General features: G+C 38.6%; 2 protein-coding genes, 1 long non-coding RNA gene and 1 pseudogene across 5 annotated transcripts in view; all 4 read left to right on the top strand.

Annotated features, from left to right (window-relative positions):
* LOC113649544 (ecto-ADP-ribosyltransferase 5-like) overlaps positions 1–18,613 on the top strand; it is a 48,599-nt gene extending 29,986 nt beyond the window's left edge. For 2 of the 3 annotated variants that reach the window (XM_047817317.1, XM_047817318.1), the window contains exon 3: positions 17,699–18,613. In XM_047817317.1, the coding sequence (XP_047673273.1) occupies positions 17,699–18,370 (672 nt within the window). In that variant the 3' untranslated portion in view covers positions 18,371–18,613. Of the gene's footprint in view, positions 1–16,886; positions 16,943–17,535; positions 17,612–17,698 lie in introns of those variants that run through there. The other variant, XM_047817319.1, reaches the window with a different exon arrangement.
* Positions 18,614–31,622: 13,009 nt separating this feature from the next.
* On the top strand, positions 31,623–33,413 carry LOC113649532 (annotated as a pseudogene).
* Positions 33,414–34,639: 1,226 nt separating this feature from the next.
* On the top strand, positions 34,640–43,717 carry LOC113649533. The gene is made up of 8 exons (XR_007143696.1): positions 34,640–35,229; positions 35,913–35,972; positions 37,579–37,662; positions 38,369–38,456; positions 38,545–38,665; positions 40,320–40,379; positions 41,303–41,437; positions 42,083–43,717. It is a non-coding gene; the product is annotated as an uncharacterized LOC113649533 (long non-coding RNA).
* Positions 43,718–65,962: 22,245 nt separating this feature from the next.
* LOC113640972 (erythroblast NAD(P)(+)--arginine ADP-ribosyltransferase-like) lies at positions 65,963–68,057 on the top strand. Its single transcript, XM_027143530.2, has 3 exons — positions 65,963–66,370; positions 66,950–67,037; positions 67,120–68,057. The coding sequence occupies exons 2-3, from the start codon at positions 66,957–66,959 to the stop codon at positions 67,840–67,842; spliced, it is 804 nt and encodes a 267-aa protein (XP_026999331.2). The 5' UTR covers positions 65,963–66,370; positions 66,950–66,956; the 3' UTR covers positions 67,843–68,057.
* Positions 68,058–72,089: the final 4,032 nt, after the last annotated feature.

The following is a 72,089-nucleotide window of genomic DNA, read 5'->3' as shown; positions in this document are numbered from 1 at the left end:
AAAATGAGTGTTTTTAACTGTAATAACAATTTTGATGGCCTGGATGAGCTAGTGAAACCTACTGATGGGGGTAGAAAACGCCGACTGGACAAAGAAAACCACAATTATTTATAACACTATTTATTTTATTTTTATTTCCCTGATGTCATATGTTGCATGTTTTCTTGTTGGTTTATGTCTCTTTTTATTAAAAAAAAAAAACATTTTTAAAATAAAGGATGGATTTATAGCGTTTTGGAAAAAAATAAAAAGAAACTTTGAATTTATATTCAACAAAATTGTTGCTTCATTTAACAATCACTGTTTAACATGTTCAGACTGAGCCAACAGACCAGTTTAACAGGATAAATTGAATATAAACAAAATGTGTGGGTCTAGGTAAAAAAAAAACATTTTCATAAAAACTATTAAAATGGATTTATAGCGTTTTGGAAAAGAGCTCCTCGTATGTGTGTGTGTGTGTGTGTGTGTGTGTGTGTGTGTGTGTGTGTGTGTGTGTGTGTGTGTGTGTGTGTGTGTGTGTGTGTGTGTATGCGCATGCCACATTTCGTTCCACTGAGAAAACAAAAATTTAAACTACTCTGCACATAATTATGAGTTGAGCAATGAAAAGGTTCTGACTCCTGTCTTGGATAGGAAGAGTTAGATAAGCTCATTACTACAGCTAAACCAACAACTTGTTCAGTAGACCATTGGTGAGCCTCTTCTTAATATTATTAACTCCTCGTTATTTTTGGGTTACATCCCTAAATCTTTCAAGTTGGCAGTTATTAGGCCACTCATCAAAAAACCTAATTTAGATCCCAATGAACTTTCAGACTTACAGACTTATTTCACATCTGCCGTTTATGTCTAAAATACTTGAAAAGGTTGTGTCTGTTCAACTGAGCTCCTTCTTACAGGAGAACAATATCCTCGAAGAGTTTCAGTCAGGTTTCAGGCCCCATCATAGCACAGACTGCACTTGTGAAAGTTACAAATGACTTGTTCTTAGCTTCGGACAACGACTGTATGTTCTACTTGAACTTATTGCTGCATTCAACACCATAGATTCAACACCAACATTCTCCTAGATCGCTTACAAAATTACACAGGTATTCATGGACAGGCTTTAAGTTGGTTTAGATCCTACCTGTCTGATCAATATCATTTTGTAGAGTTAAATGGTGAATCCTCCAGTTAATTGCCAGTTAATTATTGGGTCCCTTAAGGATCAGTTCTAGGACCTCTGCTTTTTTGGATATACATGCTTCCATTAGGGAACATTATTAGAAGACATGGGATTAATTCCCACTGCTATGCTGATGACACAGTTATATATCTCATCAAAACCAGATGAAATAGCTAAAGTGTCCAAATTAACTCAGTGCCTTAGAGAGATTAAAAGACTGGATGAGATGTAATTTTATGTTGTTGTCCAATAAGACAGAAATATTACTTATTGGTCCAAAAACCAGTAAACAGAACTTTCACAATTCAACTTCCATTTAGAGGGATGTACTGTTACTAGTAGCTCAACAGTGAAAGACCTGGGTGTTATATTAGATAGCAACTTGTCTTTTGAAAATCATATCACCCATACTACAAAAACAGCCTTCTTCCACTTTAGAAATATTGACAAGCTGAGAAACATCCTGTCTGTATCTGATGCTGAGAAGCTAGTTCATGCATTCATGACCTCTAGACTGGACTATTGTAATGCATTACTAGGTGGTTGTCCTGCATCTTTAATAAATAGACTACAGTTAGTCCAAAATGCAGCTGCCGGAGTTCTCACTAGGACAAGAAAGTATGACCATATAACCCTGATTTTATCATCTCTACACTACCTGTTAAGTTTAGAATTGATTACAAACTGCTGCTACTTACATACAAGGTGCTTAATGGTTTAGCTCCCATGTATCTAACTAGTCTTCTAACATGTTACAATCCTTCACGCTCTCTGAGATCACAAAACTCAGGACTTCCAAACTTCGGAATAGTCTTCCTGATAGTGTTCGGGGCTCAGACACACTTCCCCAGCTTAAATGTAGATTAAAAACTCATCTCTTTAGTCAAGCATACGCATAATACATCCCATAATATTGTGCACTATTACATCAGACTTGCACATTTTTATAAACGGCAGATATGTTAATCCCTCTCTACTGCTTCTCTCTTTGTACCTATCCCGAGGCATCCAGATATTGTACCAGCTCCGATCGTCTTCCGTGCGATTAAAATTTTGGACCTCCATTGAGATGAGGCTGACTCTGTGAGAATCCTGAGACATCTAGAGATCTACCAGCTCCAGTTGGACCCTGTGATATTATAGAGGAGGTCTGAACTCCATGTGATCTTTACACCAACGCAACATGTGTTTGACTGAATATTTATAATCACCCTCCAGTGTCACCCATAAGAGGATGGGTTCCCCTTTGAGTCTGGTTTCTCTCAAGGTTTCTTCCTTTGCCAATTTAAGGTAGTTTTGCCTTGCTACTGCTGCCTGAGTCACCTTATCCTTGCTCATTGGGGATAAATACATACACATTGTGAACTAAATATATATCTAATAATAATAATCTTGAATTTTGTACTCTATTAATCTTTATTATTCTTTAAATTAACCCTTTGTTCTATATTTATGTTCTGGTGTGTTCTGTAAAGCTACTTTGAGACAATGTCTATTGTAAAAAGCGCTATACTGTACAAATAAACTTGAATTGAATCCTGAAGTATGAAAGAGAGACAAATATTGGGTACATGCAGGAGAATTATGTGTGGAAAGTCCTGTTTAAGAAGATGTAATGGTTGTAGATATTTGTTAATTGATTAATCACTGAATGGATGAGTTCCATGATAATGGACTAAGTAAATAAAAAGAATAACAGAGAATGTATATAAAGATTAAAATGTATTAAGTTGACCTTGACAGACACTGTGTTATTATTCAGTTCATGCATGTTTTGATGTCAGCAATGTTAACACACACACACACACACACACACACACACACACACACACACACACACACACACACAAACACACACACACACACACACACACACACACACACACACACACACACACACACACACACACACATACACACACACACACATACACACACACACACACACACACACACACACACACACACACACACACACACACACACAATGATCAATAATGTTTTTACTTCACTCACCCAACAACATTTAAAACGTTTTCTGTTGTCTTTTCCTCCTCTGTTAGACACACACTCGGTTTGACCAAAATCTGGCTCTGGTTCAATCCCAAGCAGGAACGTGTTGATGTCATCAGGGGCATTCCTACAGAGGTTAAAACTAGTTCCTACAGGGGGTAAAACTAGTTCCTACAAATGCGTAAATCTAGTTCCTTCAGGGGGGTAAAACTAGTTTTTTATTAAAGAACAATGTCAATGTTTGTGTGGAGCTGATAATGAGACTGCAAAATGTATACTAAATATTTCAGCTTGTACTTCACTCTCATTCTGACTAGTTTACTGTCATGTCATACTTTTAGACCTCTTCATATTGAGGAGAAATATTTTAATAAATAAGTGTTTAGTAATATTACATATTCTGTGTGTGTGTGTGTGTTTAAAGTAAAGATTGTTACAGTGCCCCCTGCTGAACACTTTAAGTGACAAGATAATACTAATACAAAAATAAAAAAAAACAAATAAATCAAATAATAAACAAATGAAACAATTAACAGACATAATGATTGAGTTATTTCACTAATAAAATATACAAACAAAACAAACAACAAAACAAACAGACAAACATATATCCTTAGTGCTGACTAAAAACTGGAAGGATTCGGCCATTTTTGTCCACACAGGCTGCTCAGGTACTTGTTCAGTCTCTTGTCATTTCTAGACTGGATTACTGCAAAACACTGTTGGCAGGTCTGCCTATGAATGCAATACTCTGCAAATGATCCAAAATGCAGCTGCTTGGCTTGTTTTCAACCTGCCAAAGTTCTCGCATACCACCCGCTGCTGCGATCCCTCCACTGGTTTCCAGTAGCTGCACGCATCAGATTCAAAACACTGATTCTGGCCTACAAAGCCAAAAATGGACCAGCTCCCTCTTACATTACCTCAAAGCCCTCATCACTCCTCGCACTGCACCCCACACCCTCCGATCTACCAGCACTGCTTGACTGGTTCCACCATCTCTCAGGATAAGAGGCAAGTACTGTATACTAGAAGACTCTTCTCTGTTCTGGCACCAAGGTGGTGGAATGAACTTCCCCTAGAGGTCTGGACAGCTGAGTCACTGGTTATTTTCAAGTGGCGGTTGAAGACCTACTTATTCAGGAATCACTTCAACTAGCACATCTTTCCTTATATTTTGCATTTAAAACAACAACAACAACAACAACAAAAACCCCACAACCTTTCACCTTTGACACTTTTTCATTGTAACTTTGAACAAATGTTATCATGGTATCTTAAGTATGTAACCTAGTGAACCAGCATTAATGTATTCAACGTTAGAGATTTAAGCACTTATGTACATCGCTCTGGATAAGGGCATCTGCCAAATGCTGTAAATGTAAATGTAAACCAGAAATTTTGTACACCTCTTTACGTATTAATCTGTTAGTCTATGTTTGTTTTTTACTGGTCAGTTCCTCCAGGAGTGGTTTCTGATGCGGCGGCCAAAAATGCTTCATGTTGCTGGGGAAAATGTCCTCTAGAAAATTGGCAAGTGGATTCACACACACACACACACACACACACACACACACACACACACACACACACACACACACACACACACACACACACTCTTTCTGTTTATTTTATACCTTTGAAATTTTAATTTAGAAAAAAATCACAAGATCTTTGAGACACATTGTAACACTTTCCCTCGTAACGTTTTATGCCGGGGTGCCAGACAGAGATAAGTACTCTGTCAATTATAGTAAGGATTTGTTAGTCCAGTCAGAAGGAGAGTGAACAAAGGACACATGTACCTTAATGTATGAATATCACATATATCCCAAAACTTGGAAGAGTTAACCAAATAATGAAGAACACAAACTTTTCTTTGATTTAATATGAACTGTGCCATATTAAATCACAATTTGTAAAATTACACCTTGAATTGGGTGCTGTTGAATGTGCACTGTCACACTCCCTTCCCCTTCAGAAAAGCCACCCTTAATGGGAGGCGTATTGGTTGCTTCCTACATTCACAAACATTTCTTTTTTCTTTCTTTCAGTTCTTTCTCTACGGTGGTATCTTCAAATCCCAAAAACTCCTCAGTCTCACTCTCTTCATTAAAGAGTTCAAGTAATTGCCGGCACTGCTGCTGTTCAAGTTCCTCTGCAGAGGGATAACAAGGTTTAAGTCTGGACACATGAGCCACCCCTAGATCTTCTCCTTTTTTCTCCAATACGATTTTATAATTGAGAGGTCCCACTTGTTGTACCACACGATATGGCCCTTGCCACCTAGGAGCCAATTTTGCTGAGAATGCCTTCTCTGCTTTTGAGTAGGGATTGGAATGCAACCAGACTCTATCTTTGTTCCCATATTGTACATCTCTTCAATGCTTATCATAATTTCTTTTTTGTCTTTGACGTGCTGTCTTAAGCTTTTGTTCCACATATGCCCTCATTTGCTTTAATTTAGATGTTTTGTCATAACACAGGTCATCAGGGGAAATATCTCTAGGATACAACAGCACTTCCATGGGCCCTCTGAGTGGGCGACCAAGATTTACTTCTGCAGGAGTTATCCCAGTGGACTCATGCACAGCCGAATTTAGAGCAAATCGGAACTCTGTCAGATGTTTGTCCCACTGTTTGTGTTGCTCCTCCACATAGGACGCCATCATGGTCTTGAGTGTTCTATTAATCCTCTCTGTTAGATTTGTCTGAAGGTGATATGCTGTGGTCAATCTCTGAATAACACCCCATTCCTGACAAACTTCTTGTAACACTGAAGAAACAAATTGTGGACCACGATCTGAAAGAACATAATTTGGAACACCCCACCTGGTGAACACTTCACTGATCATTACCTTAGAGATGGTCTCAGCTGTGGCTTTTTTTAATCCAAATAATTCAACCCACCGTGAATAGTAGTCCACAAAGACTAACAGATATACATTACCTGAGGAGCTACGTGGAAAAGGACCCATTAGATCCACTCCTAACATCTCCCATGGTCGTTTAACTATGGTTTGTTGCAGTTTTCCAGCTGGTTGCCGATTCTCCGGTTTGTAACGCTGACAGATCTGACAATGTTGTATAAACTCTTTAACATCATGACTGAGAGTCGGCCAATAAGCCAAAGCTTGTACTCTCTTGGTGGTCTTAAACCGTGCAAAGTGCCCAGCCAAAGGATCTTCGTGGAAAGCTTGAAGGAATGCTTGTCGAAGATTCTTTGGGACATACACCTGATAGAGAGTTTTATGAGCAGTCTGCATAACTCTGAAGACTTTGTCCTCCAGGTGGTCGATGGATTAATGATATATTCCCCCGAGTCTACTATCTTCTGATAGTAAGTCTTGATCTCTGAATCCTCTTGCTGAGATTTCCACATTAGATGATCAGTAAAGGGCAACTCATTTTGTGATTCTCGAATTTCAGATACCAGAGTGGAACAAGTGAAGACAGGATTACAGGAATCATCCACTGGTGCTCTGGATAGTGCATCAGGAACAGTATTGTACTTTCCTTTCCTGTACTCCACAGTAAATTCCTGAAGTCGCAAGGCCCATCGTATAAGTCGGGTATTGGAGGAATGGTCGGTAACCACCGTAAAAAATCTACCCTCCAGATAATACCTCCATTTTTCCAAGGCCCATACTACTGCCAAGCAGTCTTGCTCAGTAGTAGATTAATTTCTCTCGGCTGGATTTAGAGTGCGGCTAGCGAAAGCCAAAACTTCTTCCATTCCCAATCCTGTTTGTTGTACAAGGACAGCTCCCAACCCCACCTCACTTGCATCTGTATATACCACAAAAGGCAGGTTGAAATTGGGGTGTCCGAGTACAGGGGCGTTGTGAGAAGTTGTTTCAACTCTTCAAATGAAGACTGACACTGAACAGTCCATTTGAATTTGGCACCCTTTCTTTTCAAGGCATTCAGAGGCTCAGCCAATTGGGAGAAATGGGGCACAAATCGGTGGTACCACCCAGCCATCCCTAAAAAATCTCTGAACTTCCTTAATATTTCTTGGCACTGGAAAGTCTTTTGTTTTTCCAGGATCTACTCCAATTCCCTCGGCTGACACCACATGGCCAAGAAACTTCAAAGAAGTACTGAAGAAATGGGTTTTCTTCATATTTACAGTGAGATTGGCTTCTCGCAATTTATTCAGAACTGCTTGAATATCCTGAAAATGCTGTTGCCATGATGAAGAATAGATGATTATATCATCTAAGTAAACAAAGCAGCTTTTCGCATTCAATTCTCCCAAGACTCTCTCCATGAGTCGTTGGAAGGTGGATGGAGCATTTTTAAGGCCAAACGCCATGACCTTAAAATGGAAAAGCCCTTGTTTACAAATGAAAGCAGTCTTGGCTTTCTTTGTCCATCTGGACCTGCCAATTAGATCCAAAGTGGAAAACACTGTGGCTCCATTTAAAGATTCCAGGATCTCATGAACTGTAGGGATAGGATATGCATCAGAGTGAGTTACAGCATTAAGCTTTCGGTAGTCCACACAAAACCGAAAACCAGCTGTCTTCTTAGGAATTAAGACTACTGGCGAAGCCCAGGCAGAAGAAGAAGGCTCTATAATGTCCGCAGCCAGCATTTGCTCAATGAGTTCCTTTTGCACTTTTTGCAATTTAGCAGGAGAAACCCTGTAGGGTTTTTGTTTGATGGGCAATTCTTGTGTAAGATAAATCTTATGCGTTAGAACATTGGTTTGTCCCAAACCATTAGTACAGACATCAGCATTCTGTTTAAGTTGAGTTAGAAGACATCTTCTACCTTCCTCATCTAAACAGATGTTTTGACAAGCAGCCTGCAGAAAATCCGGTTCATCACCCATAGCACATGGGGCAAGAGCAGAAATAAGACCACAGCTGATGGAGCATTCCCCTCCGAAAAATGAACACTTTCCTTCTGGAAATAATATTTTTCATCAGAGTGGAACCAATAAGCCTTATTCTGAACATCCAGTTGAAGACCACTGAAAAACAGATAATCCAATCCTAACACAGCAGGGAAAGCAAGCATTTCAGGTGCTAATACCGTTACGGGTAAAGTGATAGTAGAAGTATGCAAGGTTATCTTTATTTCACTCCACCCAAGCGGTTTACGAGCTCCTCCATCTGCCAAATAAATAGGCCCAGCAGTCCATGGTTTTAATTCTTGATTGCGATTACACAGACTCAACCACAAATTCTCATTAATCAAGGTGTAAGAAGAGCCAGTATCTACTAATGCATTCCCATTCCAACCGCCAATAGTAACTGGTACACTTAATTGTTGGAGAAGTGTTGTAAGAAAGGGTTTAGTGGAAAAACTGACCGTAGGTCCTTTTGAATTTAAGGTCGAATGTTGTAATGAAGAGGAAGGTGGCATATACTTTTTGTTCTTCTGTTTTCCATTACCTTCTTGAGGACACAGAGAAGGCGGATGGGAACCCTTACAACGCCGCAAAAGTAAGATGGAACTTTAGGTTGATTTGGTGTTACCGGCAAAGAAACAGGATTTTTTACAGGAATGGAAGCACTCGTTGTTCCCCCTCTGAAGCCTTGATATAGTTGGTTTCTTTGTTCATATAGTTGTTGATTTTCTCTGTCCTTTTCCAACTGTTGTCCCAAATGTACTAAGCCATCTACTTCGAAGCTGGCTAGCGAACTGAGGATTAATGTTCTTTAAAATCATTTTAATCACCTCATTTTCTTCAATTTCCGGCTTCCAGCGTTTACAGAGGGCTCGGTACATATAAGTGAAATCACGGATACTTTCACCTTCTTTCTGAACACTTGTTCACACCCTTTCTGCCAGCTCATCCTCATAATCCTCCGATAAAAAGGCGTCTAAAAATTTGTGCTCAAAGTCCACCCAAGTGATAGTTTCTAAACGAGCCACATCCAACCAATCTCTAGCTGTACCATGTAGTACATTTCTCAAAGTAGAGAGCAACTCATCTTCAGAAAGCGGATATCCCTCTCAGGCTCAAATTAAGTTTTAGTAACAGGAAAAATCTGATATTTGGGGAAAATTATCATATGGGGTAGTACAATAGAATCCTGACTTTTTTTTTAGAGAGACCTTCACATGCAAGGCGTTCTGGGATGGTTCAGATTTGCGACATTGCCCCAGTGTGGCAATTAGACACTAACGACTGAATATGATATGAACAATAACTTTTTATATACAACTTTTCAAACAATGTAACAAAGTGCTTTTCAGTCACAGAACAACAACAAAAACAATATGGGATCCAAATCCAAATCCTCATTGAGTAGGGCGTGTTTCCAAGTCACTTTGTCATGTGGTACTCCAAGAAACAGTTTTTGTCTTTTGTAAAGCACAGAAGTACTTTGCACTTCAGGCAGGCCATTTGCGTGTAGCCATTCTTGCACAGTCTGCATCGTCCATGTTTCTCAGCATGGATGGGGAAATGATCGCATCGGTCTAATCTGACATCAGCTGATGGTGCAGATATCCTCTGAAGTGGAGGTGGGGCAGCTTGACGGGACGTTGGATAATCTTCCAATGACGGTCATCCTCTTTTCCTACTGTTCAAGTCAGCCTGTTTGCCAACCTTGATGAGGGCATCTGCAACTTGAACACGGAAGTCAAGAAGTGGCATATACTTCTTCTCCTGCTTCTGGGTGAGATGACTGCGATAGAGGATCCAACCATTGACCAGTGATAGGTCAATCAAGTAGTACAAGATGCGCAGATACCAACGATGTGGGCGGATGTCAATTCGATAGAGAGCTGCAAACATGTCTGCTAAGTCTACTCCTCCCATGTTGTGGTTGTACACCTTGACAATGTGGGGTCTGTGAACTTCCGCATATACCTTCTTCTCTTTCGACCACCTTCTGCATCTCTCAACAGGTTCAGGGCCAATGAAGGATGATGCCAGCAACACTGCCTTGTTATCATACCACTTCACTATGGACATCCCACTAGTCTTTTCGTATTTCACTTCATACGCACCACGCCCGGCCTTTGAGAGTTCCTTGTCACTCTTGAGGGTACATCCACGGAGACGGTTACGATTGATGGTAGCAACTGTTAGAATTCCCATTTTCTTCAGTTATACAATGAGTTCAGGGGAAGTGAACCGGTTGTCGAAGAAGCACTTGTAGTTTAGTCCTTTTGGAACTTCTGATACAAGACAAAGCACAACTTCACCGGCAACACCAAGTCCACGCTCATTGTTCACGGTCCCTTTTCCAGTGTATACTTCAAAGTCATAGACTAGTCCAGTGACACCTGCACGAGTAAAGACCTTGATTCCCCATTTATGCGGCTTGTTCTTGATATACTGTTTCATTCCAATCTTTCCTTTGAAGGGGATCATCTGCTCATCAATGGAGTGGTTTTCTTCTGGTTCAACCTTCAAACAGTTGGCATGGACTTTCTCAAGAACCGGACGCACCTTGAATAATGGATCGTATCCAGGCTCACCCTTTTGCTTCACAATGGTATTGTCGTTCATGTGGATGTATGTACGCAGATTATCAAATCGCTTACGTCCCATGACTGTCGCAATTGGGTCATAGCGGGTTGCCGTCTGCCAGTACATGCGGTACGATGGCATACGTACTACGGTCATCAAGATGTGTAAACCAATGAATTGCTCTATTTCAGAAGGGGTTGTTTTCAGTTCTGGGCCATTCTTCATAACTGCATACAAGTTAGATTGGTTAGAAATATGTTCAAACACAGATTTGTCCATGAACTGATCAAAATACCACTTTGGACTTTGTATTTCGTCTGGGGGAGGTGAGAATGCAGGTCCTCGGAATGAAGAGTCTATGTCAGCTGCTGGGGGTTTCCTTTGCCTCCAAGAAAACTCTTTGTTGACTGGAGCTGGGCCTGGCTGAGGTTCATTGTCATCTGGGACCTCAGTGACACTGTCTGCATGTATGTTATGTATTTCAACATCAAGGTGGTTGAGATTAGCTTTTGGTATTGCTGCCAGTGGCTTATCATCATCAAAGCTGGAGTCAGACTCGTATGCTTCAGGAGATTCCTCAAAATCTGGATCAGCAATTTTATCGTCTGGAATGGATTCTGTGTCAGATAAAGCACCATCAGGAAGGCAAATGTACTCAATGACTTCCCTGGCTGAGTAAAACTTTCGTCTGCCTGCCATAACACACTGCAAATCCTGCATAGAGAGTATTCTGTAAGGTAGTTTGCCAAAAAATGCTTTTACACAATGATCTGTACTAATAAAAGTGCCATGGGATTTAGGCTACATCAGTTTTCCTCACTGCACAGTCAAATGAACATGGTATTGTCATCAAATTTGCTGAAACCCCTCCCATTGCTTTTGATCAAATCTGCCTCTGATTGTTTGTAACTTCACTCCAAATTTTAAAATTTTCCATATGATATACCCTCAGTGACACCTCAAAGTAATATGTAAACACTGGTGATAGGAAAATAACCCTAGTATAAACTGTTGCTCAAAATATAGGCAAACTAGTAGAAAAAGCATGTGGTATCCAGTGGTACCTATCTGGCCAAACGTTGCAAATCTGCTACGTTGAAATAGAGCTGCACCAGGGGAAAAATCCAGAAGAGATAAAATCTACTAATTGGCATTTACTGTGTCTATATACACTTATGATTCTTCTTATGCAGTTTTAGTTTCAAATTAATGGAGGTTGATAGTGATACTTACACGAAATTGATGCCAAGAAAATCAGTTTCAGGGAACCCATGGAAACAGACATGTTGGGAGGGAGACTACACTGCCATCTGGTTCGCAAGTGGGAAACTGTTTGTTGCTAATGGACAAGCAAGACCTGCAGTGGTACTTCTGAGTAAAAAAACTCATAAAATATGTATCTGGAGTAATAAGGTAGTTAGTTTTTAACTGTTGCAAATCAGCAATGCCTGCCTTGAGAGGGATATACTGGCAAAAAATCTTGATATTTTTCCAGGAAGAATACAGGATCTGGATTATCTTCTACACATCCAAAACAGGGAAATTGAATTTTAATTGGATTCGAACCCAGATTTTTACTTCTCAAGGAGTCATTGGGAGTCTGAATATTTTGTAGGACAGGATGAATACGTTGCAGCCGGGAGGACACGACTGGAGAGTCTGTTCCATTGAAAGGAGGAGATGTTATAGTCTGAACTGAGACGCTGGCCATGGCGGTACTGGATAACAGCTTAACTTTCTGCATATCTAAAGCCAGCTGGTCTACACGCTGAGTGCACTGATGAAGCTCAGTCTGTAAGGGGCCTTTAGAGCCCGTTTCCTGGATTAAGGTTTCCACTTGTTGTAGGCACTGTTGTACATTTGTTTGAATAAAATCCACTGACGCCCCTATAGGAGTCAACACACTATGAAAATCCTTCAGAACCTCAGTGTGATGATGTTTTAATCGCCAGTTCAAAAGCTGATGAAATTCATGGCGTATGGTCTGACGCATCATCCGTCAACTCCATATCCAATAAGGAATAATGTGTGGGTGCGGTGGAACTTGTTGCCCCTGTATGTAGAACAGGAGGAATTTTATCTTCATTAACAGTCATAACAGATTCCATTGAAGGGACTTCCATTTTATTTGTTGTTGGTTCCTCTACGGTGAAGTAAGTGGTATTTCTCCAAAGCACACGTTTACTCTTCATTGGGTCCCATCTGGGGTGCCATTTTTATGTAACACTTTCCCTCGTAACGTTTTATGCTGGGGTGCCAGGCAGAGATAAGTACTCTGTCAATTATAGTAAGGATTTGTTAGTCCAGTCAGAAGGAGAGTGAACAAAGGACACATGTACCTTAATGTATGAACATCACATATATCCCAAAACTTTGAAGAGCAAACCAAATACTGAAGAAAAACTTTTCACCATAATTTCCAGTGTATTCAGTAATAACAGTGCACCAATTCAATCACACCACAAAACACGATTATTTAGCAATAACCATCAGTATAAACAACATCATTATCATCAACAGCAAAATTATTCATGTCACAACCCTTCAGCACAGTTCAAATAGTTCAAGTAGTCTGGAAAGATTGTACAATTAGGAGTAGGGGAAAGTCACAGTCGCCAGTTCATCACTAGTTCAGCCATTGCTTCCGGTGTTAAGCAAAGTCAAAGACAGTTTAGTAGCGCTCGTTTAAGAGTTTCCCGTACTCACACCTCCACCAGCTTTCCGAAGTAAAGAGCAGCTCCCAATCCTCCGTTTGTGTTAATCTGCATTACAGGAACAGCGACATACTCCATACCCCATGAATTCGCCGCCATTCGCCGCCGCAACACACAATAACTCGGCTTCCGGTGCACTTCCGGTGAACTTGATCGCTCCCTGTTATCTCTGCCATGGCTCTTTTAAGCGCCTCTAGTGCCTACGTCATCTTGCATCCGGAAATGCCCAAGCGAACCAACATAGGCACAATCTTTGTTGCGGCCACTTTTGCCACTATCCTTCGATTAATGAACTGTGCCATATTAAATCACAATTTGTAAAATTACACCTTGAATTGGGTGCTGTTGAAGGTGCACTGTCACACCATGAAGCAAAAGTAAAGCACAGGGCTGACATAGGGCTATGACACTTACCATAATGTTATAGAGCTCCTCAGCCAGGCTTTTGACCACTTGCCAAATAGGAAAGAGGCTTCTAGTTACTTGTGGCTGAATTAATTTTACACTTTATAATTTAACATTTTTATTAACAACATAGTCTTCGAGAGGGTGGGTACAGTCAATCACCTGCAAAAGTCGGGTGAGCATGCAAATAAAGAGCTTTAACACATAAATTTGCTCAACAAATGATTGGAACCTGTGGCTGCTATACAGTATGTGTGTTCCCCACAGATCCCTGAGAGTGTACCATGGTCCAGCAGGGCCCAGTCTTAATCCGACCCAGAAGCAAGACTTAATGGAGTTAGTGGATCAATATGCAGATGTGTTCTCCTCTTCTCCAGGCCTAGCCCATATCATCCACCACAAGATCAAGACCTCCACTAAGGTGGTGGTAAAGCAGTGGACATACCGGGTCCCCCAAACCTGCCATCTGGCCATAGAAGCAGAGAAAGGCTAAATGTTAGAGAAAGTCATCATCAAGCAGTCTGCCAGCCCCAGGTCAAGCCCCATCCTGATTGTGCCTAAGCCCAATGGAAGCCTGCACCTATGTAATGACTTCCAAAGGCTAACCAAAAAGCAGACACATGCCTTTTTAGGGCTGGCAGGATACTACATAAGATTTGTGCCTAACTTCTCTTCTATAGTTTACCCCATCTCAGACCTCACAAAAAAGGAAAACCGGGTGCAATTGATGGAGAAGACGGAAAAGACCTTCCAACAGCTGGAAAAAAGCCCTCACAGGGAGCCTAGTTCTCCAAAACCCAGATTTCAGCCTCCCCTTCCTGGACAGCAGGAGACCACATGGTGCAGCACTTCCACAGAGGTAAGGGACCTTAGGCATCAGAATACAATGCATGTTCTCTGCTCTCCCACACAGGGAAATCACTGAGGAAGAAGAGGAAGCCTCCCTGAACCTACTGCACGCTGACAGTCTCCTGGGTCCAGCCCTGCCAGTAGACACCTCATTGGAAATCGGCCTTCAACATAGCTGCCAAAAAGGACAAAGTCACCTTTCATTGATGGTTTTGAGCTTTCACCCCTTTGTGGCTGCCTAATTTATTGCACTATTTATTGCACTGTGATAATAAATAGTGATTCTGTTGACACACCATTGACTTCTCTTGTGTTTGTGTTCAGCTCCTCGCAGCTCTGAGTAGACACAATGTTCACACATACAGACACACCATTGACTTCTCTTGTGTCTGTTGACACACACACGTACACACGCACGCACGCACACACACACACACACACACACACACACACACACACACACACACACACACACACACACACACACACACACACAAGCACACAGACACAAATTCACACACACAAACTTGCACACATGCAAGTGCTTTTTTCAGTTTTCACACCTAAAAAATGAGACAAAATTTTGACACCATCTTTTCAGCTCAAACTAAAAAAAAATCAACTTAAAACTTCAGTAGTAGATCTTACAAGATAAAAAGCATAAGTAAAGAATAACTTTGGAAATCCAAATTTGTGAAATGTTTCTTTTTATCAGCTCAAAGATCATAAGTCAAACTGACATAAAGACAAAGAGTCAATGTAAGTTTGTGGATGTGACGTTTAAACAAATGCTAGTGAGCAGAATATATAATTACTTTATGTATTATGAGTTCTAGGCTTTTTCTTACTGATAAATCCTCCAGGATTTTAGAGTTGTTGTTTTTTTTTCCAAAGTTATGCTTTATTTTTGCTTTTTGTCTCATACAGTAAGATAATCTGTTAAAGCTTTACATGAAGGTTAAAAATCTACTATGGGTCAAAGAGTGCTTGAGTGAGTGATTGAGTAGATTGTGTAGTTCTACTGTATTAAATATTCAGTGTAAATTGTGTTGGTTCAAACACATAGTTTCAAACTGTGACAAAAAGGCAGCAATATTAAATAACAACCACATTGAAGTAAAATAGACTTTCTCACACTAGAAGCACCAGATATAAGTATCTGTATCTAAAGTCTACAGTCCAATACAAGCTCTGAAGATTTAATTAAATATAAGTAACTAATATTAAGTAAACAAGTAAATATATCTGAGTGCTGTTTTATTAACAAATAACACTAATGTCTGATTTTGCAGCCTTTTTTTTTCAATTTGCAGAGTATAGTGTGAAGTTTATGTGCTTATTTGTGTACTCTAAAAAAATTGGCAAGACACACACACACACACACACACACACACACACACACACACACACACACACACACACACACACACACACACACACACACACACACACTTTGCACTCTGACATGATTTCTTATTAAGTTTCTTTCATACTATTTTTGATTTTTTGAGTCAAACATTTTGCCAATGTGGCATTGAACATACTGTAGCTGAGAAAATATACAGTATCAATGCTGTACATCTTTATGCATTAATCTAGAATAGTCTATGCCTCTTACTAGTCAGTTCCTTCAGGATTTCACAGAATTTTTTATGTTATGGCCAAAAAAATATTGATTTTGTTTTTTCTTTTCAAAATTCTTTTGGAAAACTACTTGAATTGAAGAAATTATCCTTTACAAAATTGGAAAGTGGATTCACTCACTCACTCACACACACACACACACACACACACACACACACACACACACACACACACACACACACACACACACACACACAAATGCTGTAATGTTCTCCTGTAGTTTCTTACAGAACTACATATACACATGTTCATCATAGCCTATACTATGTCCCTGCCAGGTCCTACATTATTATAGTGGTAAATGCCTCAGCAACAGGGGTTATGGCTGTGCTTTGGGAGGAAGATGGACCCTGTGGCTTGTTTTCTCCTGCAAGGTGACCCCAAGAACAGCAAAACTACAACATCTGTGATTGGGAAATTTTGGCAGTCAAACTTGCTCTTGAAGAAAACAATATTCAGTTAAAACCATTTGCATGTATTTGTATTATTTACCTTAATCCAATTGAAATAATTCAGGTTTGTAAATCATCACTTTTGTCTTTCTCTCTTTCTTTCTGTCTTTCTTTGAAAAATGCACAAATGCACTCCATTTATGGTAATTAAAAAGGGAAGTAGTTGAGTATAAATAGTGATGAGTTTAAGGTCTGACACACTTGGTTTGAGCACCTCCTCGTTATATATTTAAGAAGCCTTGAGCTCATCAGATCTGTGAGTATTATGATCGTACTGGAAATGTTATATTACTTCCATTACATTATTCACTATGCTGACGCCTGAGATAGGTACAGGCTCCCCGTGACCCGAGGTAGTTCGGATAAGCGGTAGAAAATTAATGAATGAATGAATGGATATTCACTATGCTACTGGAATAATTCAAGCTAGAAAATGTGTTATCAAACCATGTGAGATTGTTTCTGAAGTTTTCAAGATTTTTCATATTGATATGATGCATTGTGTTATCAGAAAGAAAGGCAGAAATCTTTTTCTCTTCAGGCAGTTGAGTTGCGTGCGCATTGAGGAATTGTTCATACCAAACTTTCGCAAAATGGTTTTCACAACTCAGATGCAAGCACAAACCTAAGCATTATTCAGACTGTAGTGGAGATGTTTCACAGGTTTGGAGTTTACGTAAAGAACAGAGACATGCCTTCTTTTTTCTGTGTGAGAAAGATATACAAAAAATGCACTAGGACTACTCAATAATCTCCACACTGATCAATTCAGTTGATGTCTCACTCATTTATAGAATAGTCATTTGTATACAATTTGTATATATTCTTTATATATGCGTTTTATTTCAGATTAGCAATGAAGCAAGCTGTTTTCATCCTCGTTATCATCGTCATCATCAACACTGGAGCAGTTTTGTCCAACCGGGTGGGTTTCTCTTTCAAGTTCTGCACTGAGTAGACATTTTCTTACCAGTAATTTTCTTATAATGATTTCCCTCCTCTAATTTTATAGAAAAAAACCTCTGCTCTTAAACTGGACATGGCATCGGATTCTGTTGATGACCAATTTATAGACTGCACTGAAGAAACCGACAAACTGATAAACAAGGTCCTAAAGAATGAGTTAAATACAAATGAAGACTTTAAAAAAATTTGGAATAAATACCCAGACATTAATGATCATATTACAAGAATAATAAAGGTCTACACCGATCCATGGGGATTCCACTCAAAATTCAATGATGCTGTCAGTTCAGGAAAAAACTATTACCCCAAAACATTTAACTACACAGCCTTTCATTTCTTGCTAACACGTGCTGTACAAATGTATAAAGTGGAGAACTGTGTTAATGTTTTCCGTAGAACCCATGTTAGTTTTAAGAGACCCAAGATTAATGCTACAATGCGATTTGGCAGGTTTGCATCGACTTCAGGTAATAAAACCATGAACAAAATATTTGGCACTAAATCCTGTTTTCAGATTAACACGTGCTTTGGTGCAAACATATCCGAATTTTCTGTGAAACCTGAAGAGGATGAGGTGCTAGTCCCACCTTTTGAAATGTTTAATATAACAAAAATTACAGATAAACAAAACCACATGAACTGCGAAGTGCTTTACACTCTAAAGAGTGCGAAAACTTTTAGCAATATGAACTGCGAGCTGCTTAAAAAGCTCTACTGAACTATTGATGTTATTATAGCACAACCACTAACATGACTGGATAATTTAAGGCCATGATGCAATGTGTTCTAAGCATGTATTAATGTCAATGATATACATTATTTGTTATTACATTATAAAATTGCTCAATAATAATGACAACATTGTAATTTTAATTTCATTTAATTTTGTTTGAATGGAATTTAATGTCTGAATGCTTTTGAAATTAAAAGACATCTGGACCATATGTTCGAAGGTTCATAAATAAAAAATTGTGTCTTTTTTTTTTTTAAAGTGTTATAGTCCCACAAATTAATTAATTAAACAAAAACAAACAAACAAATACATAAATTTAAATTAAATTTACAATTAAAATTACATTTTGTTCCACTGAGAAAACAAAAATTCAAACTACTCTGTACATACAGTAACTACTGTATGAGTTAAGCAATATAATATAATACAAATATATATATATATATATATATATATATATATATATATATATATATATATATATGTGTGTGTGTGTGTGTGTGTGTGTGTGTGTGTGTGTGTGTGTGTGTGTGTGTGTGTATAAATTTATTTATGCCACATTTCGATCCACTGAGAAAAAAAAAAAATCACACTACTCTGTACATAACTATGAGTTAAGCAATGAAAAGGTTCTGACTCCTGTATGGTGGGGTCACTATTCTGGACCACCTAAAGCACTTAGAAAACACAGAAACACATTGATTTTTTTTATTTGAATGTTTCAATGTTTTATCATTGATTAATTCTATCTAAATCTCGATCTATCATGATATCTATACGATACCTCAAAAAGATACCACATTCATGCAAGAAAAAAAAAATTAAATGATGCAAAATGTAACTGGTTATTTGATTATATGGATGGATAGACAAGTGTATGGAAGGATCAATGCCCTAAAGCTTACAGGTGATCTGTGTATCTGCTCAGTCAGGAAACATGAATCCCAGGGGTCGAACTCAGAGTGAAGATAAGTATATTCCCCAAATGATGCATATGGCCCACTGTATGAAAGACAGACAAATATTGGGTACATGCAGGAGAATTATGTGTGAAAATTACTGTTGAAGAAGATATAATGGTTGTAGATGTTTGTTAATTGTGTGTGTGTGTGTGTGTGTGTGTGTGTGTGTGTGTGTGTGTGTGTGTGTGTGTGTGTTGAAGTATTTTAGAAAGTAAAGATTATTTTACATTGCCCCCTCCTGAACACTTTAATTTAGTGACAAGATAAGAATAATAATAATAAAAAAAACAAATAAATAAAATAATAAACAAATGAAACAATTAACAGACATTTCAATAATAATTATTTCAATAATAAAATATACAACAACACAAACAACATAACAAACAAACAAACAAACAAACAAACAGATAGACAAACAAACAGACAGACAAACATATATCCTTAGTGCTGACCAAAAGTTAATGACCAGATTAGAAAATTAAAGGTTTTTATTCTACAAATTAATTTTTACTCTACAATTCAGCATGAGTTGTTTTTATTATTTTAAGTTCTGAGTTTGTTTAGGAAAAGAAAACACATTTACAAAATGAGTAACATATAAATTCTCTGAATAATTCTTAATAAACAATGTTTATACGACCCCTGCTGGCCACACTGATTTATTTATTTATTTATTTATATTTTATAGCACTCAGAACTGACTAAATCTATTATTATCTTATTATCTTATCTTGTCACTAAATCTATTTCTATCGTTTTAATTTGATAGATAGAGGACATTTATTTACGTTGGTTTATCTGCTTTAACTTTAACTCTGGATATTCAGAGATCTTGGTTGTTACAGTTTTATAAACATCATATGTATAATTTTTAAATTACATTTATCGCACTTAGAAGACACCCTTATCCAGTGTGACTTACATTTTTTAATTTCAATTTATAAACTGAGCATTAAGGGTCTTGCCTAGGGGCAGCTTGGTGGACCTTAACCTCTGAGCTACCAAATCCCTAAATTAATTTAAACACACATAATCCCTGTTTTGAACCTTCTTTTTAGTTAATCTTGTCTATTTTCACCTTTAACTCTTTTATATTTCTGTTTATTAGCTCAAAGACTCCAGGTCAAACTGGAAGGAATCAGCCATTTTTGTCCAAACAGGCTGCTCAGGTACTTGTTCAGTCTCTTGTCATTTCTAGACTGGATTACCGCAACGCACTGCTGGCAGGTCTGCCTATGAACGCAATCTGTCCTCTACAAATGATCCAAAATGCAGCTGCCCGGCTTGTTTTCAACCTGCCAAAGTTCTCGCATACCACCCTGCTGCTGCGATCCCTTCACTGAGCACATTATCCCAGTACTTGCCTCATTACACTGGCTCCCAGTTAAGTTCCGTATTGATTTTAAAATTTTACTTTATGTTTTTAAAGCTTTACATGCTTGTGCTCCCCAGTATATTTGTGACCTCCTCACTCCGTACCCTATCCCTAGATCTCTTCGGTCCTCTAATCAATTTTTTCTCTCGGTACCTCGTTCACATTTTAAAACCATCGGGCTTTTGCTACGGCAGCTCCAAAGTTGAAAACCCACTTTTACTCTATATGTTTTAACTCTGTTTGAAGGTGTAGAATTTTATGTTTTCTTTTGGTTTGTTTTGGATTGTGTTTTTAACTTTTGCACTGTTCTTGTTTGTTTTTACTTGATGTACAGCACTTTTGCTGCAATGGCTGTTGTTTTTAAATGTGCTTTATAAATTAATAAACTAAACTAAACTGGCTTCTGGTAGCTGCACGCATCAGATTCAAAACACTGATTCTGATCATTGCCTGTCTGACTTTGCCTGTGTTTCTCCTTAATAAAATGCTGCAAATGGATCCCCAGCAGTATGCCCCTTCATTACAGGAGACCTCACTCACTGAAGATCCAGCAGCTGTCGCTCAGCTCGCAACCCAGCTCACTGGTCAAGCCCAGCAGCTCGCCAGCCATGACCAGCAACTTATGTGCCTCACCCAGCTCACTCAAGAGCTCACCGAGGCTTTACGAGGGCTACAAGGAGCCATCAGAGCACCGAATCCTCCGGCGCCAGTGCTGGTTCCCCAGGCTGTGACGTATCCCGCTCCTGCAACCCCCGGTCCCCGCCTCGCCTTCCTGGAAAAGTTTAACGGCGATCCTGGAGGCTGCCGGGATTTCCTCATGCAATGTTCACGTTTCATGGCACAACAAGCGACCCTGTACCCCACGGAGAACAGCCGTATCGCCTTCGTCTGTTCCCTACTCACTGGTAAAGCATTGGACTAGGCCACCACGGTGTGGAGAGAGAACGCTTTCCCCACGTTCGAAGCCTTCCTTGCGCAGTTCCACACAATCTTTGACCACTCAAAAGGTAATCGTTTATATCGATGACATCCTCGTCTATTCTGAAAGCAAGGAAGAACATATCCAACACGTGAGGGCGGTGTTGCAACGCCTCATCCAGCATCAGTTATACACCAAGGCGGAGAAATGCGAGTTTCACCAGACCGCAACGGCCAATTTGCGGGAGAAATAGGTGCATGGGAACATTTTATTGGTGGATCCCTGGCATTGGGACAGTATAGCTCTGATTCCCGTGTTGGAGGCGTCTGCTTTGACTATAAACGGCATGTTCGGGTCAGGGTGGTGGAGAATCGGTGATGATGTGAAGCGCTAAGCCCGACGGAAGCCTGCACTTTTGTAATGACTTTCAAAGGCTAACCAAAAAGCAGATGCATGCCTTTTTAGGGCTGGCTGGATACTACATAAGATTTGTGCCTAACTTCTCTTCTATAGTTTACCCCATCTCAGACCTCACAAAAAAAGGACAACCGGGTGCAATTGATAGAGAAGACGGAACAGACGTTCCAACAGCTGGAAAAAGCCCTCACAGGGAGCCTAGTTCTTCAAAACCCAGATTTCAGCCTCCCCTTCCTGGACAGCAGGAGACCACATGGTGCAGCATTTCCACAGAGATAAGGGGTCTTAGGCAGCAGAATACCATGCATGTTCTCTGCTCTCCTGCCCAGGGAAACCACTGAGGAAGAAGAGGAAGCCTCCCTGAACCTGCTGCATGCTGCCAGTCTCCTGGGTCTAGCCCAGCCACTAGACGCCTCATTGGAAATCGGCCTTCAACATCGCTGCCAAAAAGGACAAAGTCACCTTTCATTGATGGTTTTGAGCTTTCATGCCTTTGTGGCTGCATAATTTATTTATTTCAGTCAGGACCACTTGAGTCAAAATAAAGACAATTCTTTGAAATATTTACATTTTTTTGAGATCCATGAAAGCTAGTCAGGGAACAGCAGCAGCTTCGTGGGGGGACAATCTCACATTATTTGGGAAAGCAGCCAGACAAAAATCCCCCCCATTTAGAACAGAGCCTGCATCAGTGACAACAGAATGACACTGATTAAGTTAAACACAGTTCCAAGGAGGAGCTAGGGGAGGAGGTGGGTTGCAGCAATGCAGAGGAAACAGCCAAGCAGACAGACTGAAAAAAACATTTAAATAGGGTGCCCTGTTTGAAATGGACCAATAGTGCGCTTAGGAATCAGATCAGCTGATGGGCGGGGTTAGAAAATTGACATCAGCTGATAGCCGAGCTTGACTATGTGGCCTGCCTGAACTGACGCTGAACGCTATATTTCAGTCAGGACCACTTGAGTCAAAATAAAGACAATTCTTTGAAATATTTAAATTTTTTATTTGCAAGCTTATGAAATTTACATTTGGCGGTATGGCTCTGTTCTGAATTCCCCTTCCTTTTCATGAGCTCCATGAAAGCTAGTCAGGGAACAGCAGCAGCTTCGTGGGGGGACAATCTCACATTAACTGGGAAAGCAGCCAGACAAAATCCCCCCCAAACAGACCATACCAGGCAATCCTCCCTGGCTCTTCATTCTAACTGAAGAGCCAGCAGAGGATTAAAGCGAGCCAAACTTATTAGTAAAATACCAACAGAGCAGAGGACATGTTATTAGGCACGGAAAGCAGTTCCTTTACCATTTACTAGCAACCACTGACCATTAACCCCCCCCCCAACCAACAGAAGGCTCAGTGCCTGTATATGATTCAAGGCTGCAGAAGACTCCGGATCATCATGAACATCATGCCATCTCAATTTCTCAAGGAGCAACCAGAACCTTTAACGTTCCACTCCTGGTTCAGCTACCTTAGGGACAGCAGCAGAGGAGGAGAGCTAGCAGCAGCAGAAAAGGAGAGCTAGCAACAGCAGAGGAGGAGAGCTAGCATAGCAGCAGCAGAGCTAGCTCAATCACACACAGAACATGAGAACCAAGTGCCTCCTCCCTGAATATCCCGAGTAGCCATCTCTAGCTCTAGGATCCATCCAACAACCCGAGTAAGGAGACTTCCAAAAGACCCAACAAGAAATCCAGTCTTAACTTCCTTTTCCAACAATTTCAGGTTCTTTAACGGCAGAAAGCAAATTATAGGCAAACTAATGAGTAGTCAACCAAACACTCCTGCGAAAACCTTGGATAAGTCCAGCTATTAAATAATTGAAGAAGCAGCGGTTAGGATGCTTCTCGGGGCCTTTCCAGCTTTAGAACATTTATTTATTTATTTATTTATTTATTTATTTATTTATTTATTTATTTAATCTATCTATCTATCTATCTATCTATCTATCTATCTATCTATCTATCTATCTATCTATCTATCTATTTATTTGTAACGAACAGAAACAATACAAGCAGCGCCAGGAGCCATTGATTATCAATCCAAAGGTCACTATCTTTCACTGGACACTGCTACAGAGAGGAGAGAAATTTAATCAAGCTTTTCATTTTCATTGCTGGCTAAAATTTAACCATGTCAAGTTAAGAAGTTTAACCATTTGCCAGTAAATATTTCCTGCATAACGTATCATAACAGCCTAGCGAGGCATGGCATAACATATCACAACAGCCTAGTAAGGCACAGCGTGACGCAACATAACGCCTAGCAAGTCATGGCATATCATATCATAACTGCCTAGTAGGGCATAGCACAACATACCATAGTCTAGCGAGGCATCGTATAACGTAACAACGCCTAGCAAGGCATGGCATAACGCATCATAACGGCCTAGAGCGTCCTAGCACAACGCAACATAACGCCCAGCAATGCATGGCATAAAGCATTACAACAGCCTAGCGGAGCACAGCCCAGCAAGGCATAACCCAGCGTTACGCAACCCGACACAGCCCAGCAAGGCATATCATAACGTAACGCAACACAGCCCAGCAAGGCACAGCACAATGCAAAATAACGTCTAGCAAGGCACCGCATAACGTATCACTACAGCCCAGCGAGGCACAGCACAACGCATTACAACAGCACCACGCAACCCAACACAGCCCAGCAGGGCACAGCACAATGCAGCAAACACAGCCCAGCAAGGCACGGCACAACATATAATAGCCAAGCGAGGCACAGCATAACGTAACAAAATGCCTAGCAAAGCACAGCCTAACGCATCACAACAGCCTAGTGAGGCACAGCACAACGTAAACGCCTAGCAGGCATGGCCTAACGCATCATAACAGCCTAGCGAAGCACTGCACAACGCATCACAACAGCCTAGCAAGGTACACAGTGCAACGTAACCTAACATGGCCTAGCAAGGCATAGCATAACGCAACACAACATAGCCTAGCGTGGCACAGCACAATATACTGTACCATAACACAGCCCAGCGGAGCATAGCACAACGTATCACAACACAGCCTATCGAGGCACAGCATAACGCATCACAACAGTCTAGCAAGGCACAACATATGGTAACGTTACCCAACACGGCCTAGCAATGCACAGCCAACCGCAATGCAACACAACATAGCCCAGCAAGGCACAGAACACCACACCATAACACAGCCTAGCGAGGCATAGCATAACACATCACAACAGTCTAGCAAGGCACAACATATGGTAACGTTACCTAACACGGCCTAGCAATGCAACACAACATAGCCCAGCAAGGCACAGCACAACACACCATAACACAGCCTAGCGAGGCATAGCATAGCGCAACGTAACCTAACATCGCCTAGCAAGGCACAGCACAATGTATCACAACAGCCTATCGAGACACAGCCTGATGTATCACAACAGCCTAGTGAGGCACAACATAGAGTAACGTAACCTAACACGGTCTAACAAGGCACAGCACAGCACAACGCAACAAAACAACCCCAGCAAGGCACAGCACCAAGCACCATAACACAGCCTAGCAAGGCATAGCATAATGTATCATAACAGCCAACGAGGCCTAACATAGCGTAACATAACATAGCTTAGCAGGGCATAGCATAGCATAACGTAACCTATCGTAGCTTAGCGAGGCATAGCATAATGTATCATAACAGCCAACAAGGCCTAACATAGCGTAACATAACATAGCTTAGCAGGGCATAGCATAACGTAACCTATCGTAGCTTAGCAGGGCATAGCATAACGGAACCTAACACATCTTAGCAGGGCATAGCATAACGGAACCTATTGTAGCTTCACAGGGCATAGCATAACGGAACCTAACATAGCTTGGCAGGGCATAGCATAATGGGACCTAACATAGCTTGGCAGGGCATAGCATAACAGAACCTAACATAGCTTGGCAGGGCATAGCATAACGGAACCTAACATAGCTTGGCAGGGCATAGCAAAACGTAACCTAACATAGCTTAGCAGGGCAAAGCATAAAGTAACCTAACATAGCCTAGCAAGGCATAACATAACATAACATAACAAAGCCTAGCAAGGGATAACATAATGTAACCTAACATAGCATAACGTAACATAGCCTAGCAGGGCATAATGTAACCCAACATAGCCTAGCAGGGCATGGCATAAAGTAACCTAACATAGCCTAGCGAGGCATAGCATAACATAGCCTAGCAGGGCATAACATAGCCTAGCGAGGCATAGCATACAGTAACTTAACATAACTTAACAGGGCATAGCATAACGTAACCTAACATAGCCTGGTGAGGCATAGTATAACGTAACATAGCCTAGCAGGGCATAGAATAAAGTAACCTAACATTGCCTAGCGAGGCATAGCATAACGTAACGTAACATAGCCTAGCAGGGCATAATGTAACCTAACATAGCCTAGCAAGGCATGGCATAACGTAACCTAACATAGCCTAGTGAGGCATAGCATAACGTATCATAACAGCCTAGCAAGGCATAACATACAGAAACGTAACCTAACCTGGCCTAGCGAGGTATAGTATAATAGAACACAGCCTAGCAGGGGATAGCATAACGTAACCCAACATAGCCTAGCGAGGCATAACATAACCTAACATAGCTTAACACGGCATAGCATAATGTAACCTAACATAGCCTAGTGAGGCATAGCATAACAAGTCGTGGCCTAATGGTTAGCGAGTCTGACTTGTAATCCTAAGGTTGTGGGTTTGAGTCTCGGTCCGGCCACGATTGAGGTGCCATTGAGCAAGGCACCGAACTCCCCAAATGCTCCCCGGGTGCCGCAGCATTAATGGCTGCCCACTGCTCCGGGTGTGTGTTCACGGTGTGTGTGTTCACTGCTGTGTGTGTGCACTTTGGATGGGTCAAATGCAGAGAACGAATTCTGAGTATGGTTCACCATACTTAGCCGTATGTCACGTCACTTTCACTTTCACCTAACATAGCCTAGTGAGGCATAGCATAACGTATCATAACAGCCTAGCGCAGGGGTCGGCAACCCGCGGCTCCGGAGCCGCAAGTGGCTCTTTCATACCTCTGCTGCGGCTCCCTGTAGATTTGGAAAATAAATATTTCATTTAAATTTTTTTTTTTTGTTAGTTAGTTTTTAAAAAAAAAAAATGTAATTCTAAATTCTAAGATCATGATGCTCTGGTAACATTAAAATAAACCGTGGTTTTTTTTTTTTGTTTTTTTTTTGGTCGCTCAAAATATGCGTCATAACTGCCGACTTGCGAAATCTGACACACAGAAGCAGGCGCATTTTTGGTTTGCTGCAGCCGGCAAGTTAAATTTTTTATGTCATGCATGGCTGTCAAGTGCCAAGCATTGAGAGTGACAGTCACACATTTCAGTCTTTTCTCACGCTCTCACACCGCACATCGTATTTCTCACGCAGAAAAACTTTTTGACTATCAAATATTTAATTAGCCGCAGCGCCCAAAATGTATCAGTCCGCACTGCTGTCTCTGTGGAACCGGGCAGGAATCAAGCGTGTCTCAGTTCTTAGGCGAGCCTGACACTTATCAGCCAATCAAAAAAGAGGCTACACAATAGCCAATCAGAAAATAGCACTATCTGGGAAAGATTTAACGCAACATCCAATGAAAAAAAGCGAGGGGTTGGAAAGGTCATGTTTGCCTGTCTTCAAAACTTGAGAGCCTAGTCATGAATACGAAGGACTCAATTATATATTAAACATTTTATTTGAAAGTAACCTTCAACCCAGCGTCTTTTTTCTTAAGGTTAGTTCAAACTGTTCAAAATATTTTTGTTTGCCTGCAGAAATAAAATTGCGTTTACTCGGTAGCAGTTAATTGATTTCATAAATTCAACACACTACAGTTTTTTCTATACTTTCCATAAAGGTAAAAAAAACGATATATGCAGTGTTATCTTCATTTTAGATGTCAAAAGAATTTTGTGGCTCCCTGTGGTATTTTTTCTGTGGGAAACGGGTCCTAATAGCTCTTTGAGTGTTTAAGGTTGCCGACCCCTGGCCTAGCGAGTCATAACATAGCGTAACATAACCCAACCTGGCCTAGCAAAATGCAACATAGCCTAGCAAGGCATAGCTTACCTAGCATAACAGACTGTACAACACGCCAGCCCGGTTGCTTCCGGCTCAACAAACGCACCATTAGACACGAACATGCGTGCCATATCGATTTACCGTAAGTTCAAAGCGTTTTCAAAACGTCCCCTTCGGCTCGAGTATACTAATAGTAATCACGACCTCTTATATTGCCATATCGCGAACACAAAAGGAGATAACTTGCGGTTTAATCTCTAATAGCCGCCGAATTTAACTCGCAGCAGCAGCAATGCAGAGGAAACAGCTGGCATAGCAAAGCATATCGAGGCATAGCATTACCTAGCATGAGGTAATCTAGCCTAGCAAAGCAAGCATGGCATGACCATCATGACGTGCATAGCAAAAGCATAGCATAACCTCATCTTATAACATAGCGTAACATACAATAATAGAACCTAGCATAGCATAACATGCATAGCATATCGAATCATAGCCTAACAGACTGTACAACACGCCAGCCCTTCCGGCTCAACAAACGTACTATTATACTGTACACGAACATGCGCGCCGTATCGATTTACTGTAAGGTCAAAGCGTCATCAAACCTCCTTTTCGGCTCAAGTCTACTAATAGTAATCACGACCTCTTATAGTCCCATTTCGCGAAACCAAAAGGAGATTTGGTTTAAACTCTAATTAGCCATCAAGTTTGAATTTCAGCAGCAAAGCAGAGGCAGCAGCCCCACAAAAGAAGATAGCTTGCGGTTTAAACTCCAAATAGCCACCAAGCTTAAATCGCAGTTGCATCAATGCCGAGGAAACAGCCAAGCAGACAGACTGAAAAAAGCATTTAAATAGGGCGCCCTGTTTGAAATGGACCAATAGAGCGCTTAGGAATCAGATCAGCTGATGGGCGGGGTTAGAAAATTGACATCAGCTGATAGCTGAGCTTGACTATGTGGCCTGCCTGAACTGACACTGAACGCTATATTTATTGCACTGTAATAATAAATAGTGATTCTGTTGACAGACCATTGACTTCTCTTGTGTTTGTGTTCAGCCCCTCACAGCTCTGAGTAGACACAATGTTCACACGTACACACACACCATTGACTTCTCTTGTGTCTGTTGACACATATACACGCACGCACACACAAATTCACACACAGAAACTTGCACACATGCAAGTGCTTTTTTCAGTTTTCACACCTAAAAAATGAGACAACATTTTTACAACATCTTTTCAGCTCAAATAAAAATCAACTTAAAGCTTCAGTAGTAGATCTTACAAGATAAAAAACATAAGTAAAGAATAACTTTGGAAATAGAGATTTGTGAAATGTTTCTTTTTATCAGCACAAAGATCATAAGTCAAACTGACATAAAGACAAAGAGTCAATGTAAGTTTGTGGATGTGACGTTTAAACATATGCTAGTGAGCAGAATATATAATTACTTTATGTATTATGAGTTCTAAGCTTTTTCATACTGATAAATCCCTTCAGAATTTTAGAGTTGTTTTTTTTTCTTCAAATATTGATATCCAAATTTACTCTTTATTTTTGCTTTTTGTTTCATAAGATCAACTGTTAAAGCTTTACATTAAGGTTAACAATCTACTATGGGTCAAAGAGTGCTTGAGTGAGTGATTGTGTAGTAGATTGTGTAGTTCTACTGTATTAAATATTCAATGTAAATTATGTTGGTTCAAATACATAGTTTCAAACTGCGACAAAAAGGTAGCAATATTAAATAATAACCACATTTTAATTAAAGTAAAATAGACTTTCTATACCAGATATAAGCTGTATCTACAGTCCAAACGATCTGAATATTTATCATTTTAACCAATTTATAAGTAAATATCTGAGTGCTGTTTTATTAACAAATAACACAAACGTCTGATTTTGTAGTCGTATTATTATTTTTTTCAATTTGCAGAGTGTGAACTTTATGTGAATTGTCCGTAGTGTGTGATTGTGTAAGTGAATGAGAGTGTGTGTGTGCCCTGCAATGGTTTGGCACTCCTGAGAGGCTCCCCGTGACCCGAGGCTCCCCGTGACCCGAGGTAGTTCGGATAAGCGGTAGAAAATGAATGAATGAAGTTTATGTGCTATTTTGTGTCCTCTAAAAATTTTTTAGAGGGGAAATCGTGGCCTAATGGTTATAGAGTTTGACTCCTATGGCCGACAATACCACGACGACTGAGGTGCCCTTGAGCAAGTCACTGAACCCCCCCAACTGCTCCCCGGGCGCCGCAGCATAAATGGCTGCCCACTGCTCCGTGTGTGTGTTCATGGTGTGCGTGTTCACTGCTGTGTGTGTGCACTTTGGATGGGTTAAATGCAGAGAACGAATTCTGAGTATGGGTCACCATACTTAACCATATGTCATGTCATGTCATGTCACGTCACTATACAATGGGCAGGTGGTTTCACAAACACACTCGCACTTAGACTGCACGTGTTAGACTGTTGGCCTGCGATGGGTTGGCACTCTGTCCAGGGTGTATCCTGCCTTGATGCACAAAGACGCCCGAGAAGTTCAGATAAGCGGTAGAAAATGAATGGATGAATGAATGAATGTTAGACTGTGCACTCTAACATGTTTTCTTATTTTCTTTCACACTTTTGAATTTCTGAGTCAAACATTTTTGCAGATGTGGCATTGAAGATACTGTAGAAAATATACAGTATCAATGCTGTATATCTTTATGCATTAATCTGAGATAGTCTATGTTTTTTCTTACTAGTCAGTTCCTTCAGGATTTCACAGAATTTTTTTATGTTATGGCCAAAAAATTAAAAAATGGAAAACTACTGAATTGAAGAAAATATCCTTCTTCTGATGACACACCATTGACTTCTCTTGTGTCTGTTCACACACACACACACACACACACACACACACACACACACACACACACACACACACACACACACACACACACACACACACACACACACACACACACACACAGATATAATATATAATGTTCTCCTCTAGTTTCTTACAGAACTACATGTACACATGTTCGTCATCTCCTACACTATGACCCTGCCAGGTCCTCCATTATTATAGAAGTAGATACCTTAGAAATAGGGGTTATGGCTGTGCTTTGGGAGGAAGATGGACCCTGTGGCATTTTTTCTCCTGCAAGGTGACCCCAGACACATCTGTGATTGGAAAATTTTGGCAGTCAAACCTGAGTTAAATGTATTTGCATTTATTCATATTATTTGCCTTAATCCAATTTCAATAATTCAGGTTTGTAAATCATCACTATTGTCTTTCTGTCTTTTTTTTAAAAATCACACCTTGTCTTTTGAGGAGAAAACAACTCAATTTATGGTAATTACAAAGGGAAGTAGTTGAGTATAAATAGCGATGATTTGAAGGTCTGACACACTGTTGGTTTGAGCACCTCCTCATTATATATTTAAGAAGCCTTGAGCACATCAGATGTGTGAGTATTATGATCATCCAGAAAATGTTATATTACTTCCATCACAATCTGTTTAGATTTTACATTATCTATTATTAAATTATATTATCTGATCTTCAAGCATACTGTACATTTATACTGTATTATTTATGATATTATGAGAACATTATTCACTGTGCTACTGGAATAATTCAAGCTAGAAAATGTGTTACAAACCATGTGAGGTTGTTTCTGAAGTTTTCAATATTTTTCATGTTGATATGATGCATTGTGTTATCAGAAAGAAAGGCAGAAATCTTTTTCTCTACAGGCAGTTGAGTTGCGTGTGCAATGAGGCATTGTTCATACCAAACTTTCACACAATGGTTTTCACAACTCAGATGCAAATAAAAACCTAAGCACTATTCAGACTGTAGTGGAGAGTTTGCAAGAGGTTTGGAGTTTATGTAAAGAACAGAGACATGCCTCCTTTTTTCTGTGTGAGAAAGATGTACAAAAAATGCACTAGGACTCGAGAGAAGCTCAGTGCCATCTGTAAGGTAATTGACTTGACTGGAACAAGTGAAAAAGTCTAGTTACTAACCTAATAAGAATTTAGCTGAATGTGATGTCCTGAACTCCAGAGCTTCAAGACATCAATAATCTCCACACTGACAAATTCAATTGATGTCTCACTCATTTGTAGAATAGTCATTTGTATACAATTTGTATATATTCTCTATATATGCTTTTTATTTTAGATTAACAATGAGTCAAGCTGTTTTCATCATCACCACAACTGCCATCATCGTCATCATCAAAACTGGAGCAGTTTTGTCCAACCGGGTGGGTTTCTCTTTCAAATTCTGCACTGAGTAGAAATTTTCTTATCACTAATTTTCTTATAATGTTTTTCCCTCCTCTAATTTTATAGAAAAAAAAATCCTGCTTATAAACCTGACATGACACCGGATTCTGTTGATGACCAATTTATAGGCTGCGCTGAAGAAACCTACAAACTGATAAAAGACAAGGTCCTAGATGAAGAGTTAACTAAAAATAAAGACTTTAAAAATATTTGGAATAAACACTCAAACATTAAGGATGACTTTAAAAGAATAATAAAGGTCTACACCGATAACAACACAGATCTTTATTCAAAATTCAGTGCTGCTGTCAGATCAGGAAAAAAATATCACCCCCAAAAATTCAACTACACAGCCTTTCATTTCTTGCTAACACGTGCTGTACAAATTCATAAAGTGCTGAGTTGTGTTAATGTTTTCTGTAGAACCAATGTTAGTTTTGAGATACCCAAGAAAAATGGTGCAATGCGATTTGGCAGGTTTGCATCGACTTCATTTAAGAAGGACTTGAAAAAAATTGGCAATAAATCCTGTTTTGAGATTAACACGTGCTTTGGTGCAAACATATCCAACATTTCCGTATTACCTGATGAAGAGGTGCTAGTCCCACCTTATGAAAAATTTACTATGACAAACATTACACATGAAAAAAAACTACATGAACTGCAAAGTCCTTTACACTCTAAAGAGTGTGGAAAATTTTAGCTATATGAACTGCAAGCTGCTTAAACACCAACCTCGCCGACATTACCCGCCACATAGAAACATGGGGTAATGTTTTTATAGCACGACCACTAACATGACTGTATAATTTAAGGCCATGATGCTATGTGTTCTAAGCATGTATTAATGTCAATGATATGCATTATTTATTACATTATAAAATTGCTCAATAATAATGTCAGCACTGTAATTTTAACCATTTTGTCTGAGCTTTTGTTTTAATGGAATCTAGCGGAGCTTTTCAGCAAGACACCTTACTGTCTGAATGCTTTTCAAATTAAAAGACATCTGGACCATATAGTGTGTCTAAAAACAATTGTCTTTTTTTAAGTGTTGTTATTATAAACCCAATAATATTATATATATATATATATATATATATATATATATATATATATATATATATATATGTGTGTGTGTGTGTGTGTGTGTGTGTGTGTGTGTGTGTGTGTGTGTGTGTGTGTGTGTATAAATTTATTTATGCCACATTTTGTTCCACTGAGAAAACAAAAATTCAACTACTCTGTACATAACTATGAGTTAAGCAATGAAAAGGTTCTGACTCCTGTATGGTGGGGTCACTATTCTGGACCACCTAAAGCACTCAGAAAACACAGAAAGCTGATGTTTAAGCAAGGAAATGTGGGGTTTAGAGAAAAACAGCAGGGAGCACAATGTCTTTAACTATCTTTGAGGCTCATACAATAATCCCTAGGGATCAGTGAAGTGACTTTTAATTAATAATTAGTCTATAAACTCAGATATTTTGTGTCAGTTTGATTGATTAAAATGAAAAAGCTTTAGGGATTTTGTTATTGATGTTTCTAAGCTAATTGGAACACACGGATCATTATTTAGATGACATAATCATTTGGTTTCCTCCTGATCCCCCATTTGAATTATTTTAATTCCAAATTTCAAAATTTAGTTATTAATTGACCAATTTGCAAGTAGCACACAGCATGAGCAATACACATGGCAGCATCACACACAGTTTAAAGTCAGATTTTTATGACATTTGCGTTTGGATGCCAGACAAACAAAACAAGTTAACATTATCTACAGTGTAAAGCTTTTGGCAGTTTTATCATTTATTAATTCTGTCTATATCTCAATCTATCATGATATCAATCTACAATACCTCAAAAAGATACCACATGCATGTAAACAGAAAATTCACACTTGATTTTCGTTGTTACACATTTCCTAAAGTCTATACTTAAAAAAAGTCTATATTTAACCCTTTAAAACCCAAATATTGAAAAGAATAAGCAAAAAAAATTTGACCTCTCATACACTGCTCAAAAAATAAAGGAAACACCTAAACAACACAATGTAACTCCAAGTCAATCACACTTCTGTGAAATCAAACTGATCACTTAGGAAGCAACACTGATCAACAATCAATTTCACATGCTGTTGTGCAAATGGAATAGACAACAGGTGGAAATTATAGGCAATTAACAAGACACCCCCAATAAAGGAGTGGTTCTGCAGGTGGTGACCACAGAACACTTCTCAGTTCCTATTCTTTCTGGGTGAAATTTTGGTCACTTTTGAATGCTGGTGTTGATTTCACTCTAGTGGTAGCATGAGACATACACTGTTAAAAATTGCTGTAGTTTTTACAGTAAATACTTACAATAGACTACTTTTTTTTTTTTTTTTTAATTTTACAACATCACTGTATTTTGCCATGTGGGAGCATGCATAATTGCTGTGAATTTTAGAGGTCCAATAAGATACTGTGTGTGTGTGTGTGTGTGTGTGTTTAAAGGTAAATCACTCTTATTGAATGTTCCTATGACTTCTGCAGTAAATGCTTTTTAAGAAGAAGAAAAAACAGTTGCAAAAGTTTTCGTCATCTGCAGTGGACATCTTGGAAGTTGCGACTTTCCATTGCTTGGTTTTTATGTTTATTCATGTTTGTATAAATTATAAAAGCAAACAACTTGATCCATATTCCATTCCAGTTGGTGGCGATAATGCACCAATAAGCGAGGTTGCCAACCACCAATAAACACCAAAAAAGCACTTAATATTCGCTCACACCTCGTGCTCGGTACCGGAGGAGGAGGAGGATCTCTAATGAGAGGGAGTCGAGGTGTGTTACATCTACAATATGGAATCCTTTTACATCCACGTTGCAAAATGGATAATGTAGATTATTTGTCCAATTTTATGATGAATTTGCTTGATGAGTCGTCACAGATAAACGATTAGCTGTCTATGTTTTTTTCATCATTAAAGTGTGGCCGGATTGTCATTTTACTATACAATTTTTGATAACTGCTCGGTATAAAATTGTTTTACATTGTTGTTGGCCGTAGACATGTAAGCTTTTAAACGTTTTAAGCGTTTAACTTGATTGTGTAGGTTTTATGCAGTTATAGTGTTTAACTTGACTGCCAAGCTAGTTTCCAGTGAACATGCTTTATTTCTGTGCATTTATTAGCTTGTGAAGTTTATATTTTTCTTAAAGTTGAAAATGTTTATCTGTCACTTTTGTAATAATGAGAGCAGTACAATCCTGAGTTTTGTGAAGCATGTGAAATTGCATAGAAATGTGCCTAAATCAGGTTTTAGATGTGCTGTACCTGATTGCCCACATAATTGCTCACTAAGTTTTCTTCATTGAAGTCCCACATATACAGAAATCACAGGGAACATCACCAGTCTGCTGCTAAAGAGCATCAGGCACAGATGTGTGATAAAACATTTAAATGCCATGTAGACGTTTGTGAAGTTCAATGTGGGACCCTAACACAGCTTTTGTCTCATTTAAAGAGCCATATTCAGTCAGGTCTGGAGATCTGGTGCCTATTTGGTTGCAACAGGACATTTAAGGTGAGATCTACATTTGCATCACATATATCACAGACACATAAAATGTGCTCAGTAAACCATCTGATAGAGCCTGCTATGACCATGGAACCCCCGGTTTCAGATATCGTGTCTGAGCAGGGGCGTAGATTACGCAGGGGACCTCGCACTTTTTATAAAAAGTAAATTAGTCCCCCTCACTTTTTTAGTGGAGAGTTGTGTTCACCACATGTTGAGGTTTTAATGAAGCAATGTATATAAATGCAGAGTGATTTAAAATTCAAAGAGACAAGAAAGTTTAAGATAGTCTATACATGACGTTCACAGCAATCAGTCACTCACTTGTCACGTCATCATCACGTGCCCCCAGTACTGTAGCTCGAGTCGCACCAGCGGTCCAGCATTCGGTTACGATGAGAGATCAAAGCGGCAAAAAAACGCTTCACTCCTTTTTTATAAAAATGTCAAGCAGTGTAAGTGGGCATATGGTATCCGAATTGTGTTGCACAATGTTTAGTAACTCTGCCTGTTGCTCTTGTTGAATAATTTAGCAAGTTTTAATTCAATGTCCATTTTAAAAATACATTTTTGCCACCTCTGTTCCTGTTCCTCTATTTCACAATTATATTCTTATTCCTATATTCCTTCCATAGTTAGCTCTGTCTGTGCCCTGTTATTGTTGTCTCTGAACCATTTTCTCTCCTTAACAAAATGTTACCTTATTAGTAACATTAGTCTTCATTATAAATCCCATAGTGTATAGTGTCTAGCTAAAAATTACATCATGATTTACTCACCCACAAGCCATCCCAGGTGTATATGACTTTTCTTTCAAACAAAGCCAATCGGTTGTTTTAAAGAATGTCCTGGCTCTGCCAAGCTTTAAAATGGCAGTGAATGGATCATCCATCATAAAAGTAATCCAGTAAAAAGTAAATCCAGGGGGTAAATAAAGACCCTCTGAAGTGACGCGATGTTTGTAAGAAAAGTATACATTGTTGAACTAGTCGACTTATGCCAAAAGAAAGTAACTCCCTACATGATGTATGACATAGGAGTAGTGTAAGCTTTAACGCCTCTCGTAACAAATAGGGCTGTGTAATAAACTCAAGATCTTCTCTTGTATCAAAATCCTCAGAAATTTGTCTTTAAAAATTCTTGTTTTAGACTTCTAATTTGAGTTTTTTTGTTGTTTTGCTCTATCCTCTGCGCTTCCGTGTTCTTCGTTACGTCAGGTCGGAGTTCACTCTTTCCCCATAAATATGCTGAAAAGTAGATATTTTAATTTATATGGTTTTAAATACGGATATTTTTCTTAAACATATGCATCGCTTCACTTCAGAAGGCCTGAGCCATGTGGAGTACTTTTATGATCGATGGATGCAGTTTTTGGGCTTCAAAATCTTGCCTGTCATTCACTACCACCATAAAGCTGAGAAGAGCTAGGACATTTTTTTTTTTAAATGTAACTCTGATTGTATTTGTCTGAAAGAAGAAAGTAATGTACTCCTAGGATAATAAATCATGGTAATTTTTTACTTCATTTAATTCTTTTCAGACTATCCCTTTAACATGAGCTATACAACACTTATTAATCTATGCCCTGCCATTCTTATTTTATTTTTTATAGGTGAATCCATGACCCCAAGTGGATGTTGTCACTGTTGGTTTGAGCACCTCCTCGTTATATATTTAAGAAGCCTTGAGCGCATCAGTGAGTATTATGATCGTCTAGGAAATGTTATATTATTTCCATCACAATTTGTTTAGATATAATTATGTTATCTGATCTTCAAGCATACTGTACATTTATACTGTATTATTTATGATATTATGAGAACTTTATTCACTATGCTACTGGAATAATTCAAGCTAGAAAATGTTATCAAACCATGTGAGGTTGTTTCTGAGGTTTTCAATATTTTTCACGTTGATATGATGCATTGTGTTATCAGAAAGAAAGGCAGAAATCTTTTTCTCTCCAGGCAGTTGATTTGCGTGCGCATTGAGGCATTGTTCATACCAAACTTTCACACGATGGTTTTCACAACTCCGATGCAAATACAAACCTAAGCACTATTCAGACTGTAGTGGAGAGTTTGCAAGAGGTTTGGAGTTTATGTAAAGAACAAAGACATGCCTCCTTTTTTTTCTGTGTGAGAAAGATATACAAAAAATGAACTAGGACTCGAGAGAAGCTCAGTGCCATCTGTACGGTAATTGACTTGACTGGAACAAGTGAAAAAGACTAGTCACTAACCTAATAAGAATTTAGCTGAATGTGATGTCCTGAACTCCAGAGCTACTCCAAGACATCGATAATCTCCACACTGACAAATTCAGTTGATGTCTCACTCATTTGTAGAATAGTCATTTGTATACAATTTGTATATATTCTCTATATATGCTTTTTATTTTAGATCAACAATGAGGCAAGCTGTTTTCGTCCTCACCACCACTGCCATCATCATCGTCATCATCAACACTGGAGCAGTTTTGTCCAAACGGGTGGGTTTCTCTTTCAAGTTTTGCACTGAGTAGACATTTTCTTATCAGTAATTTTCTTATAATGTTTTTCCCTCCTCTAATTTTATAGAACTAAACCTCTTCTTATAAACTGGACATGGCACCGGATTCTGATGACCAATTTATAGGCTGCGCTGAAGAAACCGACAAACTGATAATAGACAAGGTCCTTAAAGAAGATTTAATTAAAAGTAAAGAATTTAACAAATCTTGGAATAAATACTCAGATTACTGATAATTTTACAAGAAAAATAAAGGTCTACACCGATAACGACACAGATCTTTATTCAAAATTCAGTGCTGCTGTCAGATCAGGAAATACACAGCCTTTCATTTCTTGCTGACATGTGCCGTACAAATTCATAAAGTGCTGAGTTGTGTTAATGGTTTCTGTAAAACCAATGTTAGTTTTGAGATACCCAAGAAAAATGCTGCAATGCAATTTGGCGGGTTTGCATCGACTTCATTTAAGAAGGACTTGAAAAAATTTGGCAATAAATCCTGTTTTGAGATTAACACATGCTTTGGTACAAACATATCCAATATTTCTGTGTTACCTGATGAGGAAGAGTTGCTAGTCCCACCTTTTTAAAAATGTACTATCACAAACATTACACATGAAAAAACTACATGAACTGCGAAGTCCTTTACACTCTAAAGAGTGTGGAAAATTTTAGCTATATGAACTGCAAGCTGCTTAAACACCAACCCCACCGACATTACCCCCCACATAGAAACATGGGGTAATGTGTTGATGTCAATGGGTTAATGTTTTTATAGCACGACCACTAACATGACTGGATAATTTAAGGCCATGATGCTGTGTGTTCTAAGCATGTATTAATGTCAATTAAATGCATTATTTGTTATTCAATAATATCAGCACTGTAATTTTAACCAGTTTCTCCGAGCTTTTGTTTTAATGGAATCTAGCAGAGCTTTTCAGCAAGACACCAACTTACTGTCTGAATGCTTTTCAAATTAAAAGACATCTGGACCACATAGTGTGTCCAAAAAATGTTTTCCTTTTTTTTTTTTTAAGTGTTATTATAAACCCAATAATATTATATATTTGTGTGTGTGTGTATATAAATTTATTTATGCCATGTTTCGTTCCACTGGGAAAACAAAAAATTCTAACTACTCTGTACATAACTATGAGTTAAGCAAAGAAAAGGTTCTGACTCCTGTATGGTGGGGTCACTATTCTGGACCACCTAAAGCACTCAGAAAACACAGAAAGCTGTTTAAGCTTTCTTAAAAAAATGTTTAAGCAAGGAAATGTGGGGTTTAGAGAAAAACAGCAGGGAACACAATGTCTTTAACTATCTATGAGGCTCATACAATAATCCCTAGGGATCAGTGAAGTGACTTTTAATTAATAATTAGTCTATAAAGTCAGATATTTTGTGTCAGTTTGATTAAAATGAAAAAGCTTTACAGATTTTTTTATTGATGTTTCTAAGCTAATTGGAACACACTGATCATTATTTAGATGACAATCATTTGGTTTCCTCCTGATCCCCAATTTGAATTATTTTAATTCCAAATTTCAAAATTTAGTTATTAATTGACCAATTTGCAAGTAGCACACAGCATGAGCAATACACATGACAGCATCACACACAGTTTAAATTCAGATTTTTATGACATTAACGTTTGGATGCCAGACAAAGAAAAAAATTATCTACAGTGTAAAGCTTTTGGCTGTTTTATCATTTATTAATTCTGTCTATATCTCAATCTATCATGATAGCAATCTACGATGATAAAACATTTAAATGCCATGTAGACTTTTGTGAAGTTCAATGTGGGACCCTAACACAGCTTTTGTCTCATTTAAAGAGCCATAATCAGTCAGGTCTGGAGATCCGGTGCCCATTTGGTTGCAACGGGACATTTAAGGTGAGATCTACATTTGCATGTTTGTCAGCCTGGCTCTCTTCACACACACAACCCCCGGACATGACCTCTTTGAGGGTGTTGTGGCATCTGATATGACTTTTTACTTTCAGACAAATACAATCGGTTGTTTTAAAGAATGTCCTGGCTCTTCCAAGCTTTAAAATGGCAGTGAATGGATGATGAGATTTTAAAGCTCTAAAAAGTGCATCATCCATCATAAAAGTAATCCAGTAAAAAGTAATTCCAGGGGGTAAAAAAAGACCCTCTGAAGCGAAGTGATGTTTGTAAGAAAAATATACATTGTTGAACTAGTCGACTTATGCCAAAAGAAAGGAACTCCCTACATGATGTATATCCTAGGAGTAGTGTAAGCTTTAACGCCTCTCGTAACAAATAGGGCTTTGTAATAAACTCAAGATCTTCTCTTGTATCTAAATCCTCAGAAATTTGTCTTTAAAAATTCTTGTTTTAGACTTCTAATTTGAGTTTTTTTTTTTTTTTTGCTCTATCCTCTGCGCTTCCGTGTTTTTCGTTACGTCAGGTCGGAGTTCACTCTTTCCCCATAAATATGCTGAAAAGTAGATATTTTAATTTATATGGTTTTAAATACGGATATTTTTCTTAAACAAATGCATCGCTTCACTTCAGAAAGCCTGAGCCATGTGGAGTACTTTATGATGGATGCACTTTTTGGGCTTCAAAATCTTGCCTGTCATTCACTACCATAATAAAGCTGAGAAGAGCTAGGACTTTTTTTTTTTTTGTAATTGTCTGAAAGAAGAAAATAATTTACTCCTAGGATAGCATGAGTAAATCATGGTAATTTTCACTTCATTTAATTCTTTTCAGACTATCCCTTTAATATGAGCTATACAACACTTATTAATGTATGTCCTGCCATATTCTTATTTTATTTTTTATAGGTGAATCCATGAAATTGTCCTGGGCCCATTTTCAGAGGCATTTGTTGAGGGTCTGGCAGCATTGTTTGCGCCCTATTACAACTTAAATCTTGCTTATCAGGATGACGCTGCATGCACGCTGGAATTTATTCAGAGGTATTTCAGAGCATAAAATCTTACTCAATATTTATTGTTACTCTCACTTTTTTTTTTTAGGTTTTCAATTTAAGATAGTTTATCAGACTTAGATATTTTATGGAAAAGTTTTCAAATGAACAACAAAAAATTGCTAACCACATACTGAATAGAGAATTATTTTATTCACTGCTTGTTACTAAAAAGTGCAAGGTGCATCTGGATTTAAAAACTAGACGAGCACAAGCAGATGCTTCAAGTTGCTTTTCTTCGGTACTTCCATTCAAGCAAACATTCACTCTATTTTTCGTTGTAGACTATTTAAGAATAATCACCTGGATTCAATTAGCAAGAGTAGAATGCCAAGAGTATAGCAGTTAAGTATAGCACAACTGTAGCAAATAATCTATTATAAATATGCAAATAATTCAAATACTACAAACAATGCAAAAAAAATATAACAAATAAAAAATTATAATGACTAAAATAACAATGAAAGATATTAAAAATAATTAATTAATTAAAAAGTTAATGATTTTCAGAACTCTTGTAAATTTTACAGTATTATTGGCAACCAAAGTTGCCAGCAAGTTACTGTAAATTTTACGATACATTTGTAGTTAATGATTTACAGTACTCTTGTAAATTTTAGTCAATTTTTTACAGTGTAGTCTACAACCCAAACAAGTGGCTCAGGTAGTGCAGCTCATCCAGGATGGCACAACAATGTGAGCTGTGGCAAGGTTTGTTGTGCCTTTCAGCGTAGTGTCCAGAGAATGGAGGCGCTACCAGGAGACAGGCCAGTACATCAGGAGATGTGGAGGAGGCCGTAGGAGGGCAACAACCCAGCAGCAGGACCGCTACCTCCGCCTTTGTGCAAGGAGGAACAGGAGGAGCACTACCAGGAGACAGGCCAGTACATCAGGAGATGTGGAGGAGGCCGTAGGAGGGCAACAACCCAGCAGCAGGACCGTTACCTCCAGCAGGGAACAAATGTGCATGTATCTGCTCAAACAATCAGACACAGAGGACCTGGTGCTCTTCACAAATGAAAGACGCTGGAGACGCTGTGGAGAACATTCTGCTGCCTGCAAAATCCTCGAGCATGCTTCCATCACAGTTTGTTTGGATATAATTATATTATTTGATCTTCAAGCATACTGTACATTAATTATAATAAATATATATAAGACTGTATATTTATTTATAATAATAATAATAATAATAATGTATTATTAATGATATTATGAGAACATTGTTCACTATGCTACTGGAATAATTCAAGCTAGAAAATGCGATTTGGCAGGTTTGCTTCCGTAAAATATGACCTGCACAAACAATTTGGCAATAAATCCTGTTTTAACACATGCTTTGGGGCAAACAAAGCCAAACTTTCTGTGATACATAATGAGGAAGAGGTGCTAGTCCCACCTTTTGAAAAATTTACTATCACAAACACTGCAAAAAAAAACAGATGAACTGCAAAGTCATTTACACTCCACAGAGTGTGGGAACTTTTAGCTATATGAATTTCGAGCTGCTTAAAAAGCTCTACTGAACTGTTCATGTTATTATAGCACAACCACTAACATGATTGGATCATTTAAGGCAATGATGCAATGTGTTCTAAGCATGTATTGATGTCATGTATATACATTATTTGTTATTGGATTATAAAATTGCTTAATAATAATGACATTGTAGTGTTAACCATTTTGTCTGAGCTTTTGTTTAAGTGGAATTTAATGTCTCGATGCTTTTGAAATTAAAAGACATCTGGACCATATTGTGCTGTTCTCTACGAACATTTTTGTATCATTTGTTGACATGTTCTAGAGTGACCCCTTCTGTTCAAATGGGGTATTGCATATTATTAAGTCTTTATATGATGACGTCACAAACATCTAGTTTTCAGTAGCAGCAGGGAAGAGTATTCGGTCATGGCTACTGTTCATTGATTTAAGTTAATTTGAAGGCACTTTCGATATGCAGATATTGCTACATCATTGTTTTCATGCATATTTACAGTAAATTGTTATATTTTGTATGACAGACGTTAATTATCTCTGTTTTCGTGAATGGCACAATCTATTTCTGGAAATAGTTGATGCTAGCTACAAGGAATATGAAGAGCCTTTGTTGTGTTTATGTGAACATATTATTGAATATGTATGCTTAGAGTTCTTTATTTTGTACTTTTACTGTTTTACGTTACTCCATGGACAGCAGTAAAGCTTGAAAACCATTACCGAGTTTGTCGTCTTTGGGGGGCGTTATCTGACTGCATACTCAAGCAAGGCGTTTGAGATAAAATTGTCTTTTTTTTTTAAGTGTAGTTATTATAGTCCCAAGAATATTAATAAATAAATACATAAATTTAAATGACATTAAAATTAATTAACTAATTTATGCCACATTTCGTTCCACTGAGAAAACAAAAATTCAAACTACTCTGTACATAACTACGAGTTAAACAATGAAAAGGTTCTGACTCCTGTATGGTGGGGTCACTATTCTGGACCACCTAAAGAAAAGCACTCAGAAAACACAGAAAGCTGATGTTTAGCAAGGAAATGTGGGGATTAGAGAAAAACAGCAGGGAACACTTAATTAATGACTTCATAATTAGTCTATAAACTCAGACACTATTTTGTGTCAGTTTGATTGATTAAAATTAAAAATGCTTTAGGGATTTTTTTATTGATGCTTCTAAGCTAATTGGAACACAGTGATCATTATTTAGATGACAATCATTTGGTTTCCTCCTGATCCCCCATTTGGATTATTTTCATTCAAAATTTAGTTGACATTAATTGACCAATTTCAAAGTAGCACACTGCATAAGCAATACACATGGCAGCATCACACATTGATTTTTTATTTGAATGTTTCAATGTTTTATCATTGATTAATTCTATCAGTATTTCGATCTATCATGATATCTATTTAAGATACCTCAAAAAGATACCACGTATATGCAAGAAAAAAATCTATTTCAAATGATGCATAATATAAGTTATGATGCACAATGTTATTTGATTATATGGATGGATAGATAAGTTGATGGAAGGATCAATGCCCTAAAGCTTACAAGTGATCTGTGTATCTGCTCAGTTAGGAAACATGAATCTGGTGACTTTAAGACCCAGGGGTCAAACTCAGAGTGAAGATTCCCTATAGGTATATTCCCCATATGATGCATACAACCCACTGTAGACAGGGAAAGATGATAATACATGTGCAAAGGGGCTCATATTCACTTAACAGTGGCACAAAAGGAGAATTCAAAAGCTTTTCTTAAATCTACTAGTTAATATCATGAAAGAGAGACAAATATTGGGTACATGCAGGAGAATTATGTGTGAAAAGTCCTGTTTAAGAAGTTATACATGTTAATGGACTAAGTCAATAAAAAAGCATAACAGAGAATGTAGATAAAGATCAAAGTGTATTGTGTATTCAATTATTCATTTCAAGCATGTTTGCATGTCAGCAATGTTAACACACACACACACATAACACTGTGTTATCAATGATAACACAGCATTATATATTATAACTGATTCCCTCTCTCTCGAACAAACAAAACAGCTATACAAATTTTTGGAGGGATCAACTGTATTACTTCACACAATCAATAGAGGTTTTTTTTTTAAAACCTCTTTGTGGATTAAATTCTTTTGGTATGCAAACAAAATATGCAAAATCCACGTTTAATTAATGACTCAATTCTTCAGAGATTTCCATTTAGACCATACATGAGTAACCAATAGTTGAACAGACCTTCTCAAATTACATCAGTACAAACAATGACCAAACAAAAAAAAACACAAAACAAACAACAACAACAAACAGAACAGAATGGGGCATAGAAGCCTTTATTAATGCCACATATAGCGGACGATTTTTGAACACAACGTTAAAGGAAAGGACATGAACAAGAAGACATTTTAAAGAGTAAATCTGTAAGTGATTGCTTTGGGTCCATAGTTTGTAAACAATCCAGACTCTTCATCTACTATATGGTTGTATTGCTACTCTTTAAAACTCTTGTTCTCTTACTCCTTATAACACAAGTGAAGGTAAATGCCTGGTATGCTAATGTTTTGGGGCCAATGAGAAGCTTGGCTACCTTAATACTGCTTGCAGCTAGATTTTAGATGTTTTCTTTTTAAATACTGACATCGTATTAACAGTTTATCTTTAGCATCTTTAATTAGAATAACTAATGCATAGTATAAAATGATACACTCTTAATGCATTTACCTTACTTGTGGAGAACAATCTGTCAATCACCTTTAACACAAATATTCCTCATTACAGCTGGTAATGATTTACAGTTCAATGACTTATAGACGGTAGACCTTTTAGGATAGAGCAGATGTTAGCAGTTGGCTGCTTGTTCAGGAGAATGACAGGATATAGCAACCCTGCGTTGGAGAAAACAGGCTTTAGGTCATGAGGCATGACTGGCTGACATCTCTGTGTTATTGTGGTAGCCTGGAATAATCAGCTGCTGTTAGGTAAGGGGAAATGTTGATTGAGCAAAATACCATCTTTATGCCACAGGCACTGGCAGAGAGAAAAGACTCATTGAAAGGATTAAGTGCTTGAACGACCAGTTGAGGGATGGATGACGCAGATGATTTAGGACAAGAGCAGAAATGTCCACTTTCAGAAAACTATATCAATCAATTATCATACTTTTTGCACATTGCATTTCGAACTAAAAAAATAATTATCTGAAGAAATTGGATCATAGGAGAACATTCCTCAAACTGCGGACATCCATATTCCATGACGACATGAAGAGCTATCGCCACCAATCGACTCAGTGTCTAGGCCACCACTGACACCTTCATCTTTTGCCCCTCAAAGTTGATGAGTTTTCTGGTGATTTTGTTGGCCGCATTAAGACCCTTGTGTTCCCGAACATTATTCAACTCTGATATGTATTTCCATTTAACTGTTCCTGTGGGACTGACAATAGAGCTGTATGCTTGCAACATGTTCCTAGCCAATTTTAATATGGCAAGGGTCCATGATCACAAACAAATATTCCCCTGAAGAAGGGTGGACAAAATATGTCTTGAGAGGCTGATTTAGCTTTAGCCGGCATCCAAGCATCGTACACATGTTAATGTTCAATATACGTCCGTCCATTGTGACACACACAACTTTGATGCCACGTTCATGAAGTGCCTCCAAGGCGTGTAGAAGCAAAATCCTTTGTGTGTCTGGTTTAAGTGAGCTTATAAAGTAAAAGGCAATGGTCATTTCCCAGTGACCTTCTAATTCAACTACCATGAACACTGGGGCTTCACTTGCCATGCTGGTCTCATCTATGCCACTGGCAAGATCCACAAAACCAATCATTGTCTGTTTGTGTGAATCATACTGCACTTGTCTCCTTATAGACATGACATCCAAATCAAGACACACTCGACCATACCCAACAGGGTCTTTGTTTTTCCGTCTCTGTAGCATGTCTAACAGCGCTTTTAACCCAGACTTAGCATCCACAGTCTGCAACCATCTGTTACAGGTAAAGCAATAAACAGAACACATATTGACATCAGTTTCATCCATTTTTGACAAATGTGAAGTTGTAGAAATTATATTTACTTTAGAAGAGTGTGAGGATGTGGGAGTGGTATCTTCAGGGGTTCCCTCAAGTAAGTGTAGACATTAGGTCCATGCAAATGCAGTGTTAAAGCAAATTCCCTTTGAGCAGGAGTGAAGGCATGGCCATGCTTGGACAGTTCAACTGGAAGGTCTGGAATGTTCAGGGAAATAATAGTTTAATAACAAAAAAATTGTAGTTTCACAGAGACATATTTCAGATTGATTTAGAGACTTGATCATATGCATTTGAGAGGGAGAATCGAGTCAGCCAACCAGAGTAGAAATTCAGTTTTTGCTCCAGTTCCTCCAGTTCCAGTCAGCATCTTGTTATTTTTTAAATCCTCCAACAAGGAGCCCACTGTCTTATTTTTTCTTCTTTCCCTGTCCTTCGCATTTCTCTAGTCCAGTTGTAACTTCTTCATGTTCTCCTGAGACACAACCAACTTCTCTTTTGCTTTAACTGGGTCAAAGGCATACGTATGATCCTGAAAAATATTCACAAACTCAGTAACTCTAATCATATACAGTACAGACCAAAAGTTTGGACACACCTTCTCATTCAGAGTTTTGTAGATTCATACTGAAGGCATCAAAACTATGTATTAACACATGTGGAATTATATACGTACATAACAAAAAAGTGTGAAACAACTGAAAATATGTCATATTCTAGCTTCTTCAAAGTAGCCACCTTTTGCTCTGATTACTGCTTTGCACACTCTTGCCATTCTCTTGATGAGCTTCAAGAGGTAGTCACCTGAAATGGTCTTCCAACAGTCTTGAAGGAGTTCCGAGAGATGCTTAGCACTTGTTGGCCCTTTTGCCTTCACTCTGCGGTCCAGCTCACCCCAAACCATCTCGATTGGGTTCAGGTCCGGTGACTGTGGAGGCTAGGTCATCTGGCGCAGCATCCCATCACTCTCCTTCATGGTCAAATAGCCCTTACACAGCGGTGTGTTTGGGGTCATTGTCCTGTTGAAAAGGTGGTGTGTCCAAACTTTTGGAAGGTGCGTCCAAACTTTTGGTCTGTACTGTATCCTAACTTCTTAAAATGTCACTGTTACATCCACCAAGCCACCAAAGGTGTTTAAATCATTTCACTTACTAAGACTGACTGATCAAAAAGGTCTGACCTTATAAACCCCCTGACAGGAGTGTTGGACAATTTGTGTGGAGATTATTCAGTTGCTTTGTTTGACGTTCTGCTTAACCTGGATGAACTAGGGTGCTGGAGAAAATGGAAATTGTTTGAGCTTATAGGAACACATAATAAATTACAAAATGTTGTGTTAAAAAATTGCTGTGACAAACTTTTGAAAGATGGATGGGGTCGCTTCTTGCGACAGCTGCACAATTAGGTACGATCTTTTGGCTCGAAGCCCTCTCTCCTGAGTGCTATTGTCCATGACTGACATCTGTTTATCACTTGGGAATCTACAAAAAGATTCAGATTCTGATTATTTTATTTAATGCCATGTCAGCAATCAAAGCTATTTTCATGGCAAATATTAAATTACAAAAAAAATATCATATAAATACAATAAAAACAAATATAAACAGCAAGTCGTATTATACATTTTTTTAAATTAACATACGATAAAAAAATTCAAAACCTTTTCAGGCATAATCTCATTAAATCTGTCCTTAAGTGAAGTAAGTTGATAAAAGAACATTATTCTTGTGTTAAGTCCAGGACAATCTAATAAAATATGTTTGACAGATAAGGGAATCTTACAAAACATACATAAAGTTGGGTCTTCACCTTTAAGCAAAAAAAGCATGGGACAATTTTTAATTTCCTTATTAAGAGCTTCGGAATCTACAAACATTGTCGGTTTTCCTAACTGTCAAAGACTAATGGGTAACTAGCATGGATTATCTGCAGTCGTTAACCAAGGACTGAAACAAACCAACGTAACCAGAAATATAATTTCCTAACATTCAATATCATAAAACACATTCAACCAATCGCAGCACAACCAATCGCAGCACAGAAGTCCGGCATCAGGAATGAATTTGAAGTACAAGACCCCTGTACAAAGATGGCGGCGGTTCTGATGCCTTTTTAGGACCCCAAGGCGACATCTATGGTAGATGTCTATGCTTTGTGTTGAGTGATTTTAGAAATTAAAGATTATAATACAGTACCCCCTGCTGAACACTTTAACTTAGTGACAAGATAAGAATAATAATAAAAAAATGAACAAGTCAGATAAACAAATGAAACAATTAACAGATATAATGATTTAACTAATAGTTCACTTAGTGATGACTAAAAGTTAATGACCAGATTAGAAAATTAAAGGTTTTTACTCTACAAATTAATTTTTACTCTACAATTCAGCATGATTTGTTTTTATTATTTTAAGCTCAGAGTTTGTTTAGGAAAACGCATTACAAAATGAGTAACATTTAAATTCTTAAATTTAATTTAATTTAACTTATTCTCTTAATAATTCTTAATAAACAATGTTTATACGACCCCTGCTGGCCACACTGATTTATTTATTTATCTATCTATCTATCTATCTATCTATCTATCTATCTATCTATCTATCTATCTATCTATCTATCTATCTATCTATCTGTCTATCTATCTATTTATTTATTTATTTATTTATTTATTTATTTAACACTCAGAACTGACTAAATCTATTTCTATCATTTTAATTTAATAGATAGAGGACATTCATTTATGTTGGTTTATCTGCTTTAACTTTAAGCAATGAAAAGGTTCTGACTCCTGTATGGTGGGGTCACTATTCTGGACCACATAAAGCACTCAGAAAACACAGAAAGCTGATGTTTAAGCAAGGAAATGTGGGGATTAGAGAAACACATAGAAAACACATAGAATAACATTTACACACAGATTAATGTCCAAACTGTTTTATGCTTACATTAGGACAATACACAAAGCATAGATTTTGTGATAGGAGCAACACATCAAAAAGATACCACGTTATAGTATGTACATATAATATAAAGGTTTCAGATGATTGTTAGTTTATTAATAGGTGGATGGATAGATGCATGGATGGATGGATGGATGGATGGACAGATATGATGGTCCTTGTTTTTTATTGATGATTATAGGAGTTGGTTTAAAGAAAGAAATAAAACTGACAGGGAGACCAAATAATAATAAAAATATAACCATACATAGATTCAGCTAACATGCCATAGTGTAATATTTAACACAACTCAAACTAACATAAAGAAGCAAAACAAAAACATTAAAAGCAACAAATGAGACAATACAGAAAAGAAACACAAAGAAGTGAAGTAAGGGCTAAATATAAATCAATTACTGAACAATGGCTGACAAAATAAAAGTCTGCAAAACACAATGAATTCAGATATTTTATTCATAAACAGTCGTATTATATTCAAATAACTATTATTATTATTATTATTATTATTATTATTATTATTATTATTATTATTATTATTATTATTTCATTTTACTTTACTTTATTTCATTTTATTTTTGTCTAAAAATATTTATTTTTAACATTTTTATTTTGACAATTTTTCTGTTTTTTCTGGAGATCACACAGAATGTAGTGACTCACCCAAAATATTGTAAGTCAAATATTATAAGTCTTCATGCAAAATGAATTTTTTTTTGTCACTGTGTGAGCTGTTTTTTTTTTTTACTATAGCAGTCAACCCTGAACATGTTTCTTTTATAATAATTTTATTTTGTTGTTGTTGACCCTGACAGCTTGTAGATCCTTAACACCTCCAAAACAAAGGAGCTTATTGTGGACTTCACGAAAGAGACAAGAGGCACACTGTTGAGCGCGTTTCCAGTTTCAAGTTCCTGGGGATCCACTTCTCGGCGGACATGCCGTGGACTACCAACACCTCCAGCCTGGTCAAGAAGGCTCACCAGTGCCTCTTTTTCCTGAGAACACTAAAGAAAAATAAGCTTTCCTCGGATATACTGGTGAACGTCTACCACTGTGCAATAGAAAGCATCCTGACCAGCGGTGTCACAGTCTGGTATGGGAGCTGCTCTGTTGCAGAGCGCAGGGCATTGCAGCGGGTGGTGAAAACCGCCCAGCGCTTCACAGGGACTCCACTCCCAGCTATGGAGGACATCCAGAAGAAACGCTGTCTGCGTCGAGCTCGCAGCATTCTTAAGGACTCCTCTCATCCTGCCCATAGACTGTTTTCACTTCTGCCCTCCGGCAGGCGTTTCAGGTGCCTCCGGCCCAGGACCAGCCGACTAAAGAACAGCTTTTTTCCTAGAGCTGTCTCTTTATTGAACTCTGCCCCTCGCTGATCATACTGTCCGTGTCCTTCATACATTGTTACATCTCCCCCCTCACACTCCGTTTTTGCATTCTGTAAATTTCAGTTTATACCAACAGCCATCTGCATATTATATTCATAGTACATATATATTCATCTGTATACAGTATTATGTTCATAGTACATATATATACCTCTGTATATTATGTTCATAGTACATATATATTCCTCTGTATATTATGTTCATAGTACATATATATTCCTCTGTATATTATGTTCATAGTACATATATATTCATCTGTATATTATGTTCATAGTACATATATATTCCTCTGTATATTATGTTCATAGTACATATATATTCATCTGTATATTATGTTCATAGTACATATATATTCATCTGTATATTATGTTCATAGTACATATATATTCATCTGTATATTATGTTCATAGTACATATATATTCACCTGTATATTATATTCATAGCACATATATAGTATATTCATCTGTATATTATATTCATAGCACATATATAATCACCTGTATATTATATTCACCTCTATATTATATTCATAGTACATACACATCTGTAAATTACTGTTTATAGTAATAGCCATATATTTTGTTACATCCTTCTGTAAATTTCAGTTATAATTATAGCCATCTGTATATTATGTTCATAGTACACACACATCTGAAAATTACTTCTATATTACCACCTTATTTAACTTATTTAAACCTTGTACAAACTGTATATCCTGCACTTGCTGCTATTGCACTCTTGTAAGACCTAAACTGCATTTCATTGCCTTTTACTTGTACATGTGTAATGACAAAGTTGAATGTAATGTAATGTAATCTAATCTAATCTATCATGATATCTATTTAAGATACCTCAAAAAGATACCACGTGTATGCAAGAAAAAATCTATTTAAAATGATGCATAATGTAACTTGTTATTTGATTTAGTGGAAGGATGGATAATTGATGGAAGGATCGATGCCCTAAAGCTTACAAGTGATCTGTGTATCTGCTCAGTTAGGAAACATGAATCCGGTGACTTTAAGACCCAGTGGTCGAACTCAGAGTGAAGATTCCCTATAGGTACATTCCCCACATGATGCATACAGCCCACTGTAGACAGGGAAATATGATAGTACATGTGCAAAAGGGCTCATTTTCACTTAACCGTGGCACAAAAGGAGAATTCAAAAGCTTTTCTTAAACCTACTAATTCACATCATGAAAGAGAGACAAATATTGGGTACATGCACGACCAAAGACAGTGCATACAAAAAGTTACAAGACAATACAAAAAGTACAAAAAATACAATACACAAAAGACGAGAAACAGCAAACAGAAATAGCGCCGACCGACCAGTGTAAATACTGTATGTAAATACTGAATGTTCAAACAATATTTTGTGCAGTAGTACTAGAATGAACACAGTTTCTAAGCAGCAGGTAATTGAGATAATGTATAGAATTGTGAGCCTAGTTCTCCAAAACTCAGATTTCAGCCTCCCCTTCCTGGACAGCCGGAGACCACATGGTGCAGCACTTCCACAGAGGTAAGGGGCCTTAGGCAGCAGAATACAATGCATGTTCTCTGGTCTCCCACACAGGGAAATCACTGAGGAAGAAGAGTTATTAATTGACCAATTTGCAAGTAGCACACTGCATGAGCAATACACATGGCAGCATCACACACAGTTTAACGTCAGATTTTTATGACATTTACGTTTGGATGCCAGACAAACAAAAAAAGTTAACATTATCTACAATGTAAAGCTTTTGGCTGTTTTATCATGTATTAATTCTATCTATATCTCAATCTATCATGATATCAATCTATGATACCTCAAAAGATACCATGTGCATGTAAACAGAAAATTCACACTTGATTTCCATTTTTACACATTTCCTTAAGTCTATACTTAAAAAAGTCTATATTTAACCCTGTAAAAAAATAAGCAAAAAAAAAATTTGACCTCTCATACACTGCTCAAAAAAATAAAGGGAACACTTAAACAACACAATGTAACTCCAAGTCAATCACACTTCTGTGAAATCAAACTGCCCACTTAGGAAGCAACACTGATCAACAATCAATTTCACATGCTGTTGTGCAAATGGAATAGACAACAGGTGGAAATTATAGGCAATTAGCAAGACACCCCCAATAAAGGAGTGGTTCTGCAGGTGGTGACCACAGACCACTTCTCAGTTCCTATGCATTCTGGCTGAAGTTTTGGTCACTTTTGAATGCTGGCGTTGCTTTCACCCTAGTGGTAGCATGAGACATAGTCTACAACCCACACAAGTGGCTCAGGTAGTGCAGTTCACCCAGGATGGCACAGCAATGCGAGCTGTGGCAAGGTTTGCTGTGCCTGTCAGCGTAGTGTCCAGAGCATGGAGGCTCTACCAGGAGACAGGCCAGTACATCAGGAGACGTGGAGGTGGCCGTAGGAGGGCAACAACCCAGCAGCAGGACCGCTACCTCCGCCTTTGTGCAAGGAGGAACAGGAGGAGCACTGCCAGAGCCTTGCAAAATTACCTCCAGCAGGCCACAAATGTGCATGTATCTGCTCAAACAATCAGAAACAGAGGACCTGGTGCTCTTCACAAATGAAAGCAGGTTCACACTGAGCCTGTGACAAATGTGACAGAGTCTGGAGACGCTGTGGAGAACATTCTGCTGCCTGCAACATCCTCCAGCATGCTTCCATCACAGTTTTTTTAGATATAATTATATTATCTGATCTTCAAGCATACTGTACAATAAATATAATAAATTTATATAAAACTGTATATTTATTAATAATATTAATACTGTATTATTAATGATGTTATGAGAACATTATTCACTATGCTATTGGAATAATTCAAGCTAGAAAATGCGATTTGGCAGGTTTGCATCGACTTCAGTAAAAGATGATATGCACAAACAATTTGGCAATAAATCCTGTTTTAAGATTAACACATGCTTTGGGGCAAACAAAGCCAAACTTTCTGTGATGCATAATGAGGAAGAGGTGCTAGCCCCACCTTTTGAAAAATTTACTATTACAAGCATTGCAAAAAAACAGATGAACTGCAAAGTCATTTACACTCTACAGAGTGTGGGAACTTTTACCTATATGAACTGCAAGCTGCTTAAAAACCTCTCCTGAACTGTTGATGTTATTATAGCACAACCACTAACATGGCTAGATAATTTAAGGCTATGATGCAATGTGTTCTAAGCATGTATTGATGTCATGTATATACATTATTTGTTATTACATTATAAAATTGCTTAATAATAATGACAACGTAGTTTTAACCATTTTGTCTCAATGCTTTTGAAATTAAGACATCTGGACCATATTGTGCTGTTCTCTAAGAACACTTTTGTATCATTTGTTGGCATGTTGTTCTAGAGTGACCCCTTCTGTTCAAATGGGGTCTTGCATATTATTGTTTAAGTCTTTATATGATGACACAAACGTGAGTCTAGTTCCCTTTCGAGGGAACTCGACGCTGCGTCAGTGCTGACGCTATGGGAATGCTCATAGCGTCAGCACTGACTCAGCGTCTCGTTCCCTTCTCAGAGAACCGGGTTACATACGTAACCTGGTGTAGTTAAGTGTCTAACAGTGGTGAGCGCTGATAGCTCTTCTTCACAGGCTTTTAACAGTGCCAAGACATTACGTTACTGCCACCTGCTGGACAGGCCAATAGATCTCACCATACAACAGCTTGAATGGCTGCAACTCTTTTTTTCAGCTTTAAAGTGTCTAATGATGCCTGAAGCTGTTCACTTTCTTTCTGTGCTTGTTGTATTTTCAGTTTGCTTTCTTTCTTAGCAAATGCTATTTATGCTCTAGCCGCTTTGGCTTCTGCTCTACCCATCACGGTGGCAGCTGTGTTTATGGTCAATGAGCCTCATGAGTGCCGTGACGAACATGATGCATTAGATGCTTGCCTCAGTGATCCAGACTTGCAGCTTGACTTAGACATTGTAGAAAGAAGTTCACCTTATGAGCTGGCTAGCTCCCCACCATGGAGCTTGATACTGGAGGTTGATCACAAAGAGTTTTCCTTTTACTTTTCTGCCCTTTATCTCAAATGCCTTGCTTGAGTATGCAGTCAGATAAGCCCCCCCCCCCCAAAAAAAAGACGACAAACTCAGTAATGGTTCTCAAGATTTACTGCTGTCCATGAAGTAACGTAAAACTGTAAAAGTAAAAAAATAAAGAACTCTAAGCATACATATTCAATAATATGTTCGCGAACATATTCAATAATATGTTCACAAACACAACAAAGGCTCTTCACATTCCTTGTAGGTAGTATCAACTATTTCCAGAAATTAGATTGTGCCATTCACAAAAACAAAGAGAGATAATTAATGTCTGGCATACAAAATATAACAATTTACTGTAAATACGCATGGAAACTATAATGTAGTACTATCTGCTTACCGAAAGTGCCTTCAAATCAACTTAAATCAAGGAGCCATTTCCCTGCTGCTGCAGAAATCTACACCAGGTTACCTGTTCCCTGAGACGGGAACGAGATGCTGCGTCAGTGCTGACGCTATGGGAATGCTCATAGCATCAGCACTGACGCAGCTTCGAGTTCCCTTGAAAGGGAACTTGTGTATGTTTTTCCAGCAGGGTGGTATGGGGTTGTGTGGGAGTGTTGGATACCACAAAATTCCTTTATCTGGGTGAACAACTTGTTCTCAAATTCCTTCCCCTGATCATGGTGAAGTTTGGTGGGAAATCCATACCTGAGAAAAATCGCCAAAGATCTTTTCTGCTGCAGTTTTTGCTTACTTCTTTTTACAGGCGTATGCTTGGGCATAGCGTGTTAAGTGGTCCATTAACACAAGGAGGCCAATAAAATCTTTCTCGGATGATACTCAGTGTGTGCTCCACCCCTTGGTGTCCCATTTCCTCATGAAGCTCCTTAAGCACAAACTGGAGGTAGTTGCTAGGCAGCAATATCTGAGTTCGCCCTGCTGACTGCCTACATAGTATTCCTTCCTCATCCAGGTATAACTTGCCTCTCTGTCTGTACAGTACAGTCACCTCATTGTCACTCTCACGTCTCATCAACTTTGGCCAGTGGCCTGTCATCACATACTCTCGTAACCTTTTTAGCACTGGATCTTTTTCTTGGACCTCTTTCAGTTCCTCAGTTGTCACTTTAGCCAACTGTTCTTCCCCTTGTTCCTGCTCTACTAAAGAACAAACTTTCGCTAGGGCGATAGGGCACATCCAGGGCCCCTCTTCCTCTGACTTCACAAGAAGACCAGCTGTGACAGCAGCTACAAATCCTGGACTGGCCTCCTGTGAACAGGCCTGCATATAACTTTCCATATCCAGAGGCATCCTTGACAGCACATCAGCATCTAGGTGTATGCGACCTGATCTATATTTGATGGTAAAATTGTAGTCGGCCAACTCTGCTATCCATCTGTGAGTGGTGGCATTGAGCTTGGGCCGTGGACAAAACATATGTCAACGGGTTATTGTCTGTATAGACCACAAAGGAGGTGGCATAATATAGGTATTCACGGAACCGCTCACAAATGACCCTTTTCAGTGCCATTTATTCCAGTTTCCTGGAATGTAAATGATAATTCTTTTCTGGAGCCATTACTGTCCGTGACCCATAGCCAATGACTACCAGTTTCCTTTGCTGCCTTTGATACAGTACAGCACCAAGTCCGTCTTGTGACGCATCACAATTCAATATGAAGGGCTGTTCAAAATCAGGGTAGCCTAAGATTGGAGGGTTCAGCAAGAACTCAAGAAGTTGGCTGAGGACATTTTGGTGGTGTTCTGTCCATGATATCGGCAGACTGGCATGAAGTTGAGCTGTTCTTCGCCCTTTTCCTCCTTCCTTCTTACTACCATGACTTTTACGGCTTGCACTATTTTCTGAAAGCTTTCTCACTGACAAGAGTTCATACAGAGGTTTGGCAATCTGAGAGAATCCAGGAATATATGTGCGGTAGTAGGACAGAAACCCCAGCAGTTGTCTTAGGTCACCCACAGTTTTGGGTTTACAGTCCCTTAGTGCTAGCACAGGTGCAATCTCTTTGGGGTCCATTGTGTACCCCCTTTCGACACTATTTTTCCCAAGAACTTTACCTCAGACTTAAAGCTCGCACTTTTTAGCTGTAAGCTTTATCCCATAACTCTGGTAACGGCGTAGTACTTCCCTGGCATCATTGAGATGCTCCTCGAATGTCTTACTGTGTACAAGGTTATCATCTAAGTATGGATGACAGGTGTTGTCTCTGAGTCCCAGCAAACATTCCTCCATACTGCGCTGAAACTCAGCAGGAGCCGAGGACAAGCCAAATGGGATCCGGACCCATTCATAAAGGCCCCAAGGTGTTATGAAACTTGTAAAGGGTCAGCTGCCCTCTTCCACAAACCCCTGATGATATGCCTTCCCCTGATCCAGGACTGAGAACCATGTACTCCCACTTAAACTGTTCAGCATGTGTTGCAACCTAGGAATGGGATGACGGTCTGGGATGGATTTGCGATTAAGCTCCCAGTAGTCTATACAGAGGCGAAGACTGCCATCCTTCTTTCGCACACAGACTACTGGGGATGCGTAAGGAGAGCGACACTTCTGAATCAGTTTCTTATTTAAGAGGTCTTCCAGATATGATTTTAACTCATTGTGTAGTGGTTTTGGCACAGAGACATACGTAGGTTTTACTGGAGACGTGTCACTCAGCCTGATTTTCAGCTGGAGTGATGGGATGCACCCCACATCATCCTCATCCTTTGCAAATGCCTCACATTCTTCTCTTAGCATTTGCTGAACTTTTTGTTGTTCAGGTGTCAGGTGATCTATAGACACTAGTGGGTCCCACAGCTCTTTGTTAACATCTTGGACTGTGTTGACAACGCGGAGTACACCTGTCCCCTCTCTACTTTCTGTGACTGCTACTCGTGCCATCCCATCACCACTACTGACATTCCAGTCTGATGTTACAACGACAGGTTAGGTGTCTGCTGGATATATGGCTCTGACTTGCTGTACTCGTCCCAGAACCGTACGAGGAGTGAGAGTAATACCCCTAATGCTGCTGTTGGTAACTGGGATCTGTACTTTTGTTAAGTTCCCCTTCTGAAGACTAACCACCATCCTGGCGACATTTAGCTCCTCAGGCCACTGTGGGATATCTTCCGGTTCAAACAGGACCTCCTGTTTTGCAGCAAGCTGACCAGTCCTAACATTACAACTTACTGTTGTGGTCTGTCCTGCTGCCACTATTATATTAATCCTTCCCACCTTTACTATTCCCTCTCTTTCCGCTTGGTCCCCATTCTGCATCATTTGGATCAGTGCAACAGATTTTCTGCAGTTGAATGAGAAAGCTTCCCTTACCACCTCTGGGACAACATCAGGGTGCTGCTCCATTCCCTTTGACATCAGATGCTGTATCACATTGTAGCCAATGATTGGAGGCTGCCCCTTTGAGACAAGCACTGGCACCAGCAGTTCTACCTGAGCACCTCTTTTTGGCCCTAGTTGGAGTTTCAGCTCCACCCATCCAGAGAAGGGAATGTCGGTTTGGTTTGCTGCTTGACCAATGAGGGTTTCACCTTCACTCAATAGTTCACTCCGACTCCGTGTCTGTAGATGGGGAAGGCAGGTATTTTTCCACTCGTCATTAATGATGGTCACCTGCGATCCAGTGTCCCGGAGTGTCCCACACCTTCAAAGAAGCAGTCAACCATACATCTTGGACCAATGAGTTTATCCAGTTTAGCTTGATGCTGCAAAGGAATGTGGCTGATGTATGTGGCAGCTCTGACATACTCAGCCTTTCCTTTTTGTTCAAGTTCTGCTTCCAGTTGTTTAATTCTTTGCCACAGGAGCTCTTGGGTTTTCTCTTGTGGATCAATGTAGTTAGGAATGGGGTGGAGCTTTCTGATTTCATTGAATTGACAGATTTCTTTATATCGCTCCTCCCCTCAGCTGGATTCTTTATTGCTCTACAACCATGAGCAGCATGTCCCACAACTCCACATCTAAAGCAGTGCTCAACTTTCTCCTGGCAAGCTCTGCACCCTTTCCAGTAGCTGGCCCTTCCCTTGGTTATAAGCTCAGTTTAACCATCTCATACTGTATAGCTCTGATTCCTTCTGTCCCTCCATTGCTGATGCCTCTTTGCCTGAAGATGTCACTTGGCTGCTTATTAACCAACCCTTTGGTGGTCATTTCAGCCTGCTTGCCAGAATGGGACTGCATTTCTGAACACAGCTGGTGTACTTTTGCCACTTTACTCCCTGTGTTCTTCTTTTGTTTATTTAGTCTCTCTGTCTCGTCAGCAGCTGCATCATTTGTTTTGTTTATCAGTATTTCATCCGAGATCTCTGAATGGCTCAATAATCTCTGCTTCATCATGGCCCCTTCTCAATCCTTTATTCACCTGAGGCATTGAATTAGTGAATGACAGTTTGTCCTTTTGTCCGACCTCTCCGATCTGTCCGCAGATTTTGAAATCTCTCCTCACAGTGATTTCAGTGGCAAGACCAATAAATGATTGCTGTTCAATGGGTCTACTCCATCCTGCTCCAGCCTCTTTTACTTCAATTTTTCCCATCACTGTATTTCCAGAATGCAAATCCACCTCATTCAGTAAATTGTTGCGGTCGGAGAGATATCTGTCACGGTTTTATCATGGGCGCCATTTTCCACTTACTCCCTCTCTAGCTGCGCCTCCATAAAAGTTAGCATTGAACACATATAGCGCTTTGCTACATCTTCTTCCTCGCTATCCATTATAGCATCGACAGACTCTGTGACTATATTAATAAGTGCGCGTTTAGTACCGACATGCCCGGTAGGGATTTTGTTACACTCACATACCTCCTTCACCTGGTCTAGCCGCAACAATCACAACCTTTCTGTCACACGTTCGGCTAGCGTATCCAGATCAATCGCAAGCCGGTATGCTTGCTTACTCGACCGTGAATCTCCGCTCCTCAATTCACTCGCTCCGTTCCTACTCGGGTGATCCCTTAAACTCACACTTCTTTTAAATCCCAGCGGTGCCTCCAAGTTTGTTGCATGCTGAAATAAATGAAGTTCCAGACGTGCATGATTTGATGGGTTCATTTATTGTTTTTATTTTCTCTCTCTGCTTACAAATGGAACTGCTAATTCCAAGCTTTTTCACACACCAAAAACTCTCCATTTCTTCTTATTAACTCTTTGTTTTGAGGCCTCGCTTGCACCTTTTTTTTCCCATACTAGAGCCCCCTACAGTTAGATTGCTAGCACAACATGCCTTCTTGAGCATTTATCACAGCAGTTTGAGCAGTTTCAAGCATTTACACAAACATTTCTCCAAATCAGACTTTATGCATTAAACCCATCATAAATCCAAAACACAAACATCAAAATGAACTACATAATGCAAAACAAAAAACATCTGGGGGTATTATTTCCTTCAAAACCTGAAGATTCACATTACATAAGCCCCACATGTAAAATAACAAAAGTACAGTAATCCTCTGGCCTAATAATTGTGCACACGGTGTATATATTGTATAATGATACACTTTTGCGATACATATTAAAGGTATGAAAGATAAAGGGTTCCAAAAATTGATGGACAAATTATGGAATTAAGAACGTGTTGAAATTTAGAGAAGAGTTTTCTGAAAAAAAAAAAAAAACATTCTCTCTCTCTCACTCTCTCTCTCTCTCTCTCTCTCTCTCTCTCTCTCTCTCTCTCTCTCTCTCTCTCTCTCTCTCTCTCTCTCTCTCTCTCACACACACACACACACACACACACACACACACACACACACAAAATAATCACCAAAAATAAAGTATAAACGATTTGCACACACAGTTAGTGACTAATAATAATTATAATAATGAAAAACATGAATTATTTGATTCACAAAATTGATTCAACACCAAAATGACTTATGGTTTCTCAGAGAACAGACAAATTATTTCTTTTGGAATAAAGTTTTTTACTTTTTAAAGGTGGGGTGTATGTTGTTTGAGAAATGCTTCAGAAAACTGAGGTGGAGTCGGGGTTGGAGGAGGGAGTTTAATTGCAGCAGCAGCAGCAATACGCTAGAAAGCGGTTCAATGAATGGGAATTTAGAAGCTCGGATGTTACAGATGTCGTAACTGGATTGGTGCACATCATAAACAGCTGATTATGAGCTGATGCTTGCTTGACTGATGTGGCCTGCTGAATTAACACGATGCTTGATGTCTTCAGAGCTTGAGTCAGAGCTTACTGGCACGGGCGCTACAGATGTGGTCTTACACAGACCACATCATTATTATAGGAATGAGTTCAACACAGCGTTTGGTTGTCTCTGTGGTTATATTTGTAATAGCTGGAATCCACCAGAGATTTGACAAATATTGACTCATGGCTCCTGGACTAATGTGACTTAAGATATAAACACTAAGAGTGTTTATATGTGCTTTCATGGAAAATGCTGTGTCAGACTAGGGAGAGAGAGAACAGGATGCCCATGTTCCTGCCATACCGTAAACGTTGCAAAAATAAATACCATATTTACTTTCTTTGCCAACACTGAGTCTGATTGTGTTTTATATGTAGATCAAAACAGCCACCACAGCATCTAACCAGAAGTGCAATAAGAAGCAAGCTCATGATGCACAGTATTTACAATACAAACAGTGTAATATACAGATGAATATGTTATAGACAAGATATACATGTTCGGTGCTGTAGACATAATGTACAGGGTGTTATATATTATACATTATACTGATATAATATACAGGGGTTGAGGTGTGAGGCAGTGTTCAAGGTAACCGCTAAGGTGAGGTAAGGTGAGAACCGGTAAGGTGACCGCTCGAAGGGAAAAGCTGTTCCTTAATCTGTTGTTTTTTTGTCCGGAGGGTCCTAGAAGGGAAGTGGTACAAACAGTCTACAGGCAGAATGAAAGGAGACTAAGAATTCTATGGCTTGAAGTGAAATTTGTGTAATGCAATGGGCTGGTGAGAGTAACACAGCTGGTCAGGATGCCACCGCTCACACAAAGGTGCAGAAGAAGTCCATATACGTATTTCATCCCGCTGAACAACTTTGAGCCAGTCAGTGGACAGATATTAGAGCATGTGGCATTTCCTTGTCTCTGACTATTCATCTTGCAGGAAGCATTTACGGCCGGAGAATTTCTCAGTTCGTATCTCAGTTCCTGCTTGTACAGAAGTCCTCTGTTCTTTAAGGGTTAAAATAATTCTGTACTCTCCTGGTGATAGTATTCATATTAAATTTAAATAATTTGAATGAGTATTTTAATCACACTAACGTGCAGGGCTTTTTATTTGTTAAAATTATTCTTTGTAGACTTTCCACTAGATTACACAAATTATGTTTCATATACAGTAGATCAGATTAGATTGGATTGAATTAGATTCAACTTTATTGTCATTACACATGCAAGGCATATGTTAGTTATATGTTATACATTATACTGCTATAATATACAGGGGTCAGGTTTCCCTTCGGAGAAATCTGTTCCTTTGTCAGGGATGTGGGGATAAAAACAGACCCCAATGCAGGATTTAAAAAAAAAATAAAAAACCCGGTTTATTAAATAAAAGAAACAAAACCAAACAAAAGACAAGGATTCCAGCTAAATACTAAAGACAATTAGACACATAAGGGACAGGTGTGTTGAGGCGGGCAGGAATACTCATAAAACTCATAACTCAGTCTAGTTAATTTTCCAGATGCTCTTAATTAGTCATGCTGAAAAACGTTGACATCACCTCTAGGGAACAGAGACATAAGATGCTGATATCTGCGTGTCAGGACTCAGCCGGACTTTTGGCCACGTGCTTTTGTTTATCGTCCTCGTCACGTGTCTGCCCCGCCTTCGTCTGCCCCTTCCTGTCTCCACACCTGATCCTTATTGTGTCATCGTGTCTTTTATATTTAAGTGGGCCGCGTTGCCGAGTGCAGGGCGGAATCATTAGTTACGTTTACCCCTCGTCATGTCTAGTCTTTGTTAAGTGTCTTCATTTGTATCGTTTTAGTTATCGTTGTTATGTCTTTGTCTTTATTATTTATTAAACCCCATTAATTTGAAGCTATCCTGCATACGGGTCTGTCTGCTTCCGTTTATGACACTGCGCCATGTGCTCCTTCTCTGTTGATTTTTCTCTATCTGACACATGCACTGTGTTCAACCAACTTCATCACAGGTATTATGTCCCCTTTGTTGCCCTCACGGTGAAGTATCCGCTTTGTTTGGCTTCCATGAACCCCAGCTACATACAGGCCTGAACTGTTAGACTGAGTACTGCTAATTAAGAGGCTTTTATTATTTATTATTTATTTTCTGGCCATCTATTGATTAAGACGTGGGATGTGTTATTACTGTAAGACTTTCTTTTGAAACTGAACTTTTGAGTTTGAAAAGTAATCTGGTCAATATTTTACACAAAATCCACATTATAGTAGACTGTTTGAATAGTTTATGTTGTGTATATTTACAAGATTGAATTGCATTGTGTGTGTGTGTGTGTGTGTGTGTGTGTGTGTGTGTGTGTGTGTGTGTGTGTGTGTGTGTGTGTGTGTGTGTGTGTGCGCGCGCCCTGTGATGGGTTGGCACTCCGTCCAGGGTGTATCCTGCCTTGATGCCTGATGACGCCTGAGATAGGCACAGGCTCCCCGTGACCCAAGAGGTTCGGGATAAGCGGTAGAGAATGAATGAATGAATGAATGAATGAATCAATGAATTGCATTTCATATTTCTTGATACCTGTCAGTTTAATAGGTAATTATCAATAGAACCCACACTCAATGTAAATCAGAAATAAGACAAATAGATTAAGTTTAAGATTTTCAGTAAAATTAAGAGCTCAGGTTCTTCACACCATAATAGCCAGTAACACTATGCGTGTATTAAATAAATAAAAGAAAGAAAAGATAAGCTTGAACATGAAACTGCTCTTTCCTCAGACTTGTCCATCACCCATAAAAAGAGAAAAAAAGTGTTATTGAGTATATTGAATATACCTGTTGAGTTTTGTGTCTTGGTTCGGTTTATTTAAACATATATGAACACCGCAATTGTGCTCAGATCTGCACTGAATCAATAAGGCTTAGACGACCTGAACAATGTACTGAACGAGGATTGTTTTCCAAAAGAAACAGCTTTAAATTATGGATTTATGGTGTGTCAATATCTTTTCTGATTTATTCTCTGATCTGCAGCAGTGCCAAGCCTTCATCGTCACAGAATCAATGGTGAATGAAACCCTGACCCTCCCATGTAACTGCTCAGGAAATTGTCCAGTGGTTCGGTTCAGTATCAATGCTGTACAAACTCGCACACAAACACCAACAAACGCACACCCTCAAATTCACACCCACATATGTAAGTGCTTTTTTCAGTTTTCACACCACCTAAAAGATGAGACAACATTTTGACAATATCTTTTCTGCTCAAATGTAAAGCTTCAATAGTAAATCTTACAACTTTGGAAATCAAAATTTATGAAATGTTTCTTTTTATCAGCTCAAAGATTGTAAGTCAAACTGACATAAAAACAAAGAGTCAGTGTAAGTTTGTGGATGTGACATTTAAACATATGCTAGTGAGCAGAATATATAATTATTTTATGTATTATGAGTTCTAGGTGTTTTCTTACTGATAAATCCCTCTAGGATTTTAGAGTTTTGTTTTCTTACTGTTAAACTGTTAAAGCTTTACATTAAGGTTAAAAATCTACTATGGGTCAAAGAGTGCTTGAGTGAGTGATTGAGTAGATTGTGTAGTTCTATTGTATTAAATATTCAGTGCAAATTATGTTGGTTCGAACACAGTTTCAAACTGCAACAAAAACGTAGCAATATTAAATAACAACCACATTTTAATTCAAGTAAAATATACTTTCTCACACTAGAAGCACCAGATATAAACTGTATCTACAGTCCAATACAAGCTCTGAAAATTTTCCCATTTGAACCAATTTATAAGTAAATATATCTGAGTGCTGTTTTATTAACAAATAACACAAATGTCTGATTTTGCAGCCGTTTTTTTTTTTTTTTTTTTAAATTTGCAGAGTGTAGTGTTTAGTGCTATTTTGTGTCCTCTAAAAAAAATTAGCAAGTGGTTACACACACACACACACACACACACACACTCTCTCTCTCTCTCTCTCTGTGCACTCTAACATTTTTTCTTATTAAGTGTCTTTCACATTTTTGAATTTCTTAAACATTTTTGCAGACGTGGCATTGAACATACTGTAGAAAATATACAGTATCAATGCTGTATATTTAAATGCATTAATCTGCGATAGTCTATGTTTTTTTACTACTCAATGCATTCAGGATTTCACAAAATTACTGGCCACAAAATTATTGATTTTGCTTTTTCATTTCAAAATTTGTGTGCTTTTTAAATGGAAAACTACTTGAATTGAAGAAAATATCCTTTACAAACTTGGCAAATGGATTCACTCACACACTCTCTCACACACACAGACACAGACACAAACACACACACACACACACAAATGCTATAACGTTCTTCTCTAGTTTCTTACAGAACCACATATACACATGTTCATCATATCCTACATTGTGACCCTGCCAGTTCCTAAATTATTATATTGGTAGATGGCTCAGAAATTGGGGTTATGGCTGTGCTTTGGGAGGAAGATGGCCCCTTTGGCTTTTTCCTCCCTCATGGTGACCCCAAGAAGAGCAAAACTACAACATCTGTGATTGGACAATTTTGCCAGTATTGAAGAAAACAATATTCAGTTAAAACTATTTGCATTTATTTGTATTATTTACCTTAATCCAATTGAAATAATTCAGGTTTGTAAATCATCACTTTTGTCTTTCTGTCTTTCTTTCAAAAATGCACACCTTGTATTTTTGGGGAGAAAACAACTCCATTTATGGTCATTAAAAAAGGAAGTAGTTGAGTATAAATAGTGATGAGTTGAAGGTCTGACACACTGTTGGTTTGAGCACCTCCTCGTTATATATTTAAGAAGCCTTGAGCTCATCAGATCTGTGAGTATTATGTTTGTACTGGAAATGTTATATTACTTCTGTCACAGTTTGTTTAGATATAATTATATTATCTGATCTTCAAGCATACTGTACATTTACTTAAGACATAATACTGTATTATTTATGATATTATGAGAACATTATTCACTATGCTACTGGAATAATTCAAGCAAGAAAATGTGTTATAAAACCATGTGAGGTTGTTTCTGAAGTTTTCAATATTTTTCATGTTGATATGATGCATTGTGTTATCAGAAAGAAAGGCAGAAATCTTTTTTTCTCCAGGCAGTTGATTTGCGTGCGCATTGGGGCATTGTTCATACCAAACTTTCACACAATGGTTTTCACAACTCAGATGCAAACACAAACCTAATCGCTATTCAGACTGTAGTGGAGATGTTGCAAGAGGTTTGGAGTTTATGTAAAGAACAGAGACATGACTCCTTTTTTCTGTGTGAGAAAGACTAGGACTACTCAATAATCTCCACAATGACAAATTCAGTTGATGCCTCACTCATTAGTAGAATAGTCATTTGTATACAATTTGTATATATTCTCTATATAGGCTTTTTATTTTAGATTAACAATGAGGCAAGCTGTTTTCATCCTCACCACCACTGCCATCATCATCATCATCATCAACACTGGAGCAGTTTTGTCCAAACTGGTGGGTTTCTCTTTCTGAACTGAGTAGACATTTTCTTATCAGTAATTTTCTTATAATGTTTTTCCCTCCTCTAATTTTATAGGAAAAAAACCCTGCTTATAAACTGGACATGGCAGCGGATTCTGTTGATGACCAATTTATAGGCTGCGCTGAAGAAACATACAAACTGATAAAAGACAAGGTCCTAGATGAAGAGTTAAATAAAAATAAAGACTTTAAAAATATTTGGAATAAATACTTAAACATTGAGGATGACTTTATAAGAATAATAAAGGTCTACACCAGTTCAGTGGAAGAAGAACTTTATTCAAAATTCAATGATGCTGTCAGTTCAGGAAAAAACGAATACCCTCAAACATTCAAATACACAGCCTTTCATTTCTTGCTAACACGTGCCGTACAAATTCATAAAGTGCCGAGCTGTTTTAATGTTTTCCGTAGAACCGCTGTTAGTTTTGAGGCAAAGATTAATGATGTAATTCGATTTGGCAGGTTTGCATCGACTTCATTTAGGAAGGACTTGGATTTTTTTGGCAATAAATCCTGTTTTGAGATTAACACATGCTTTGGTGCAGACATATCCACCATTTCTGTGCTACCTGATGAGGAAGAGGTGCTAGTCCCACCTTATGAAATGTTTACTATCACAAAAATTACACTTAAAACAAACCACATGAACTGCGAAGTCCTTTACACTCTAAAGAGTGCAGGAAATTTTAGCTGTATGAACTGCGAGCTGCTTAAACACCCCCCCACCACCACCATATTACTCCCCACATTACCCCAACATAGAAACATGGAGTAGTGTTAATGTCAATGGGTTAATGTTTTTATAGCACAACCAATAACATGACTGGATAATTTAAGACCATGATGCTATGTGTTCTAAGCATGTATTAATGTCAATGATATGCATTATTTGTTATTACATTATAAAATTGCTCAATAATAATGACAGCATTGTAATTTAAACCATTTTGTCTGAGCTTTTGTTTTAATGGAATCTAGCAGCGCTTTTCAGCAAGACACCAACTTACTGTCTGAATGCTTTTCAAATTAAAAGACATCTGGACCATATGGTGTGTCTAAGAAAATGGTCATTTTTTAAGTGTTTTATTATAGTCCCAAGAAATCTACTTACTTACTTACAAACAAACAAATAAATAAATTTATGCCACATTTCGTTCCACCAGAAAACAAAAATTCAGACTACTCTGTACATAACTATGAGTTAAGCAATGAAAAGGTTCTGACTCCTGTATGGTGGGGTCACTATTCTGGACCACCTAAACCATCAGAAAACACAGAAAGCTGATGTATAAGCAAGGAAATGTGGGGTTTACAGAAAAACAGCAGGGAACACAATGTCTTTAACTATCTATGAGGCTCATACAATAATCACGAGGGATCAGTGAAGTGACTTTTTGTTGTTGGCTTTGTAGAAGCCAACATTCTGATTTCTGTTATAAGCTTAATATTATGTTGTCTTTGTAGAAGCCAAGATTCTGATTTCCTTTATAAGATTATTATTATTATTATAATTCTTCTTCTTATTATTATTATCATTATCATTATTATTATTATTATTATGTTGGCTTTGTAGAAGCCAACATTCTGATTTCCGTTATAAGCTTATTATTATTATTATTATTATTATTATTATTATTATTATTATTAGACAAAAATTTATTTAAAAAAATGCGGCCTAGGGCGTTCGAGCCACATGCACCAAATTCGGATATGTTGTAGACCCTGGTCTGTAGTTTGTTGCTTCTATTTTTCTAAGAGATCGGAATTCCGGCATTCCCGGTACGGAAGCTCAAAGTGGCCTTTTTTCCCATAGACTTCCATTATAAACTTTTGAGGTTTATAACTCGGCAAGTTTTCGAGTGATTTACACGGAACTCGAATAGGTTTTTTAGGACCTTACTCCAGACGAAGTTTTTATTTCGGACTTCCGACGGAATTTTCGATTTTCCGGTAGTCGATGATCGAACATCCCATAGATTTGAATGGGGAATTCCGAAAATTCCTCTAAGCTCTCACACACACAGCATGCGCAGAGCTCAGGCACGGCTTCTCTCTCTGTGATCCACGCAGTATAATAATAAGTAGAATCCCATAATGACTGCAGTATTGACATGAAATGTCCAAACCCTCAGTAGCCACTTTTTGCCAAAAGTATTGGCACCCCATCGGATATTCTGGTGACGTCACGGGATGTCACGTGCAGCCCCTCCCCAAAAACAAGCAAAATTAAAAATTTGCACAACATGGACATGTGACATATCAAAACACTCAGCACAATGAGGGGAACTGCCCCACGGGTATTCTGGTCACGTCACGTGACGCCACGTGAGGTCACGTGTAGCCCCGCCCCCAAAACAAGCGAAATCAAAAATTTGAACAAAATGGACATGTGACATATCAAAACACTCAGCACAATGAGGGGAACTGCCCCACGGGTATTATGGTCACATCACGTGACGTCACGGGATGTCACGTGCAGCCCCGCCCCAAAAACAAGCAAAATTAAAAATTTGTACAACATGGACATGTGACATATCAAAACACTCAGCACATTGAGGGGAACTGCCCCACAGGTATTCTGGTCACGTCACGTGACGTCACGTGATGTCACATGTAGCCCCACCCCAAAATCAAGCAAAATAAAAAATTTGCACAACATGGACATGTAACATATCAAAACACTCAGCACAACGAGGGGAACTGCCCCACGGGTATTCTGGTCACGTCACGTGACGCCACGTGAGGTCACGTGTAGCCCCGCCCCCAAAACAAACAAAATCAAAAATTTGCACAACATGGACATGTGACATATCAAAACACTCAGCACAATGAGGGGAACTGCCCCACGGGTATTCTGGTCACGTCACGTGACGTCACGTGTCGCCCCGCCCCCAAAACAAGCTAAATTAAAAATTTGCACAACATAAACATGTGACATATCAAAACACTCAGCACAATGAGGGGAACTGCCCCACGGGTATTCTGGTCACGTCACGTGACGTCACGTGTAGCCACGCCCCCAAAACAAGTGAAATCAAAAATTTGCACAACATGGACATGTGACATATCAAAACACTCAGCACATTGAGGGGAACTGCCCCATGGGTATTCGGATCACGTCACATGCTCATGGCCGATCACCTCCAAAAGTATTGGCACCCTAGTGGTCCAGTAGCTTTCACAATCTTTCTGTCCACTCGCCTCCAAAATGCACCGGCCTTTGCGAATACTTGCACCGTCAAAGCCAACATCAAAGTTTGTCGCGACGAACTTTACAAATCTAGTTATTATTATTATTATTATTATTATGTTGCTTTGTAGAAGCCAACATTCTGATTTCCGTTATAAGCTTATTATTATTATTATTATTATTATTATTATTATTATTATTATTATTATGTTGGTTTTGTACAAGCCAAGATTCTGATTTCTGTTATAAGCTTATTATTATTATTATTATTATTATTATTATTATTATTATTATTATTATTATTATGTTGGCTTTGTAGAAGGTTCTTTAGTACCTTACTCCGGACCAAATTTTTATTTCGGAATTCCGATGGATTTTTCGGTTTTCCCGTAGTCAACGGTCGAACATCCCATAGACTTGAATAGGGAATTCCGAAAAGTCCTCTAAGCTCTCACACACACAATACATCCAACATTAGGAAATGCATGTACTGTTCTATGCAGTATAATAAGTAGAATCCCATAATGACTGCAGTATTTACATGAAATGTCCAAACCCTCAGTAGCCACTTTTTGCCAAATGTATTGGCACCCCACCGGGTATTCTGGTGACGTCACTCAACACCACGTGTATTCTGGTATTCTGGGTATTCTGGTCACGTCACGTGATGTCACGTGAAAATTTTAAATTTCCACAACAGGGACATGTGCTTTATCAAAACACTCAGCACAATGAGGCGAACTGCCCCACGGGTATTCTGGTCACGTCACGTGATGTCACGTGTAGCCCCTCCCCCAAAACAAGCGAAATCAAAAATTTGCACAACATGGACATGTGACATATCAAAACACTCAGCACAATGAGGGGAAATACCTCACGGGTATTCGGATCACGTCACATGCTCATGTCCGCTCACCTCCAAAGGTATTGGCACCCTAGCGGTCCAGTAGCTTTCACAATCTTTGTCCACTCGCCTCCAAAATGCACCCGCCTTTGCGAATTCTTGCACCGTCAAAGCCAACATCAAAGTTTGTCGTGACGAACTTTACCAATCTAGTATTTATTATTATTATTATTATTAGACAAAAATTTATTATCCGGTGACTTTAAGACCCAGGGGTCAAACTCAGAGTGAAGATTCCCTATAGGTATATTCCCCATATGATGCATACGGCCCACTGTAGACAGGGAAAGATGATAATACCAGTGTTGTAATGTAACGAAGTACAAATACTTCGTTGCTGTACTTAAGTAGAAATGTCACGTATCTGTACTTTACTTCGCTATTTAAATTTGTCAACTTTCACTTTTACTCCACTACATTTCCTAGATAAAATGTATACTTTTACTCCACTATATTTCCACTATGCATCTTCGTTACTCGTTACTACAAAATAAAATCAGAAGAAATGTGTGCGACTGTAATAAGGGAGGTTTGGCGAATCACTGCTCCTAGATTGCATTACGCACGTCCGCGCGCGCTACGGAGATGTACAGGCACGCGCAGCGTGCACGCGTGGTCAGAGCTGGAGTCGTTTATTCGGCTGAAAGCCGCAAACACGGCAATCAAAAGCAGTGAAATTTCACTATTCTTATTACCAGAGTTTTAGCACAAACAAAATATTAATGCAAACAATCCATTCAATACTAAATAAAAATAACATTTATTGATTTGGTCTTTGTCTTGTGAATATTTGTTTATTAATGACTGCATTCACTGGACACACTGTTTGTAGAGAATGCACACATACATGAACTGATTTGATTCAAGACTGTCATCATTACATCATGCATAAAATTTTGGTGTCCACTTTTACCATTTAATAATACCA

The sequence above is a fragment of the Tachysurus fulvidraco genome, chromosome 8 (genome assembly GCF_022655615.1).
Source record: "Tachysurus fulvidraco isolate hzauxx_2018 chromosome 8, HZAU_PFXX_2.0, whole genome shotgun sequence".
NCBI classification, from domain to species: domain Eukaryota; kingdom Metazoa; phylum Chordata; class Actinopteri; order Siluriformes; family Bagridae; genus Tachysurus; species Tachysurus fulvidraco.
This window is presented reverse-complemented; position numbering and strand designations above follow the sequence as displayed.

Coding starts and splice junctions, on each gene's coding strand:
- LOC113640972 (XM_027143530.2), top strand. CDS start 66,957: ATGAGGCAAGCTGTTTTCATCCTCACCACCACTGCCATCATCATCATC. Junction 67,038..67,119: donor GAGCAGTTTTGTCCAAACTG/GTGGGTTTCTCT, acceptor CTAATTTTATAG/GAAAAAAACCCTGCTTATAA.